General features: G+C 41.0%; 1 long non-coding RNA gene across 1 annotated transcript; it reads left to right on the top strand.

Annotated features, from left to right (window-relative positions):
* The first annotated feature begins 12,937 nt into the window (after positions 1-12,937).
* Positions 12,938-20,948, top strand: LOC127059440 (uncharacterized). The gene is made up of 3 exons (XR_007777284.1): positions 12,938-13,200; positions 14,575-14,670; positions 19,454-20,948. It is a non-coding gene; the product is annotated as an uncharacterized LOC127059440 (long non-coding RNA).
* The last annotated feature ends 51,141 nt before the right edge of the window (positions 20,949-72,089 follow it).

A 72,089-nucleotide genomic window follows, 5' to 3' on the forward strand; every position in this document is an offset into this window, starting at 1 on the left:
AAGGAATGGTGATCACTGGAGACCCATGGCATATGCTTCTGGATACCTAACTGGAACAGCATGTCAGCATGCACAAAAAGAGTTGGAGGCTCTGTCTTGTAGTCTATGCATGCAAAAAGCCTCTGTTTTATTTTTAATATGGAGTAGCAGTGCTAGCAGGAACTGATAACAAGGCATTAGTGACAGTTGCTGAAAAGGGTTTTGCAGGCAGATCTCCTAGATTGCAAATATGATATGATTTACAACTCAAATATATAGAGCAGTCATACACGGAGCAGGCATTCTGTCCTGAGCTTTCAACAGAATTAAACTTGTATAGAAACATTGTCTTATGTGCAAGCAAAAATTGTTTGGAATATTTTTCTTTTCAAAGAGGAAGTCACTGTGGAGACCCATCACTGCAGGTAAAGCCAAAATACTAGATCAAACATTGCAGAAGGTAATACAAGCTATCAGTCTCACTAACTGGACATCACTTACTAGTCCTTAAAGAATTTAGAAAGATGATTTTATACAATATGGAGTACATTTTCTCAGCATTAGGCCACTGCTGATAAACAGAATGCATGCATGATACCAGTGTATGCAGAAAATGATAAATGTTTTTTATTACATTTATAAATATTAACTATGGGTCAGTATTGGTGGAATAGCCAAAGAATGAAAAGGAAAAGGAACAGCTAATTTCAGAAACATTGTTAAATTAAAAAGAACCAGCAATGATAGTAATTCTTGAAACTTAAGATTCATTCTCCACAGCTGAAAGAAATTTATTTATGTCTGCTGTAAAAAAAATTCACCTTCTTTTCAGAAATAACATTGCTGCAGAAGTCATTGGTTGAATATGTGATCTCATGTACAAAGCTGGCATTTGTCTACCATAGCACACATCCCATGGCTATGTCAGATAATGACCCACAATTCAATTATTAGGAATTTAAATGTTTTCTAACAGAGTTTTAAACACATTACTTCTCATTCAGGTTATCCACAGCCTGATGGTAGTGAGGGAAGACCTCTTACACAATCTGCTAAGTTCCACTCATATCCCATTTAGGAATTATTTAATTCCAGAGCAGTACTGTGGATACTGAAACATGTTCAGCCCCAAACTTAGATTAAGACTATCCAGTGGTGTAGTCAATGACGGTAAAGTGAGGGATGTCTAAGTGCTGTGAAAAAATGAACAGAGAATGTACTAATGAATGGCAGGAACAAAATCTTGGCAAACCAAGTTGGCTAGCCTGTATTTAAAGGTAATATTAGTAATATCACAAAAGACTGTTTTATGAGGATTTGCTCTTCTCTCTGATGAGCAAGCACTGACCTGTTGGACAAAGAAGAGGCAGGGAACTTCTCCTTCTTCCTTTAGTGGGAAGAGACGGACACCAAACATAGGGAGTAAAGAGCCATGTAATACCTCAAAGAATCATCAGCTAAAGGATGCCAGCTCAGATACTGATTTATACCTGTGGATGTATGTTTTGTACTTTAAGTAGTCTTTTTGTTGTTTTGGTTTTTTGTTCCTTTGGAAATAAGAAAAAAATGAAAGCAACTTATCCTTGATGAGTTCAGTGTAACATTCTTTGATTAAGAATGGAGGTTTTTACCTGCCTATAAACTTGAGAGAGAAAGTGAAAGATGCAGACACAGACCCATTTTAATAGTCTTGGAAAAGACCAACCATAATATAAGCTCTGACTGAATGGCGATTCATGTACTGCTATAATTATGACTGTAACTTTGCAATGAGATTATTAATAGTAGGAAAAACTAGCTTTAATTATATGGATTTTGGGTTTATATTGGGCAGAGGGGTATCAAAACCACAGTGATCGTCTTGATGATGGAAGATGAAAAAGCTGCCCTGCATTTCAGCTGATATGTGATCCGGAAATCTGGAGTGAGCAGATTTGCATAAACTGACTCCATGCACTGAGAAAAGAGGGTGGGTAGAATAAAGAGCTCAAAACATATTTCAAGAAAGGGTAATTTTGGGGGAAATTTTGAGGGAAATTGTGGGGATTTTACTGCCAATGTGTGCTGGCCTTAAATCCAGCAAAGTTAAACTCCAGGTCCTTGAGAAGTGGCAAGGACGTGACTAAAAGCAAGTGAGGTGGCCCTTTGTGTTTTGGAGCAACTGTTGTGAGGTTGGAAGGCATTAGTAATCTGTACCCATAGCTTTCCTTTTATCTTTGGGAAACTTGTAGAAGGCAGCAGTCTGGATGCATCTCTAGAGACAGCTTAACTTTCACAATGAACAGTTTAACAGAAGTGACAGCTTAGGTAAAATAGTGGGGGAAAATAAACCCAGAAAGGAAAGTGTCTGCATTCTGTGGGTGGAAAAGAGCACAGAATTTTCCCAGTGTCTCTGACTGTCTCTTTTAGCCATGGAACATCTGTAGTCATTGGTGTTTTGCCTTCAAATCAATGGACTTTGCTCATTTGTCAGGCAGGTTTTAACCTCCCAGTTTTACTGGCCTTGCTTCTGATTTACAGAGATGTAGGAAGACAAAGAAGGCACTTTCCTGACTCATTTCTGATTGATAATATAGAAAAGCACTCTATATCATGGCAAACAAACAGAATAAGAATTTTTTAGTAGCATTGCTTTTTCTTTAAATTATGACAAATAAGAGTAGCCACAGCTTTTCATATACGTATTGCAATTATTTTTGGTAAAGTTGATTTGCATCTTGGGGTGCAATTTGTAATTTCTAACCAGAGAAAGGAAAAATAAACTTATTATGTGGTGCTTGTTGGAGCTAAGCAAACTTTTCCTATGAAGATGACATAGCTGTGCTGGGAAGCATTCAGTAACTCAACAAAAATCCTTGTCTGTTGGCCACAGATCTTTGTGTATGAGCCATTTAGTGTGTGTATGTGTGTGTGTGTGCATATACATATATATAGATATCTGTCTGTGTACCTGTTTATTTTGTTTTACCTGTATTGCTCTTCTGGTTTGCATAATTAAATGGAAGGAGGACACCCAATATGGTATTTCCTGATAGCACCTACAAACAATGGTGGGCAAATTTCAAGGCTGTTGTTTACCAAAGGATGAGTTAATTTCCATTTCTTTCTGCCATTCTTTTAAGTTTATTCATGTGTTTTAATGGCATCCCTTTATAAAGAATTTAACCTGCATGAGATGCTAGATTAAGCCTTAGTGCTTGCAGACATGCTGCTTTGACCAAAGTGGACCCCCTCATCACAGTGGGATAGTTTTCATGCCTTTTTCCGAGAGAAGGAAGTGAACACATCTATTCTTCATACCAAAAAAATAAAAGTATTTCTTTCTTCACTACTGGGATCTCTGAAAAGCAACTCTCACTGTGACAAATAGTGTAGCCATAAAATGGTTCCTAGTCTCTTCATTTGCATCTCCAATTAAAATACAAAGGTACCAGAAAACAAAGAGAAGGTAGCATCACATACCTGCACTTCCTTTTCTTCTGAATGTGACAAACAAACTTTGCAACTTTTTTCTACAGTTCAAGATGGAGATATTCCAGCCCTCACTTGAACATTTTAGAAATCCTAATCCAGTGATGGAGGGGAGCAGAGGCACATCTGTGTGCTTGCTGCTAAAAGCTACATGAAAGGGCTGTGTTTGGCATCTTCATGCCTACTGTGCATTACCTTGCTCTAAACAGTAATTTCAGAAGAGCAAAGCAGGAGCATTCCTTGGACTCTTTATGTATGTCTTTCTCCTGTCCACAGAGCAGCTCTCTGCATGCTAACTAACACCACGAAGGAGGCGGGGGCCCTGTAAAGATCATTCTGGTTTCTATTGTTCTCTGTAGTCACAGGAAAATGAACACAGCCTCTCAAAAAGTTCCCTCCCAGGGGAAGATGCTCAAGGAGAGAAAATTGCTATGAATTTGCCCTCTACTTCAGACACTTACTTGCTCACACAGTTCTAAAGTTGTCAAATGTATTTATACATATGAAATAGCAAATGTTTGATAGTGCCTTTTGTCCCCTGGGACAGGATCATCTGCATATTGCCGACGGGGCTTTAGGCACTGTGTAAGCATGAGTGTTACATGACAACAGCAGGCACATCTATCCTGCCCTGGGCCCAAGCAGGTTAGTCCACCTGTGACAGGGTGGAATTGGACAGAGCTCTGACTTCATGGCCAGCAGCCAAGGAGTTGAACTGCCCCGCAGATGTTATGGTCTGAGGCATTTAGGGAGTGTCCGCACTCTGCTCTGTATTCTGTGACTCCCAGGAAGCTGGCACAATGTCTGCCTTCCTGGGAGAAGTAAAAGAAAAAAGTAATCTTGGAATTTTGTTTTTAAGTGGCTGGAGAAAAGAGACAGTTAATTTTCTGACCATTGGGATTTTTGTTCTTTTTAATTTCCCTATATCTCTGAAACTGACATAAGGCACTTAAAAACTGTCTGGGCAAAGAAATGCTACCTAAAGTTACAACTTGGTGAGGTGGGAGAAAGGGAGAAATTCTGTTCCTAGATATTTGCCAAAAGCTCTGCCCCTTCCTATTTCAATTGTGGCTCAATATTTCTCTCTAAAACTACAGGCAATTTCTGTAGGACTCACTAGTCACAATGTGTTTTGTGCCACACCTACCTGGTAGGTACCCTGCCACCATGGGGGATGTAGAGATCTGCCAGAGGCTTCTGGTTCTATTCATGGGCTTGAAGAAAGCAATCCAGCAGCAGGAACTGCTCAGGAGATAGCCCTGGCACCAATCCATGACATCCTAGGGGTGACCACACAGGAACTCTCCTTTTAAATGCATCAGGAAGCTGAGTGCCTCCATATGACATTAACGGGACCAGAGACCTATGCAGATTAAGTCAGAGCAGTTTAGTTAATTTTAGTGTTGCTAGCCTAATTTTCAGCAAAAAATTTTAGTCTTGAAAAGGATTTTCTTGTAGTTGGGTCAAGTTGAAAATAAAATATTCTTTCTGGCTTGAAGAAATATGAAGGAAATAAAGAGAAAAAGCTGGATTGTAGGATTCTATACAGGATGAATTTGCACCCAGCAAAAAATGAAAACCCAGGAGCCTGCAATAAAGCAAACACCTGCCTAACAAAAGTGTGCTGAAGAAGGATGTTTTAGACAGCATCAAGCTCATCAGTGAAGCCCCAAAAGAGTAGAAGCAAAAACGTCAGTTGTAACTGGCAGCAAATAAAAGGTTGTTAACCACATGGAGATCTGTCTTTGGACATTGCCAAATTGAAAACTGAACGGAACATAATTTTGAAGATTATAACTGGAGAGATGATTAGCGGCATGGGGGAAGCTTTTTCAAGGACTTACTAAGGAAATGGGACTGTAATTAGAAAAGGAAATGGAATCAAGAGAAGATTTCTAAAAGGTGAAGAGAAAAGGCTTTTGTAAATAGTAAAAACACATGTTAAGAAACCAAATTGACAAGACAATGTTAGTGTGAGTTCACTCGTAATTTTTAGCCTGAAAATGATAGAGAAGTGCATTTTCAATCTAATTACTTGAAAATTTATTTTCTCTATCAGAAATGACTTATAAGATATTGTTGTGAGAAAATGAAGACAGTCTCTCAGTCCTGCAGTGGCTTGATCTGGCCGGTGTTGCAGATGTGCTTATTTCCATGTGTGCATTCCCCCACTGATTGCACTGATTTGCATATGAACATTGGCAGGACAAGAACACTGAATAAGTGCTGGGGTCTCTTTTAAGTCCTGCTTGTTTTGTTTTTTGGGGTTTTTTCCCCCATAAAGACAATTTAAAGAGGAGAAAACATATCTGATTAGATATTAGGAAGAAGTTCTTTGCTGTGAGGGTGGCGAGGGACTGTCACAAGTTGCCTGGAGAAGCTGTGGATGCCCCATCTCTGGAAGCATTCATGCCCAGGTTGGATGGAGCACTATTAGAAGTTGTTCTTGCCCACATCTGGGAACTAAATGATCTTTAACGTCCCTTCCAACCCAAGCCATTCTATGATTCTAAGATTTTTATTTAAATGTTTCATATATAGTTCCTTAGACAACAGCCACCCAGAACACCAGCTCGCCCTGGAAGTCTAAATGGAGAGGTAATGAAGAGAGGTAAGTGAAAACCACAGCTCCTGGGCAGCTCAAGAGCTCATCTTGCATGAGACCTCCATCACATAGGTAACACAGGGCCTCTCCTCCATGGAATTTCCTAGCAGAAGGGGAAAGCAGACCACAGAGGACAATGAAGCTGAAATCCCCACTGCCATTTGGGGTGCAATGCAGCCCCCAGCCATCCCTGTCTGGTGTGATCCTTGGGTTGTCCCAAGTCTCTTCTAGACCGTAGTAAAGATCAGCAGCTTGAGGAACCAAAAGCTGGCCTGTGTCTGGGTAGTTAGAAGAAAAGAACAAATGGATTTCCATGACTCTGCCCTGGCAAATTTCACTTCTATAACATGGCCTTAGTTGTCCATGGAGTCTGTGTGGATTGCCTGCCCTGAAATGAACCCAGCTTTGGGATCTGCAAGCTGAAGAATTAGTGACTTTTCTCCTGAAGAAGTTGGAGTGACTGCAGTCCATGTTCTTCTGATGCCTAGGAACACTTCTGGTCATGAGAGTATTTGTTACAGGGACACCACACAAAAAGCAAGAAGTAAGGGTAGGCAAACCCCACTGATAAAATCCCAAGAGCATCTCCAGTTCATAATCAGTGAACATCCATGACCTCAGACCAAACTTGGCTCTTCAGGTAATGCTGATATAATGTTTCTTGTCAGAGAGTATGGTTCACCCAGGTACATCTTGCAGAATCCTTTTCCCAAACAGCCATCAAAACTTGTTTTTTCACTGCACAATGAAAAGGTGGCAGGAAAAGGGGATTTTATGCTTGCTGGGTTCAGCTGACATATTTCCATATCAGCTCACTGCAGATTACTAAGGTACACTTGGGATAAATTAAGTGACTGAAGTGAAGTGTGTAAACCCATCCACAGCAAACACATTGCCTTGTGGGGTATATTTGCCGAGATTATGATTATTGTTTGAGTTTAAAAAAAAAAAATAAAGGAGTACTTTTCTGTGTGCTGTATCCTGCCTTTGAGGTGGAGAAAACTTCATAATCCAGTGATTTGAACTCAAGAGCAATTGTTGGGAGGCTCAGGATGTACAAGGCCTTACTGATGGCCTACCCTGGGCATGTCTGGCCATGGATGCTGATCCTGGCTGGCGGTATCAGAGCAGCTCTGCACAGGCTGCGTGTCTACATCATCTAGTGCTGTACCTCGCAGAGATACTAATTGGGTCCTGGAAGCAATATAGGCATGGCAGCATGTTGCTGTGTCAAGCTAATTAGTGGTGCTTCTAACAAGCACAGGTGCAGCAGCAGGTTGACATGGCTCTGGTGCTGCCTGTTCACAGCTACCCCGACTGGCTCTGCCCTGAGCTCTGCACGACGGCAGAGCTGTCACCTTTCTCACACCATTAACCTCCCTGGGCAAAAAGGAGGTGGATTTGAAGTGAAGATTTTGTTATATACATATGTGCAGTGCCTTAGATTCTCCATCTGTGAAGCTGGGCATAATAAAATGCATCTGCCTTTGCAAATCACTGAAAATCTACAAATGAAAAGTGCTGCATGTTGTCAGTGTTAGGATCTTTTAATTCTTACTCTTCATTATTCTCTTTTCTTTGCTTTACAACTTATGTGCTGAGACAGAGGTCGTGAATTTAAACCTGACAAAAAAAAAAAAAAAGAAAAAGAAAAATGAAAAATGTTGGAATGGGGAGTAAAAAGCCACTGAGAACTGAACAAAATACGAGCTGAGTTTGTATTATTTATACAGTTTTGTATTCTGGCTACTGTTGAGCACATGAAAGTTGAATATTCCCTGTGCTTTAGAACACGGAGAAAGTAACAGCAGAAACTGAAGCAGGATGGTTGGAATTGCAGGTGGGAGAATAATTTATAATGGATAATTTATTCAACAAAATTTTCCTCTTAACTCTTCACAAATTACTCTAAAACAGATTGCTGTTTTCTCAGATTCACTTGTTATGTGAAATTATTTAGTGAACAATTCTTTTAAGTTGTTTGTGAATTTAAATTGTAGAAAGTGGGTATGCTTCTGATTTGACAAAAAATCTCCACATAGCATGCTTTTGTGAGCTGACTGGAGTGATGCTGCCTTCCCTGGCCTCTATCTGCCTCCACAAAGATCCATGAAGATTTGGATCCTTGTCTAGTGGGACAGCTTCTCAGAAGGGAGCTAAATCAGAATTTCTGGCACCAAGTCCAAATTCCTGACCGTTTTGTTTTGTAACGCCTTGCCAATGCAGGGATAAAATACTCCTTCAACATTTCTCAGGAGTGATGCAAAAAGCCTCCTGCCTGAAAGGTTGTTTATTTTTCCAGCCATTTCATCTCCTCTGACAGAAGTGTAACCTCCCTTTCCCCAACCTATGCCTTCTTAATGTCCTTCTCTGCAAAAGCCTTTGCAGCCACAACCACATCGTTCCTGTTCACCTCTGGTCTCCTTCAGCCATTCCTTTACTCTTACCGTGAATAACTGGGAAGGTTTCTGAGACTCTTGAGGGCCAGATACGGGTTTGCATTGGGTTTGGGGTGCTTGAACACACTGATGTGATGATTTTGGAGAAAGCATTTGAATAAAAAAGCTTTTCTTCCTCATCAGCTGAGCTAAAGTTGTTCCTTCCCTTATGGCACAATATGACAGGAAGATGCGGAGGCATTAGCCATGTGGCTAGCCCACATGCCAGGTGGCTATTTTGTCACCATGCCATCAGCACTGGTGTCCTCTTTCCCTATAAACAAGAGTAGGTATGCCTGTGCTGGCCTGTGAGCGAACCCAATTTTCAGCAGTTGTGGGAAGGGGTAGAAAGGTTTTCCTGTGTATGAGCTCGTAATGATCCATCCGCAGAACGTGCCACTTGCTTTTCTTTGCGTGGGATGGTAAGAGATCAATTAGAGCAAGAAAGTTCACAGCCCACTTAAGAAGCAATATTCCCCTTTTATCTCATTTCCTTCTCAGGTTTCTACCCTTTTACAGCTGTGTGGCTGGTGTGCTAAATGCTAATGTGAAAGTACTTTATACAGTGCCAAGCAGACATTCTTGTGGAAATGAATTCTCCCTTCTCACATTTGTCTCTTGCTTTCTCACCTCCCTAGCTGGCTGATCTCATGGTCCCTTGGTATTTAGGGACAACCCTTGAGGTGCCTGGCCAGCCGCCCATGCCTGCAGACAGCCTGATGCTTGCCTACTTCAGAGAAGGTTTGCTGCAGTCTTTTTATTTTTCCAGGCAGGCAAGGATTAAATAGTCTTCTTCTTTTTTTTTTTTTTTTTTTAATCACAAAAAGAGGTAACTGGTATTTGATCAGCAGCTTAAATGACTGAACAGACTTTGCTGGATAAAATATTCAGCAGGTTGTTTGTGGTTTTATTTTGTTTTGGTTTTTTTGGTTTTTTTTTTTTTTTTTGTCCTTTCAGTCATTCACATTTGTTTGTGATTTCCCTCTGCCCTTTTAAACTACCTCTTCTCAGTGATTATTGGTCTAATTGTATCTAGTCTATTTAGGTTCTTGTATTAAGCTCATCACTGTGGTGTCTGAACATCAGATCAATGCCATGTAATTACAGTCACACAGAACACAATCAACAATTATCAGTGATCACTTTTCAGATCTTGCAACAAAGAAATGCTATCTGAGACATTGCTGCAAGATTTCAGATTTCCAAATATTTGCACTTCTAATTAAGCAGATGGAAGACCTGCTGGTAATGAGAAAACAGGTCTCAGAACTTCTTCCATAGCTAATTTCTGCCCAGACCAAAATAAATTATGCTGCAACAATTCTTTTCCAAGGTAAATAACACTACACACCACTTGGCAAAATGCCTCTCAACAACAAAAAAACCCAGAGAAGTGTTTAAAGGTATTGCACTCAGTGGGAGATTTTCACACCACAGTAATAAATGCAACACAGCAAAAACCTACAGCTAGCAGAAGGGAATGCCTTCTTATCTAACTGCTCTGGAGGATATTTGCTGATCAATCCTATGAAAGGATGATATGCTTCTCTGTGTGTCCAGGGGATGAAATAACAAGCCTGAAGGCAATAATGCTCTCATATCATGTTTGAGAATTTTACAAATACAGCATGAGGCTCTGTGACTCAGTCTGAATGGAATTTTTCTTACCACATGAATTTTACATGATATTTCGATACTAGCTCTTCTGGGCAGTTTTCCTAACACAGTGCAATGTTAGTTTTAGGTGCTTTTTTATCATATTGGTAAATACCACGCTACAGTTTGTGAAATGTTTGAGGAAGGGCAGCAAAGGTGAAAATTTGAAAATTACCAGGATATTTGATTTGTCTCTTTTTCACTTTTGCAAAGTTTCAAATGCTTTTTGTTTGCAAGGAAGAAATAAAAAGCAGCAAAGAAAAAAGGGTTTAGTACAATCTTCACATGTGTTTTGCTTTTTTTTTTATTTTTTTTTCTTCCCATGGTCTCTCCTCAGACTCTAAATTCTGCTTCTTGTTAAAGAAATGTCCTTATGTTCCATATTAATTAAAAAGAAAAATGAAATAGATAGGTAGGGCTTTTTTGTTTGTTTGTTTTTTGGCAATAACAGCACAAAAAGTCCATGTCTTTTTGTTATTCCCAAATCTCTAAAAGCACCAATTCTTGTCATATCAAATTTCCATATAGAAAACTGGTATGCATGTGGGGGAGTAATAGCACAATATGATATTCTTCTAATAGCAGTTTTCTATAAATAGTGTAATCTGTTATTTATCATTGGAACTATTCATTAAAATAATTTTTAAAATATATATATATAGGTATATACAGTATGGGCATCTGTTACTAGATTTTTAGTTGACTGACAGTTTTTAATCCATTTAGCCAGTGCTAAGTGTAACTTGCTGGAATATAAGTCTTTTCAAGAAGTCTTTTCGGCTTATTCCCGATGTGTGCATATGGCCTTTCTCATGATCTTTGGAAATTTATTTGTTTTTTAAAGACTGACTCCTGGAGTCAGGTGAGTACCTGAAAATTGCAGCTTCTACTAAAAAACAAAGGTTTTCATTGTACAGAGGAAAGCTGAAAATTAGACTCTTTTAGGGTTCAAAAGGAGTGTAAGCAGAATAATAATAAAAAAAAAAAAAAAAAAAAAAAAAGGCATATTTTTAAGCTATTCCCAAGGCTTTAGGAGGTCAGACCAAAGGGTTCTGACTATTTGGATTTTGTAACAGTTCTAATAATATACAATTTTTTAAAATCTGTTGTACTATTGAAATCTTACTGACCAATGCTGTAGGATTACATATTAGTAGTTCTTTACCACAGGGGCTACCACACTTCCCATGTTTACCACACTGTTATTTTAAGCAGAAAGCATCCACCCTTGGCAATGAAGTACAGAAGGTCAATGTGCATATGCTCCCTATGTGATCATGTTTGTCTTTTACCTCCACATCTTAAAACCTCATATTAATATTTTGTCTCAGATCTCTATTGCTACTATCTCAAAAAAATAGCCAGCCTCTCAGCAGTGGAGCACCACTTGCATGGTAGCCAAAACCAGGTGAAAACTGACAAAACATTACAGAACATTTTATACCCTGAAATTACTTGTATAGATAATTTTAAGGTTTCCACTCCAAATTTGTCCTTTTAGTTTTTTCAAAGAAAGTCTTGAAAAGTGCTTTATTGCTGGTATTCACTGGTGTGAATTTCCAGACAAAGTGGGAGAGAATTTTTCCTGCAGTCTCTCTCCTGCTCATGTATGGGAGGTTGATCACTTTCTGCTTACAGCATTTGTTTTCTTTTCTACTTTATGCACATCTTCTGTGTAATAAATAACATAATTTCAGCTCCTATGGCTTCAGATGGCACAGTGCCCTCTGCTCGAACTCTTTGGAGAGGGAAATACTCCAGCTTACCGTCAGAGTTTCATTTGCAAGCTTTACTTTACCTTAGCCTTATTTTAAAAATTTCAAAGCTTTGCCTCCACAAATCAGGTTAAACTGTACATTACAAGGGAACTGCTTGACCTTGAAGCAATCCGTTTTGAGGCAGAGGTGAGGAAGGGGTTGGCAGGCAGGATTTATTGTGCTCTGAGGAATGCAGAGGGAGCACATGAACATAAATACACAGAGAAACAGGAGCGGGAATCGCAGATGGATCTGGCAGATAAGACTTGGGCCTGTATCTGTTAGTAGGTCGAAAGTGTGATGGTATCTTCTCCAATGGAAATACAATTCAAAATCTTGTTTGGATGGTATATGATGCCAGACAAGCTTCCTTGGACAGATAAAACATTATCACCACCGTGCTGGTAAGGCTGCAGAGTAAGTAGGATACTCAACATATATTACACCCTTGAGAGGTCTGGGGCAAAATGCGTAAGGTAACTGGAAATATTGCACTGAAAACACTGAACAGTGCCAAAGATGGAGGGGGCTGTGGAATAAAGGACTTGCTCACTGGTGCCCAAGGCAGCAAAATAAGGCTGGTAGCAGGGTTTGGTGCCCACTCAAGAACTTCTGGATGTCACACATCTGGGTTGACCCTCCTGGTTCTCATTCCTCAAAGCAAGAGGAAGAAATGACAAGCAGGATGTTTTTAAGAGCTGGAAGTTTAGCCCCAAGGAAAAAAAGCAGAGGTCACAGTGCCCTATGTCTGTGAAAAAAAGAGGACCCTCTCCATTAAAATTGAGCGGATATGTGCTCGTGTGCCCATTTAGGGAAATAATTATTGTTTGCTGGACATGATTTTCCAGTGCATTCACTGGACTGATGAGCTGGCTGATTGTTGTGATCAACTTTTTCAATGATCTAGTACTTTCTTGCTGGGATTAATACAGCAGAAGTCAGACTGCTTTTTCACTTTTTTTTTTCATTTTATTTTTTTTCCCCAGAAAGACCTTGCTTTTTGGTAGGTTCTTGCAAGGGAGAAGCCCCAAACAACCCTCCCCACTTCCATCCTTATTGTACCCCTACGTGCTGGCAGCCCACCTCTGCTTTCTGCAACTCTGATCCCTCTTTGCTCTACAGCTCTCTGTCATACTTCTTTCAAGGTCTTCAGGGCTTCAGCTGCCCCAGAAAGTGGAACAAAAAAGCTCACTGGAAACACTGAAAGAGAGGACTGGAGGAGAGAGATGAAAGGAGATGAGTAGGCGTGGGAAAAAGAGACAGAACAGACTACATATTTATTTTCCTTAAAAAGGTAAGTGGTTATGTTTTGAAAAGATCCTGCTGTTGTTCTTTCCAGAAGTAAAGCCCTTTATTTGAGCTTTATTCATTCTCCTGACTCTTTTTTCTTTTCTCTCACTCTCTGTATTAAAGGTTTAGGATGTGACCTTTCAGAACACGGTTGTTGGATTTTTGGGCCCTTGGATGATAGCGGCTCATTATGTGCATATTTGCATAATGAGTTAATTAGGCATAATATGTGGTTAAAATTAACTACACTGCACTCTTTTTATAGAAAGTCAGCACAGATTTCTACAAAGTGTCTCCTTAGACACCCTCCTGGGGGCCTGTTAGGATTCCCTGCCCAGTTTCACGTGTCACTAACTTCTGGTGATTAATTTGTGAACTCTGACAATTCACCTCTGCAGATTATACATATAACCCCCCCATACTTTGGAATTTTAGGGTTATGTAACAATCTAGTTTTATATTTATTAAAGAAGAAGGAAAGAAATTCAAGCCCAGATGTTTATAATTAAGGCTTTGATAATGCAATCAAAATCCATCTGAAATGCACAGAAATTAAAAAAAAAAAGAAGGAAAATCCAACTTTGTTGTTTTTAATGTTTTCTGTACAACTTCTGTGATGGTCATGTTTCCTCTCCTCCCCATTTGGAGATGCCACTGTGAGTGATACTTAAACTCATGAAGCTGTTTCATATTTTATGTCCAATCTGCGTCATCTATCACTGTAGACCTGTGGTCCTCATGGTGTTCCATGTTGACCCTCCTAGCTCTCCCCAAACATGGTAAGGTTGATTTCTTGGTGACGTGCTGACTGTATGAGACAGGACACAAGTGATTGCATAATTTTTAATGTTACCTCTACATTTGAAATTGGTCCTGCTTTGATCAGCAGACAAGCACAGGCCTCTGGGGTGCCCTTCACACCTCAATTACTCTATAAATCTCTATTTATTTGTACTGTGGAATGTGTGGTACTGACTGTACCAATGCTGTATCCGTGGCTATCACAGGATGACAGAAAGCAGGCTCAGACCTGGATTCTCTGAAACAGAGCTAAAGCTTCTAATATCACTGTTCCTTGGTTCTCTTAGGCATGGTGAAGGACAATCTAGAACAGCAGATTTTCTTGCCTTTTCAAACGTGCAGGCTTACTCCATGGTTCTAACGCAATTATGCAGACATTTCCCAGCATCTCCCTCCTGGCATTGCATTTCCAGGGATCTGTGTGTCGTGGGGCTGCACTACGTGCACCTGCTATTATATTGTTTGCTCCAGGTGATGTAAGGAGAGCTGTGAGTAAGAGGCAATAACTTCAGATGTGTGTCTTTCCTCTTACTGATCATACACCTTGCTATTTTCCTACCATCCTTTTCTCCTTCAGGCATGTAAAGCTCCTCTGGGAAAGCACTGGCCACTGCCCAAGACAGCATGCTAGAGTAGATGGAGTGACAGCCTAATGCATTTAAACAACATCTAGGTAAGAACTGAATCCAAAGTAGAATTTAGAAAGCAGCCCTAAAGGCACACTCACTATTTTTTTCTCTATTAAAATCCAGAAAAGGAAAACCTGCTTTTAGCTAATTCTCAGTGTTCAGAGTTTTGCACAGTAGGAGAAATAAATGGCTGGTAACCAAAGCTGGTATATGCCACAGGGGAGGGACACAAACATAATTCTATATGTTTACTTATACAGCAGCTGCTTTCCATAGGCCCCTCTCCAGCCTCAGAAACAAAGGTGGATGAATCATATTGTTTCAACACGGTGAAAAATTGAAGAAATATAAATTGGATTGCAGTTTTTGTCCAGTTTTTCCCTATATTTATTAGCCCAAAATCTAGAACACGTGTATGTCTCCTGAACAAGAGACAAACTGCATAAACAAAACCACTGGCCATTGAACAACAATCTGTAGTTGCATAAAGATGAAGTATTTTCCATTCACTTTTGTGTAAGCTACATTATGCTAACTTTGCATCACAGCCTCTTTAAGCAGAGATTAAAAGATATGGTCCTTGAGCTGTACAGTTAGTTGTTTAGACACCACAGAAAAATTTCACGAGTGCGACAAGAAGAGATAAAATCATTCTGCAAAGGCCAGAAGTAAAATGGATGATTTTTATATGTTTGCTGGAGTGTTTGCCAGGGTTTGCCTGAATTCTGACTGGTGGGTGTGGGGATCAGGAGGTTCTTCCCAAGGAATAGCAGGGCTGCTGGGTGAAGCAGAGACTTTCCACTTTCCTGTATAAGAAAATCTCCAGAGATGAAAAGGAGATGTAACGGGTTTATGAATTGGGTAATTCCAGAAGAGTATATTAGTGAAGACCATACTATTGAGTTTCCATGGACAGAAAATCCACTGTTGGCATAATCAGCAAACAGCTGGAAATTTTCAGAAAAAAAGTTTTTAATTAAAAAGTATATATCGATTGAGATGGACATCTTTTGTGGAATTACACTACTTCTGGAAAAACTTCCTCTGCATAAGATTTCCAGCAACAGAGTGGATTTTTTTGTCTCTTTTTCACACTGGGTGGCAGAAATAATTTCTCCTACCATTCTTAGCATGCATGCTCTTAGGGCTCTCGTCTGGTACAGGTTCCTCCTCTGCCTAATTCCCATCTCAGCTGTGAACTTTGGATGCTAGTTTCATATGGGATTAAAAGCAGTTCTTGTGCCCAGGCATTTTCATGTTCCACTTCAAAGAAGGGGAAAGAAAGAAGGTGTACAGATCAGTGCTTAGTCTGTTAGTAAGGAATTTGAGTCCTTATTCTCCTGTTTCCTAGCTACAACTATTATTATAGAAACCTAGAAGATTTCTGATTTATCTCAGATATTCTCACTGGGCAGGGAAAGGACTTTTTTTGTCCATTAACACTTCAGGAAGTTCCAAAGATGTGCTGATTGAACAGGATGTCCCAGTGTCCTTTCCTTCGCCGTCTGTATAAAAGCATGATTTTATAACTCAAGAAAGTCTCTCTGTCCCCTACATAAAAAAATAGAAAAGAGAATAATAAGTTACCATGGAATTGGATCCAGAAATGCCCTGTTATAGTTATTTGAAACTCTTCAAATGATTCTGTGCTTGAGAGAGATGGAGGTGCAGTGTAGTCAACCATATCACACAGACACAACCCAAAAGAAATGTTTATGAAAGAAAAAACTGCAAGTAAGAGAAACAGGTTTTCAGAAATCAACATGAAAACAGAGTCTGCTACAATCATCCTGAAAGGGACAGTGTTGGCTTTCCACCCTCAGCTTGTCTGGCCTATTCTGTCTCTGAATGCTGAAGCTCACAATGCTTTTTTTCCCTCCAATTTCAGAAGTGTCAGACAGGAGACACAGTGCCAGTGAAAAAACTTATACTGATCTCTTGTTAGCTAACTGCGGTGTTTTGTTTCACAGTTACATGTCTGCACAAGCCGTCATTGTGTCAGTCATAATTACCACCTATTCAGTGGCTCCCTTCAGGTTTCATCACCTTTGCAGTATTAAGCAGCCAGCTGCAGGAAGCAGTCGGCTGCCCTGGAGCAGCAACCGTCAGCCTCTGGATTTCAGGGTGTAATTGCTGCCTGAGTGCAAACAACTCCCTCCTTCCCGCATAAAACACCCAATCCACTCCTTTTTCTTTTTTTATTTGGCAGAGATCAGAGCCCCATCAAATGCACTTATGCCCAGCATAAGAAGACAGACCCTCTCTTCTGCAGGGACAACACAGCATGGACAGGATGGGGGATAGTGCAGCTAGGTGTCTGTGCCACCATGTGCCACACACGAAAATGTGGCCCAGCAGTCCTAATTGGGAAGTGGCTCCAAGTGGCTGTGAACCTTTTTCTCTCTACTGTGAAACAATTGAGCTTACTTCTAGCACAGAAGTCTAACTGCAACATCCTTTATGACCCTCAGATGTGGGAGATTACTCTGCTGAGTAAAACTTTGGTGCACCCATGTTTAAACTTACTTCTCAAGAGCTAGGCTCTTGTGGAAGGACAGGTAGATAAGTCTTCATCTGGGCCAGACAGGCAGAAAGAAATGGTAACATGAAACCCGGGAAACTGGGAGGCAGTTTTAGAGCATTCCCGTCAGGCTGCTGCATGGTTTCACATGCCAACTGCCTTTCCTGTCTTGCCATCCTGTTTACCGTGTTTTATAAATTCAGCTTTGGCTGCATGACCCAGACCAGCAGGCCTGCCAACAATCATGTTGCATTTTGTTAACTGCTTATGACTTCTGGACAGTGTGCTGCTGTGATTGTCACACTCTTTCACTTAAACATATGGCACATGGAGACACAAACTACTCCAGCATGCAGCTTTCCATGATAGATTTTTACATACCAATTGCAGATACGATTTGTGGCCACTGAGATTGCCATGGTCTAATCCTGGAAGCAGAGAAAATCCTCTACTCTGAGAAATACCTGGCATGCTGGGTTTCTTTGGCTCAATTAGGAAAGCCAAAGATGCTGTCAGACTTTTCTCAATATGACAGAAACGCTACCGAGCTGGGCTAAGTATGTGTATCATGTTGAAGAGAGAAGAATGACAATAAAAGCTTGGTGGGTGTAAAAAGTGATGAGAGGCTAACTGAGGAGAAGAGCTATTTCATTTGTATCAGAAATGAGGAGGAATATGGAGGTGCAAAAGTTGTGCCTGTGTAATATCCACACATAGTGAAGTTTATAACATATTTGTCACTGCAACATTTACAAGTGGGAAATTTTCTGAGGCGCTTCCTGCATCTCAGGAAGATGAGGAGAGAGACTTTCTGAGAAAGCTTTGAGACCAAGTCACCATAAAAAACCATAAAGCTGTCAAATATTAAAGCTAATATTCAAATTAACAAACAGAAAGCACAAACCCCCTCCAAATACCTGCAAACATTTCTCCAAAAATGCACAACCCATCTATGTGCTGCAGATCTCTTAATTTCCTCTCTTCATATAAATTGATTCCTCTTTAGTTTTGAAGAAAACTGAACAAATCTGAATCAAATAAAAAAATTCTAAGGGATTTTACATGAGTTTCTAGTCACAAAACTCTGAATTGACGATCACCACAGATTTGGCCTGACAAGAAGGAACTGGACAATGATCACTGTCCCCTTTTTTTGATGAGGCTGAACATAGCACAAATTTGAGGGAAGGAAAACCTGGAGGAGAAATGGGTTCTAATTTCATAGAGACATATTGCATTCTTCAACCTCATGCATTTTCCACCAGACTTGCTGGATTTGAAAAGATGCAAGAGGTACAGCAATAAAATGATCCAACTTCAGCAATCTCTTTAATGTAGAAGAATTAATAATGAATCTTCAAGTAGAATATCTGAGCAGCTGTTATACTTCACCAACTGCTGCTTTCACTTGTAATAGTGTTTCATACTGCCAAACTGCATTGTGGTGTGTTGGCATGAGGAACATTAGCATCAGATCCACTGTAAGCTAGGTCATGGGAAATATCTAAAACTTTTTGGCATTTCAAGCTTTTGGAGTCCTGTGATCCACCAGGATGTGTTGTCATAAAAAAAAGATTATGTATGTCATTACTGACGCCACTTTTCTTCATTTTGTTTGGCCTGTTGATCTAGATTCAGTCCTGAAACTCTGTTCTTTCCTCACATTCCTTGCATACTACTGTTTGTTTCTCTTGATTTCTTTTAAAAGTGCATTAACCCAAATATAGTTTAATTTCTGAATGTTATTTTAAAGAACTGTGCCTGTCTAAATTTACCTCTTCACTGTCAGCTTCTCTTCTGCTATCCATCCCATGCAAGTGCAGTATTATTCTATTGTCCCACTTTGCTCCCAATTTGGAACAAGCTATGAGCTTGTTCATGAGTGTTATTTCTCTTGTGAAGTTACTGAAATGGAGTGGAAATTGACTCAGTACATTGATAGAAGTGGAATGGACTGGAAAAGAAGAAATTAGTGAATAACAATTTCTAAGGTGCCCAACTGATCTAAGAACACTTCATAGTTGAAGAGCCTTAACCTAAGTATGAATCAGAATCCCAGTTGTGAATAAGCTGGAATCACAGGAAAGCTCAAATCAAGACTTTGCTACCTGCTCTTTTCTAGAAATACATCAAATCCACGCAATAAACCATCTGTAGCTTCTGTCATGGGACAGAAACTGTCCATAGTTTCCCATAGGAAACTGTAACTGAATGGTTCTAAGGACCCTCTCACCTGGTAGTTAATCAGGAGTACATGAGATATGCACTAAACATTTTATTCAGCATTTTTTATTTGCTTTTACCAGGAGCACTTTTATGAAGTCCAGTCTGGCTCTGGATGAAGAGAAACTGTTTGGAAACAGCTGGTTGTTGATGAGCCAAACCAAACCTGGACACGGTGTGATGTGACTTTATTTTTGCTGAAAGCTCACCAGGATGCTATGTCAGACAAATGCGCTCCTTCAGTACAGGTGGCAAGAAAGGCTTGGCCATATGGAGAACCATTGCTGCTGCTGTCACTGCCAAAAGCTGTATTAGATGCCCCACAAAACAGAAAGAGGATTTACTGCAGTTAAACAGGCTTGTTAACGCTGTTGGTCATAAGATAATGAAAGCAAAAATGTTTTTCTTCATTAGAAAAAGCAGAAAGAGTGATGTTAGCTGAACAGTGGTCAGTATTAAGTGAATAATGCAGTTATGTAGGAAAGGAGCTACAGGAAGGCCTTATCAGTATTGCAGCCAACATAAAGCAAGTATTTGCCACTCTGTCGCCTCTATCTTCTCTGAGCATATCAGCAGTGAGATTGTGTCTATTGTCACTCTTACCATGAGTTATGTGATTCTTTCACTTTTGAACTGGGCTCTGGCCTGTGATGCCCTCTGTGTCACTCACAGTTACGCAGTAACTGAGTGAATTTGTATCTGCAGACATAGCAATGAAGACAGTGACCTGCCAGCTTTTCAATTCTACCCCCAATCAAAGAGGGATTTATTTCCTGATAGGAGTGTAAAATTTAGAGAAAATGGAGTTTAAGGCTTCAGATAGTTGCTGGGCATCATCCTGTCTAAACTTAACCACAGACCAAAGACAGCCAAGATAGGCAGAGACACCTCAGACATCCCTCACACGATACCACTGCACAGCACTTAACTTTCATCAGATGGAGAAAAACCATTTTTAAACCTTTCAGAACATGTGGAGGAACTTTCCTGCTCAGACAAAGCTGTCTAGGGAGCTGAAGCAAAGTTGGGATAATCCTCCTCAGAGCCCTCGACTCTGCCGTTTCCTCATGCCCACGCTGGTGCCCTGAGGGGAGGTGGCTTCCAGGAGCAGGCAAGAATGCCTCACAGCCTGTCCATGTACCTGTGAGGAGTTTTCAGACTGACAGATGTAACCAGCTTATTGCTTAGGCCCTGACTGAGTGTGTTGGCTTAGCCAAAGTTGGCTGCTGTTCTTCCAAAGAAATGTTTGTTGATGACTTACTTGCTATGGCATCCCAAGAGGTCATCTAGACTGAACCCACCACACCTAAATTAGCCTTGAAAGGCATTCATGCAGCCTGTTCTTAAGTGCCACCAGAAGTAAAGATTTCACATCCCCTTCAGCAATTGATTTCTCTGCTAACCTCTCTCCACTGCTTCCCAAAGGTATTTTAAAGTGCTTAATCTAAATCCTTAAGCCAATAATAGCCACATGGACAGGATCCAAAAATAGCACTGACAATGGGTGTTAACACCAGTTCAGTAACCCTAAGCTCCAGATTGTCTGCATACATCTGTTTGATGGTCACACCAGACTAGGCTGGCACCGAGCAGCAACCTGTAGGCAAAGTTATGCCACGGCTCTGCAGGGGAAGTGCAGCTTCCCATCACTCCAATGTCTGCCTAGATGTTTGTTGGGTAAGAGCATGGACAGAAAAACTTATTTCCCTACAGCAATCCACATAGGAAGTTCAGGATTGTGTTGCAGCCTGAGGCAATGATAAAGGGATGTCTTGGGCATGCTCTGAGCCTGCACCAAACAGCAGAAGGAAAAGACCTTTTTTGCCAGGAAGGCTGGCTGCTCTGAGGAGAATAGTCCCGAGGTGGGAATGTTGCTTCTGGTGATTGAATTAATTCCCCTAGAGCTCATTAGCATGCCTCCACAAGGCATTGCGTATGACCATATGGATGGAGAGATTTAGCCATGGCAGTGTTTTCTGAATCAACCAGCAACCAGCCCAGTGGTTTAATGTCAGAAAACTAATTTCCTTGCTAGACATAAACACAATCCAAATCTGGTTAGAATTAACTAGGTGAAGTCTGAGCTCTTTTCTTCACCTCCATGGCATTTTTCTGTATTTCTCATAGAACGGTTTAAGTGCGGTTCCTCTTCCAAGCATTTCTGGGCTGGCACTCATGCAAGAGACTTTCCAGTGCTTTTCAAGGCTTCCCTCTTCCGTCTATTTGGGAATTTAAGGAAAACAGACTGCCTCAAAATAGACTTCTTCTTTCCACTCTGACCAAAACCACTACCTGTTGGGAAGATGGCATTTCCCCCGCCCAGCCTAAGAATGGCTTTCTGAAAACTCTGCTTTTTCAGTGATTTGGATTCAGCTGGGCTGAAGCACAGCACAGGGACAATATTTAATTCTTCCTTCCTATTTTCTCTAGCTTTGATTCACTGCAATGCAATTTTGGAAGCTTAATCTAGTTTCATCAGCCATGACTGGAGCTAGAAAACAGGGCAAGTTATCAGAAGATACAGAAGGAAGATAACTAAAGGAAATTTCATTTGGCACAAATTATCAGGAAATCCTCCCAAAATCAAGCCGTCAAGGAAATGATGGAAGTACATGATTTCACTAAAAATGAACCCACACGTTTACCACAACATACACAATCATAAATATACGGCCCCTTTCCATCCTCTGCAAGTCAGTTTCCTTTTTCTCTTGGGCTACTACAAATATTTTAGTGTATCCTGGCTCCAGTCTGATCCTCTGCAATTGCTGGCAGACATTTTATATCAACCCTGTCATAGGTTTGACTGTCACAGCAGTTTGTGCTTTGATTTTTGCTACTACTTTTTGATTTGTCCAGACCCAGACTCAGCTGTCTGGGGCAGTTCAGGTTCTGCACCCAGGTCTAAGTGCAGCAGCTGGAATATCTGCCCCAAGCAGGTCTTTATAATTTCCTACCTGTGCCATGGGAGTCCCTGGCAGCTGCCTCTGGAGGAGGGCTGTGCTCCCCAGGAGCAGTTAGTGCTGCCAGCAGCTTCTGCAGCTAAAGCAGAGGCAGCTCACACCTGGGGACCAAAAGCAGCATCCCTGGGGGAAGCTGGGGTGTAAGGTGGAAATTACCAGTAATACGTCTGCAACAGGATTGCTTGTGGTCATTGCAAGTCCCTAATGTTTTTAGAGCCCTGAGAGAGCTGAGTGCCACCAGCCCTCCCCTCAGAAGCCAAGGTCACCTTGTAGGTGTTTTGTGGGGATCAGGCCCCACAGGCTCTGGCTCCATCTCCAGTTTGTCTGGAGTTGTATAACTTCTGGCACACCTCAGTGCACCTAATTGTTGTCACTATTAGAGCACAAGGACAAATTGCTGACAAAGAGGGCTGTATAAAAATGCACTTGGGTGCAATAACTGTGGCAGTATTTCAAACAGCTTCCTATTGTACCTCTCCGAGAGAGAGGCAAGCACGTGTGCTTTATAATTGTGCAACCGTATCGCTGAATATGGATAGCACTTAAAGTGCTGTGTAACGTGTTGACAACTCTGCACACATAAATATGTACTGTTTTTCAGGTACAACCCAGGCAAAGGGAAAAACTGAGTTTTTATTTTAGCTTCTTCTGCAATGTCTGAACAAACTGCTACAAGTTTCCTTTATAAAGGAAAGTGGGAGTCCTAATGACTTAACAAGCAATTCAAGACAAAGCACCTCAGATCTCTAAGTTCAGCCCTCTAAAAAAATTTCTATCTATGGCTCAGATCTTATCAATTATTCCTTTTTATTATCATTATGATTATCATTGTTTTTAATTTTTTGTATAGCTATTAGGTCTTGAACTTCTTAGTTTGTTCTCTACCTCTTTTGGCTTTTCAAAATTCAGATCGTTCCACAGCAAAAGCTTTAACCATCCTTTATACCAAGATTCCTCTTTCTTTTTGACATCAAGACTTTTCTCTTTGATAACTTCAAATGTTTCTTCCTCTCTGCAGTGAGTACTTAATTCTCACCAATGGTTTTGCTTTTCTATCAAAAATAGCAGTAACACCCTGAATGTTTTTAATCTGCTTTGGCCATTGAGTGCTTTCTTTGCCTTTTTTTTTTTAACTCTCTACTGTATTTATGTAAAAAACATCACTATTTGTTCAACATCATCGTGGGGGTTTTTGTTTTTCCTAATTATGTAAAAAAACTCTTACATTTTAAACCCAATTAAAGCTTCCTTTATGTGTTAGCAGAGCTGCACAACAGAGGTTTTCATCCTGTGCACTGCTTTCGCTGACTGTGGAACAAATAAAAGCCAAGCTTTTGCATTTCATAACCTTGAAGTTCTCTGAGTAGTTTCACCTCCAGGGCTGGGTAACTGAATGTTTTCAAGTAGCTTAGAAAAATGGGGGGGGGGTGTGGTGTGAGGAGGAGAAGGCAGCAGTAAACAAGAATACGATTTCAGATTTTCATGATTTAGGCTAAACTGAATAGCAGCAGCAGAAGTAGAGAGAGAGAGAGACTGTATATACATAATGGAATTGTTTTATAATTTAAAATACATGCTATATTAGAGTTTCAACATAAAAGGGCTAATGTGTTTCTCATAACATCCCACATTTTGTTATTACTTTTCGCCCCATACCAGCACAAATGGTATTTGAGTGCTGACAGGCTGGAGGGAACATGCAGAGACCATGTTATCTTTTGCTGGGGCATAGCTGCAGATGTGGTATGTGGCAACCGTGCTCATAGTTCTCTGCATTGCTACACAGCAGTTTCAGGACAGACCTGGGAGCTTTACTGGAAAAGCAAATGCACTAGAATGGAGCTAGTGACTCATGAGTGGTTATGAGCTGTGCAGCACTGCTAGGATCATGGGGCAGGAAGTATGTTATTGCTCACACTAAATCATCACTGCCCCCTCTACACACCCAGGGCATTTTTATTACCACAAGTGACCAAACCTTCCTTTTTTCCAAATATTCTGAGTCCTCTAAGTTCATTGACTTTTCTCACTGTCCTGATTTACTTGGTCTATCAGTACCACGTCAAAAAAAGGTCTATCCTATCTAGAATTACCAGTACTTCTTTCTCTACTGGGCAAGTTTATCTTAAAGGCTGTTCCTTCAACAGTTGACCTTGGATGACCTTGGCTAGCTTGTGCAGGGGTAGAATTGCAGAAAAATGCACAGAGTTCAATAAGAGACAGCTTTTCAGAAAAAATTGGGAGCTATTTACACCCACTATACAAAAACTCCAGCCCAGACATACAGAAAACTCTTGATTTAATATGAGACACATTTCTGCTTTTATAGAAGAAAGGCTGGGGATTAAAAAAATTAAAATAAAAAAAAAAATTTAAAAAAAAAAAAAAATCAAACTTTATTATATAATGAACCCAGGATGTTTTTTAAATATATCATGTGTTAGGTGTTTCATGGAATGTAGGTATTCCTGGTGGGATGACAGCTGTGAGATACTACTTCCAAAGCTTGAATAAACTCACAACATGCCTGTGGTATTTATTGTCTGTGTTAAACAAAACCTCTTTACACTCACCATTTGATTACAAATGAATTTGTTAATGGGTGTTTCCATATACTGAAGTTGGTTGAGTGGGGTGCATATAATTAATCTTGAGTCTACAAAAAACACATGTTTTTTCCCCTCTAATATTATGTTCCTACAGCATAGTGCAGTTGCATGCATGTAATCTGCAAAATATGAATTTGCAAGCAGAAACTTGAAGCTGCACAAGGGCATGGACCTTTATCTACAATTTAAAAAAAAAAGCTTACTGTTCAAAAAGCTTGAGAAGAAAGTATGGACCCTAGTAGGAAAAACAGTTCCTTATTCACTGCAGTTTCAGATACATACACTGGAATCCACTGGCCAGTCAAAAGCATCCTGTGTAGTCCAGAGTGCATCCCTTATTTTTCTCTAGCACATTTATGCACATGAGCAAGCATGATTACAATCGTTAAGAGCTCTAGAACAAGAAGGCACTCTGAGGTTTACAAGATTTGCCTGGTGTGTTGTGGCCAGTCTCCACTGAGAGACAAAAGGAACAGATTTCATAGTTGGAATTTACATGGGAAAACATGGCTTCTGATTTAACTGACCTGGAAGATGATATCTGCTCAAAGGTAGGATGGGCCAATCTCCCTCACCAAAGATATCACAATTGTCTTCCTTTTTTAAGTGCCATAGACCATGACTTTTGACAGGAGGAAGAATGAGATTTGGGAACCAGTCTTATTTTCACTAATGATCTTGAGACCAAAAGTTAAGGTGTGCTAATGTATTTTGTTTCTGGTATGAGGCTGAGGGGCTTTGTAAACACAGATAAGGTTAGAAGATAGCATAGAAGAAGCTGAAGACTTTGGTGGTCTGGCAGAAGGAAACAGGGTGACATTTAAAGTGCAAAAAAGCAACAGAGAAAAATTTGTCCGTAGGAGTTTTTTGGTTACAAATGACATGGCAAGAAAATCATCTATGCACTAGAGGTTAACTGTGCACAGTTACTATGAGTATGTGATGTGATTTCTGCTAAGGAAGTGAAAGGTATCAAACACATTGCATCTGCTTTGCATCAATAGGAATCTAAACCAGAGTTAGAACGTACATTTTAAGTATGATAGGACTTTCAAAGACCAATTTGTGGGGAGAACCAAGCTGCTATGTTCTGGATCAATTTGTGAAGTGCTTTACATAATGCCCTCATCCATTACTTCAAGAAATGGGGTCAGTGAGGAAAAAGACCCTTTCCACACCTTTTTTCTTTAGTGATACAGTCCTCATCTTTGATCAGAGTGCTTGACTAAGTTCCTAATTTGTTGATTAGCTGGTATGTCCTTTTGAAAAAACGAATAGAATTTGATTATACCAGCTGTGGCAAAACTGTTATTTCTGCAGAAGTAGCTGCACACTTTTCACAACTGGGATGGACTTCAGAATCACTGGCATGGGGTTTAGTTGGAGCCCTCTTACTAGAGATACAATCCTGTGTCATGTGCTTTAGAATGACCCAGATTAAGCAGGGAGGTTGGGCCAGATGACCCACTGTGGTCCCTTCTAACCCAGCCCACTATGGAATTCTTTGAATCTGTGATGCTGTGACACGGCAGTCTGCTGCCCTGTGTCCAGACCACCCCCCCTCCCCAGGCTGCTCTGGCTGGCCCCTGTTCCTTGTGGTGCAGTGGGGCTCTCTCCACTGCCCTGTGCCCAGCCAAGCATAGCCCAGCAGGAAGGCTCTTGGCTCTGAGAAACACCCTTCATGTCCAGGATGGGTTTTCTAATATAAGTGGGATGAGAACAAGCCTCAGAGGCAAATGGCAAATACAGTGCTAAATATTCTTCCTATAGTAAACACAGAGAATCTGCCCTAAAACCAATATCCAGCCCCTATATACTGAAGAAAGAAAAAGAAAAAGGAAGGCCATATCACTAAGCCATGCTTCTATAAAATGCTGTGGTACAGCAGCAATGACCTAAGAATTAAGGCAGACTAAATAAATAGCTGTCCTTGAATAGCAGGTATTATGCCTGACATGTTAAATGGAAAGGACAGTAGTACCCCTGTAAAGGTAAGAGTAGGAAGGATGATTATTATCTTCAAGCCATTTAATCTGTACTTAGTGAACAATGATTACAAAGGCTACCCATTCAGTAATGAGATTCAGACTCCCTTACTTAATTGATATATTGCATATAACATTCAAAGAGATCATCTTCAGTTCAATGCCACTTTATACTATAGTTGTAGTAGGTTAAATAAAGTTTTCTCTGAGCATTCATATGCAGAAAAAAAAAGTTTGAATTTGCTTGTAAATTTTTGTTGGAGAGGAAACTGGACTTGTTGGAAAATGGGGTTTGTTGGAAGTGATGGAGTTTTTAAAGACACATGCCTGTAAACCTTTATATCATGACCTACTATGGTGTTGTGGTCTCAAGGTACTTCCCTGGCAGAAAAAGAAACCCCAATCTTGACATATTTCAGTTCTAGCAGGAAGTGCATTAAGAAGAATGAATTCTCAAACTCTCTAGGAACACACAGCATGTAGCAAGACTAAATAAAAACAACCAAAAAAGAGGAAAGAATAACACAAGAGTTTCTTATGTGATTCCTGCTTATTTGCAGACTGAATATTTAAGCTTAGTTTTCTCTTCCTGCACATGTGAATGATGAATTTAACATGCACAAAAGCAAAGGTGATTTTGAGTACTCCATGCTAATGGCTATTATTCATGTGCAGATGGCAGCTGCAAGATATAGAGGTGATATTAATATTGCCTCATTTTTCTCAACTCCAACTCACTTGCTCTGCTATGTCTGCAGTACACAAACTGCAGTTTATCAAATGGTCCTGCACTCTCTGAAGGAAAGCCATGAATTTGCTTGAGTATAAAGGGGTACCAGAGACATTTTCTTTCGACATCACTGTAAAAGTACAGTCCAATTTAGCTAACAGCTGGGTTTTTTATTAAGTATCTTGTTCTGCTCATCCTCATCCTGTGCAATAATTGCCCAGAGATGCCATTTACCCCAAGCAGGCTGTGTCCTGGGAGCAGCCTAGTCCCAGCAGCTGATGTGACCCTGGACATAACACTGGAGTACAAAGACTGCCTAGTCCCACCATTGTGTCTGTTGTTAGTGTCCTGACAGCACATGAGATTTAAAAAATGACACTGGAGCTGGATGGGGCCTTCAGCTGTCTGGGAAGCAGGAAGGAGCCCCATATATCAAAAAGCAGGCTTGGGACATACTAGAAGGGAAAGGTGCACAAGTGAGTCTGCTCCCATTTGAAGCTAACTATGGTACTGCATTCTTGGCCTTCCTTTCTTTTTAGCCAATACCTTTGAATCTCCCTGGCAGCCCTATACATAATTTTTCTGTCCCACACCATCCTCACAATGGGACAGCATCCTACTAATCCCAGTCAATCCACTGGCTCCAGGGATGGAGGCTAGTGTAGGAATATTGCTAATATGGTGCCAGAAATGGAAATTCACTTCATCTCATCCCTTCACCTCTCCTCTCTAAAAAACTGAACACTGAAAAAAAATTAAATTAAAAGGAACATGTAGACTGAGAAAAAATCAATTACTCCAGATTAGCAAATATGGTTCTAAAGGTACTTAGACCTTAGATCAGCCTCTTTCAGTGCATGCTTTCCAAAGCTGTTTTCACTTACGTGTCATGACGAGGAATCTAAAACTGCCACCTTAGCAGCAGAAAAGGGTTTAGTGAAGCCACAGTCATCTTTACATTCTTGCTGACAGTGAATCACTTCATTCAGCCAGAAAAAAACCCCTCAAATTCAGTAAAAGGAACCTTTCTTGTGCTTCAGACAAGGGAAAAAATGTCAGGATGTTGTAGTTTCAGGGACAAAATTTTAACAGGGTGAGCTGCATCAAAGTTGTCTAAAATCCTGCTGTTCTGGTCCTTAGTCCTTTTCAGAAACTAAACCCAAATATAACCTTTCCACCCCTTCCCAGGGTTTAAAATTATTCTGTTAATATTTTTAGCATGAATTTTGAATTCCTTCCTGTTTCCAGAAAAGCAGGCAGAGTTAATGAATTTCTCCATATCCTGTGGAAAAAGCTGTCAGAGATTAAGTCATGTATCTCATATTGTCTGGAATTTCAGGTGCTCAGTGATCTCACAGCGCCTTCTGCTAAATGCTCTGAAGACAAAACAGAGACTGCTAAGGAGAGCTCATCTTCTCCACCTCTCGAGCTGTGACTTCCTTACACACAAGATACTATAAAAGGACTTCTAATATAAATAATGCATCATCCTAAACTGAAATATAATCAGCAGAAATTAATTTGAATATTAATGCATGAGACGTGTATGTTCATCTCTATTAGCTGTCTACAGCTGTCTCACTTTGCTGAGATCTCTGACCCATACATTCCCTTGCAGCACAGAATGGGAGGGCCATCAGGGATGTATTATTGTGGTCAAACTAGTCTTAATCACAATACATACACAACCCCTGAGGAGTTATACTGGAGCACATTGAATCTGGATACTGACCTCCATCTCCTCCCTCAGCACCTGCACTGCTTACACACAATTTCTGTCTATGACAAAATCCCTTTCTGGCTGGGGGGATCCACCCAGCTCACCATCACTACAAAAGAAATATGGGGGTCACTTTGTGTGATGTTGGCTGAATGAACGATGGGTCCAACTCTGCTTATATGACTGTCCTTATACCAGAAAAAAACCCTCCCTATGCTGCTGAAAGGCAGCTCCTCCTGGGAGCCTGACCTTCATTTTTTTAGAGGACGTTATTCTAGCTGAAGCTGAATATATATAAAAGCTATGGAGAGAATGCAACAAAAAACCTCCTGAAAATAAAGATCCTGTTTTTAATATGGGTGTATGAATATCTCCTCCACAGGTTTGTACAGCAACAGCCTTGAGTGGAAAAAATCACCATGCTAGACATTTTGTGTAAACTGCCCAATCTGTTGCTCTCACATTCCTCACACAATCATAAAGCCTATTACCTCCCCAAGGCCATAACTGTGATGCGGCTGGACAGAATATCCTGAACAATGAAAGGAAAACTCTACAATAAAAAACAAAGCTAGGGGTTGGGATTTGTGGCAATATATCTGGGGCAGAGTCATACAACCTGTGGTTGTAATTATTCTCTGAAAAAACAGCAAAAACTCAGTCATTCAGAGGGAAAGTCTTACAGAGCTCTAGCATTGCTGTAAAAAGACCCAAACAGTATTGCCACTGATGCATAAAAATATCTACTTGTACAAAACAACCAGGTTACCCCATCACTGTATGTTGATTATGTAAAAACCATTATCACCACTGCTGGCTAAAAGAAGAAATAATACTCAGGTCCTGAAAGAAAAGGATTTACTTTGTTAAGTTTAACACACTACTTGGAAAGATACTTTCTAATGATGCCGAATAAGTTGAGAACACAAATCTCACTTAATTTGAGGCTAGAGGTAAACCTAAGCTGGGGCTTACAGCCTGAGTCAATATTCTTCCTCTGTCTTCCCAGTCTTCCTAAATCAGCAAAGACAGGGACTATCAAGAACATATGGGATGCCAACCAGGACATAATCAGCAAAACACGGGATTTTCTGAGCATACAAGGCAGATGATCACTCAGAAAGATGCTGATGTCCTTATGCCTATTCATTTATCTACTTGAATCAAAGGAATGGAGGAGGAGGGGGAATGGGTATCAGTAAGCAGAGAGGGAGTCTAGGCATGATTAACAATAGGTGTGAGACAGGAAGAACTAGATTAAACTGATCCATATGCAAATGATCTGAGTCTGATTCAATCAAACCATGCACAGTTTAATGACTATGGTAAGATGCCTTTATCTCTGCTTGGATGTGTTCTGAAAAGAACTGCTCAAGATAAAACAGTTTAATAAGGAGGTTTTTCATTAAACCTTCGATCTGCATTTGCATTTCTCTCTCTGAACCACACAGCTTTCCCCTGTGTCCATTACTTTTCAAGAGATTAGTTGGGTAGGAATTGTTGACACACACCTTAGGGCATTGCATACTTAGCATGTGCATGAGTTTTAGCTTAGTCCTTCATGACCTGGGTAAAACATCTCAGAATGAAGACTAAGTGGAAAAGTCTTATTTTTTTTGCTTATCTACCAAGCATTCTTTGTCCTTCTGTTATTTTGAAGTTATGTGAGATCTTTTCAGTATTCATACACTGATACAGAGAGAGAACATATCTTGGGTACTTACAGCACTATGAGCTAGACTCAGAATGACATCACGACTGCAGCAGGGTGATAACTCCAGCTTCTGTAAAGTTAATCTAATTCTGTGGTACTGTAGCTGAGGTCGAGTCCTCTATTTCTAAACTATGTGTTGGTTTCTTCCAAGTGGCTGCCTTTGAACACTGAGCAAGGTAGCTAGGCACTGCCTCAGCCTCACCTGTTGTATGCTCTGCTTACTGTTACAGTTGCAACTGAAATAAAACAGAGGCAACCTTCTCCTTCTTGTGCAAATAAGATGGGGAAATCTCCGGGGCTCTCAGGTTGATCACAGGACAGACAGCTGTGCTCACACTCCCGCAGAAGTTGCAAATAGTAAGTGGCTGCTTACTTGGGCACAGTAAGCAGCCCAAGTTCCTCCAGCTTGAAGAGATCTAACCTGGTTGGGACACTTTTTAGTGGCCATACATGGATACTGTGACCTTCCTCACTCAGGGCAAAGTTCTCCTGTCCAAGCACTGTGTTTTTCTCTAAAGCCTGTGTACACACTAACATCTGTGTTCACATACTACATATTGCAGACAGAAAGTGCTTCAATCTCAAAGTGCAGATGCTGCCTAGTTACTCTCCAGCTAATACAGACAAATAAATACCAGTGGTCATCCAAATGCCTTCATGAAGAAGTCACTTTTTCACAGCACCTGTAGTTTGTCTGTGCAATAAGGAACTCTTGAACTACGCTGGTTGTCTACCTACTCAGCCTCAGCTTCAACTGATCATCTTCATCCTTATATCATGAAAAAGAGAAATTTCAATAGAAATTGGGCACTTGAAAGGCACTTGAACAAAAAAAATTTCCATTTATTTCAACAGAAAAAATCACAGGCCTAAATGCCTTTCAGATTGAGAATCCAAACCTCTTATTGCATGCTCCATCATTATTAACATCATTATTTCTTTTCCATCCCTGGGCTGCTTCATGACTTTAGAAATTTCTGGGTTTATATTCCTTTGAATACAACGTATGCTTATGTCATATAGTCAAATTACTTTGATTTCACTTCCATATCTTTTAGCTTTCTTGACTCTATGCTGATGTGTCTGCAGTTTTGATCAGTTTTCATCATTAATTCTGGCTCAGCAGCTACCAAGTCCTCTCTTATATTAGATCATAGGTTTTCCCTGTGTATATTCCTTTACCATTAATACTACGGCCATACCATCTTTCCTCACAGACTATGGGTCCCACAGCAGTAGAAGGAAGAATCTTGTTAACCCAGACATAAAACACAACTGTACAACAGTTAGAAGAGTCCTACTTCTGTCCTAGCTTACTATTATTTCTTATCATCTAAGGTATCCCAATGCTGATGGTTCAGGGGCAGTCAGGGTAACAGAACAACTCAGTTACGTGCTCCTGTGCCTTGTGAGAAGATGCACTCCCAGGGCTTGGTGTGAAGGAGGTAGTTTGTAAGCCAGCACAAATCTCCTTACCTCTTGGCATGATCTAATGTGCAATAATTGAGGTTGGAATAGACCTATAAGACTGAGTCCAACCACGAACCAAAGTCCACCACTAAACTATGTTCCTAAGCACCACATTGACATGTCTTTGAAATACCTCCAGGTATGGTGACTCAACTTACTCTGCTGGACAGCCTGTTCCAATATTGACAACCCATTTCATGAAGAAACTTTTCCTAATTCCCAGTCTAACCCCATCCTGGGACAATTTGAGGCCACTTCCTCTTGTCTTGTCATTTGTGACTTAGGAGAAGAGGCTGGCACCCATTTTGAAACAACCTCTTTTGAGGTAGTTGAAGAGAGTAATAAGATCTCCAAAGCCTCAATTTCTCCAGGCTAAACAACCCAAGGGAGGATGGATGCTAAACAAATACAGGACAAAAACAGACTGCTTTTCCCAAAATGCTTATCCCTGAAGTAGAAGTAGATACTGACAGATGAGAGATGCAAAGGGTTAATGGGGGAACATTCACTGAATTTAACTTAAGAGAGCTAACTGTACTGTGTGCTATCTGCCAAGGTGCTAATAACAGCTGCATCGATAGACCTTGCTGTCAGGCTCCTGTGGGGGCAGTTCTGAGAATTCCTAATCATCCCTCAAAGGATCTTGTCTGTCTTTATGGATTAAACAGAGAAATCAGATTGCTAACACGGTGAATTGAAGTTGAATGCTTAAAACTAAGTGATGTGAATGTTACTGTTCCTCCACTCCCACTTCCCATCTTCTACCTGATGATGGACACTGGCAACAGTGTCAAAGGGCTGCTAAGCCTCATTTGAAGGGAAGCATTTTTAAGGTCAGATTTGAAGACAGAGAAGAATGCACTTTTGTGACTGTGGTGGGGAGTTTAAGCGAAATCACAGAGATAGGTGTTGAGAAGTGTAGTGAGTGGCTGATGGAGGCTGGCACCACCACAGTTATGCAAGGCATGATATGGAGTGGCTGTACATTTTTAGGCCCACATCTCAGGCACAGTTCCAACCCTCCTTTGATTAGGTGCTGTCAGATGCCTCTCAGAAGTCTCTGCTCTTCTTGGGCTCAATCTGGGTTGGTATTAAAACATGAGATCATACTGGCATCCTTTCTCAGGTGCCTGTTACAAGGAATAAATTCATCATCTTGCAGTGAACTGCTTGGGGTGAGATTCTGACCACTCTGTAAGTCTAGTTTACCTTTGGTTTCAGTGACCTCAAGACCCATTGATTCAGTTCTAAACATTTTCATCTTCTTATGTAGGTGGTCATCCTTGTTCCACTGGTGGCCCTTCCCTTCCCTTCCCTTCCCTTCCCTTCCCTTCCCTTCCCTTCCCTTCCCTTCCCTTCCCTTCCCTTCCCTTCCCTTCCCTTCCCTTCCCTTCCCTTCCCTTCCCTTCCCTTCCTTCCCTTCCCTTCCCTTCCCTTCCCTTCCCTTCCCTTCCCTTCCCTTCCCTTCCCTTCCCTTCCCTTCCCTTCCCTTCCCTTCCCTTCCCTTCCCTTCCCTTCCCTTCCCTTCCCTTCCCTTCCCTTCCCTTCCCTTCCTTCCCTTCCCTTCCCTTCCCTTCCCTTCCCTTCCCTTCCCTTCCCTTCCCTTCCCTTCCCTTCCCTTCCCTTCCCTCCCTTCCCTTCCCTTCCCTTCCCTTCCCTTCCCTTCCCTTCCCTTCCCTTCCCTTCCCTTCCCTTCCCTTCCCTTCCCTTCCCTTCCCTTCCCTTCCCTTCCCTTCCCTTCCCTTCCCTTCCCTTCCCTTCCCTTCCCTTCCCTTCCCTTCCCTTCCCTTCCTTCCCTTCCCTTCCCTTCCCTTCCCTTCCCTTCCCTTCCCTTCCCTTCCCTTCCCTTCCCTTCCCTCCCTTCCCTTCCCTTCCCTTCCCTTCCCTTCCCTTCCCTTCCCTTCCCTTCCCTTCCCTTCCCTTCCCTTCCCTTCCCTTCCCTTCCCTTCCCTTCCCTTCCCTTCCCTGTCCCTTCCCTTCCCTTCCCTTCCCTTCCGTCACAGATGGGAAGGATGAGTCTGTCTGATTTCAAATTCTTAGCCTCTGTCAAACATGACAGTTAAACTCCTTGCAGTCCTCTCAGTTGTCCAGTTTCTATTTTCCCATTATAATCAGAGGAGCTGCCATTCACAACCACTCCAGACCTAGTGCAAATATTTAAAACCTTTATAGCTTTTTGAGTGTCAGTTGTGAAATGGGTCTGATGACTGTGATCTAGGATGAGTAAGGACTTTTTGGACCCCTCCCAAGAATTCATGGTGGGAAGCAAAGCCGTCAAAAACATCTGCTATTAATGCCAGCAGAGTGTGCTTCTGCTTCTAAAATTTGTGTAATTTTAGTCTGACACTTTAGTCCCATGTCATTTGTACTGTTGCTCCTAGGATCAACACTGGATTCTGTATTGAAAGCTGAGAGCAGGTATTTATTGTAGGCTTTGAGCCATACCTAAATGATGTTTGATCTCAATGCCATTATCATAGCATAGATGTCTCTTTCTTCTTTCCAATTCTCTTTCATTCATAAGGCTGAAAGACCTTTTAATCTTTATGCAATTTCCTCTATAAGGTCTAAATCACCTTGATATTTGGCAACATTCATTCTGTCTTTCCCTTCTTGATTGCTCAATCTTAGAGAATTTCCTGAATAATAAAAATTATGTCCATATATGCAAATGTAGTTCTAAGGTATCTTTTGGCACATTTTCTCTATTTATTATATCTAATTCATACAGGACTTGTATTAGTCCAAATGTGTTCTTTAGCAGGTCCGATCCAATTTCTGTTTAAGTCTATGGCACTTTCATGATAGATCTTAATGGTCGTGGAATTTAGCCCAAAGCCTGGTGTATTTAAGTCAGTTTTAATCTGAAGGGCCTGTAATAAAACCAATTACTTTGATCTTCTTTTCTGGGAGTTCAACTGCATCAGAGACTTTAATTTTTCTTTTTTAACCTCAAGTAACTGCATGTTAGCTGGGTCACTGTGAGTACAGTCCTCTTCTCTTCCTCTTGTTTAGAACAGTGCACAGGACTTTGGACTATGAAGGAAACTATTTTCATTACAGGCAAAAGTGGGGATACATTGCATAGAAACTTTACTATAAAAAAATTGTCAATTTCTCCTAAGGCCTAGTAATTATATGCATGTGTGTATGTATATGTGTGTGTATGTGTGTATATTTACCCATGCTTACAGGAGCTGCTATGACGAATTAAGTTCAATGTTTGTTTTATTTTCTAACAGGACACGAAAGCAGCACTTGCCCTCTTCACCCTTACTGGACTCTTTTTTGGGCTGTACCATGATATCTTTTATAATCAAGGCTTCTAAAATAGCAGTTTTGATGAAATTTTTCCCTTTTATGCTTTTCTATCCAGTAGGAATTGACTGTAGATTACCAAACTGTTACCAAGTAGTAACTTACAGATGCTGTCAAGATTGGCTTGATAAGAACTGGTGAGCTGGAGGTGAGGGAATAACTTACTAACCATTCTTTTAAGCCACATATTCCCCAGCACTGACAATTTAACAGAATTGCCAGAATGCTCATCTATTACAATCACAAATCAGATGCCCAACAACCTTAGTGTTTTAATCTTACTGTGCCTTTGTTTCTCCCCTTGTTTTCTGTTTCTCCTCTGCCCTTAACACATGCGAACACAGAGACTTTCCTTTTTTATAAATACAATAGATGTTGTTGTCAGTTCAGATAAGAGCAAATGCCAGATAGGATAGCAATATTTTCAGTCCTGGCAAATGCAATCATAAGTTCAGTTTATTAATATTGCAACAGTTGCACTAAATGAGATCACTTGGATAACAAAACATTTATCAACAAAACGCTGCCACCTACTGAAGTTTTGCAAACAGCCCAGATGATTGGATAAGATCACAAATTCACTCTGTCACAAGCTTATGGTCTTTGCTGAAATCGTTCTGAGGGAAAAAAAGCAAGAATGATAACCAGCAGAACAAGACAAGACATCTCTTTCATGCAGCCTGTTCAGCAAGTGTCAGGGTAAATCCTGAAGAGCAACCTCCAAAGAGGAAAGGAGATTTGGCTCTTGGTGCTCAGTATGCCATGGAGTTTTCAAGCATTGTGGCTAAGGAACTCATCAAACACTTTGGCTTACAGCCTATTACAAACTTCCAGTTTTCTTGTGCTGATGTTCAAAACTTCTATTCAGGCCCTACTAAACTGACATTACAACTTGCCAGCTTTTTGTTGCATTGCACCACCCAAGATTACAAAGGTATTGTAAATAAATATAAAAAACATCTTCGTGATTACAACAGATCTTGTGACTTTTCTGTTGCAAGATCTCAACCAACTAAAAATTTTTATTATTTCAGTATAGGAACCATGAAACAAGTTTCAGTATATGCCATATTTCAGTATAGGCATGCCATGAAACAAGAAGTCCTGCACACCATATAGGTGTGTTCAGAAGGTGATTAGACATGCAAAGGCTGATAAGGCTTTGGATAGGAATTGCTGTCCCCACTTGAAACTGCAGACAGGACTTCTAGACTGCCATAACCTAAAATGGCTTTTAGGCAAGATTGTGGATCTCATTTCCCAGAGTTTTGGGAGAATGCTTTGTGGATTTAGCTGTTAGTTTTTGGTAGAAGTATTTAAAAGAAATGCAAACAAAATTATTCATGGTACAACTATTTTTTTACGTTATGGGTAGAAAGGAGTATTTATGTTAATCAAGTAAAGCAAACTCAAAGAGTCAGGACAGCATAGTTTAGGAATTACAGTCTTTGTGCCTTTATTTCATGCAATGGGTGACCCACCTTACCCTTGCAATAATATTGAGTTTCTGATCTGCACTGATCACAAAATTAATACTTACCCCTGGAACATCCCTGGATGCTAAAGTTATAGACAACTTACAGGGCATGAAAAAGTGACTGCTTAAGATGACAACAGAGCATTTAATCATGTGCATATCTTGAAGCATGGGAGTAATTCCATTGAAATAAACAGGACTACTCAAATATTTTTGATATTAAATGTGCTTCTCTGCTCTGCTAGCTCAGGGGCTAAGAATTGATATGCTTATTTAAAACTGTGTTTATCTACTAAGCCTATGTTCAGCGTTACTGATTCCTTTCCCTTTCATCAGACAGATACAAGGACTTCTCAATTTCTCTAGCCTCCTTCTGGGTCAGTGTCTTGGGGTGACTGTATGATACTGTATCCCCTATAGTCTGCTGTCTGCTTTTGTTTATCATCTCCTCCTAATTTGTCTCAAATATGAGACAGTCAGTTTCAAACTTTATTCTGCCTTACAACCCATTTGCATTTTAGATCTGACGTAGAAAACAGCTATAAGCCCAAACCCTTAGTCCTGAGGGAGTAAAGTGGATGACTTGAAAGTAAACACTCAGAGGTTAGTCTAGATTAGGGGATGCAATTGATATTAGGCTGGGGCTGGATCTTCCTACCCTAATTTTGGTGCTGTGATGCCAAGATTGTTTCATGCAGGACAAGAACACATACACTCACTGCTGTCTTGGGAAACCTCAGCTAGTGACAAGCTAGACCCAGAATAGTTAACTTGACTTGGCCACTATGTTTAACTCTTTTACAGTAAAACCTACAACAACTTTTAGTCTTCATTGAGTTTTTAAACATTGTGAAGGGTTAGTTATTCTGTTATACATGTAATGTGTATCCAGTGCCAGCTCTACCATCTTTCTTGCCATGTAAGCAGGGCAAAACCTGAAATCCCCACTGTGGGCCACCTGGAACTGGTATTACCAGATATAAGCTCTGACTAGTTTTGGTAGGCTTGGGCTTTAAGCTGTGCTTTGCTGCAGCTGCTCTCCAACACAAAGGAACTTCAAAGGGTTTTGACTCCACTCAGGGACACTGCAGCCAACACATCTGCTAGCTGTGGAGATGAAAGCGACTGTTTAATGCACACCATTGCCCTAACAAGTGCGCAGGTGCAATTTCTGGCTGGAGCTCTTCACATTGGCCTGCCTGTATTTAACTTCTTCTATCAGGACTTGTGGTTATTTCTGAGCTCAGAGCTCCTGGCCTGTCACTCAGTGACACCATTCCTCTAATAGCAACTAGAGATTGTTTCTTCCAGGGGCATCTGCAACTTTCTACAGTTGTACTGTAACTTGCCCTGCATCCACATTAGTGAATGGCCAAGTAACCATTCACTGTGGTAATGTGAGTAACCACTTCTCTTGTGATAGAAAATGGCTCAGAGAAGAGACATGAGAATACAGGTTTCTAAAGACAAGCTATTCATAAAGCCAAGAGAACATTGATTTAGGGCCAAAGTCCCACTGCAGCCTATTGAGGGCATGCTTACTCTGCCCAGGGCAGAGCCATGTTGCCTGCTCCTATGAGCAAGACAGCTGTGTCTGTGGGGGCTTTCCAGCCCTCCAGTGAAACACTGCTCATGGCAACTGTGCTCCATCATTAGAGGCTCCAGGGGCATGTACAGGGCCATCCTGAGGTACATGTACCCACAAATAGGTCTGGCAGCCTATTTAAAAAAAGAGTGTATGCAGCCAGGCTGTCATGCACAGTGTGGAGCTTGGCAGGTTTTGCCCTTACAGATGTATGTGTCCTGTGAGTTGGGATGGGGGGGCAGGGAGGGATAATTTTGATAAATGATTTTATTCTCAAGTCTGGAGTGGCACCAGTGTGATGAAATGAGCTCTTACTCTCTGTGGTGAGAGAAGTCTCCAAGCTGTTAGAAGAAGATGTGGTTCTCAAACACAATTTTTAACCTTATAATCATGGCTTGGCCATGATTCTTATAATCATGGCTTAAACCATTGGTGGGGTGAAAGGAGAGATCTTGTGGAGCTGCCTACTATGCAGCACTGTCCCATTTGGGTGGTGTCATGACAAATGCCTACACAAGATGCTAGCTTTCAGGTTTGAGAAAATAACTGCATTGGTATTGTTACAATGGCAGATCTGATATCCTTGATGTGTATCTTCTGGAAAAATCACTGTTCTCCACCTCTTGCTGCACAAGCACACTAACAAAATTTAGCATCAAAAATCCATTATGATTTTTAGTAGCTAGTCAAAACAGTGTATTTTAGGAGATTTCTCTAATTAGCTTCAGTGGAAAAACATTTTACTCCATCCAGATAAAATTTTTGAAGGCACCACATCTAGAGGTCCTCTCTTGCGTATGACTTACCTGGACGTCTTAAAAATAAAACTTTGTATGAGTTATATTTTCTAGTTACACCTATCAAAGAAGTTGGTCACTATGTCATTAAATTAGCACTGCTTATTAGTTTGCATTTTTTTGGTCAATAAATCTTTACCAGTGAACACCAGAGCATGATCTCATTTTTCATGTGGAGGTTTAGAGTGGAGCACACATGCAAATAATATCTCTTTGTTTAGCATAGATTACTATCCTGAGCTATTCCAGAGTGGAGGCAGGGCTTGTGCTGGGGAGAGTTAGGCATGAGGAGCTTGGCTGATTGTGGCTGGCAAGAATAGCTCCTGTGTGGCTGTTACTTGCCCTCTGAGCAGATTAGCTTTGAAATAAAGAACTACTATTTTCAATTCAGTGTTCTCACAAAATTAACAAGTAGGTAAAGTTGCATGAAGGATTTGAAATCCTAGAGCACTGTGACACTGCCATGACAATAGGCATGGCACTTAGCTTCCACGTACCTTGCTAGGGCATCATATCCTACTGGACTCTAAAGTGTGTCTATAAAATGGCTGCAGAAAATATGGCCGTTACAGAGAAAAATCTTCCAAAAAACCCAACGACCTGAGAAACCACCTGAGCTAGCTAGAAGCAAAACAGAATTGACACAAGAAACACTGATACAAAGAAGGTGTGCCTGACAAGAGATGGGCTCCCAAGCAGACATGTCACTTTTGTGTACCTCACTGTCAGGAACTTCTACTGAAGGTGACTACATCTTGATAATTGTTTTTTTTTCAAACCAGACTGATTTTCACAGAAGCAGATAAATAACACAAACAAGGCAGTTATTGGTGTCTGTGGCACTCACTGGACATGTGGGTGTTCAATTCTGCTCTCCACTAGCTGTTGTTTTCAGTTCCTGTCACTCTGGGAAGCACCTGTGAAGAATTGTGCCCCTGCCTCAGCAAAATGGTACACATCTACTGTCAGAAACATGCACATCTATCTTTTAAATTAGGTGGCCATGAAGCAGCAGGTTTGATTCTTAAAAGACTGAGTGGAAAGTCTTCCTTCCTTCCTTCCTTCCTTCCTTCCTTCCTTCCTTCCTTCCTGGGCGTACACAAAACTTCTGGAATTGTCAGTAAATGCTAACTCAGATTTTTTTCTTATAATGCAAGAAACCATGACTGTAGGTTCTATCACAGGAAAATGAGATAATCATAATCTATTGTAAATTTTGAGATCAAGAATAAACTACACGCCGACATGAGTTTTTTTATTTCTCATATTATTCAGGTCCTTTAAGATGCTTTTAGAATGTGTATAAATTAGCTTCAAATGTAATAACTATAGATACTTATTAGCTTTCATTGTGGTAATACTTAAAATTTCATTTTATTTACCATTAACAAAATGAACAACATTTGAACACCTTCACTCTCTTTCTTACATTCTCATTTCTTTCTGAAAAACAAACATGGATATTGATAATCAAAAGCCATTACAGGCAAGATGTATATCTCATTTCTGGAATCACATTACACCACCAGAAATTAATTCTGCATTTTGCCTAGAAAGACTAAGCAACATTAACCTGGTCCACACAATTGATTCAGTGTCACTCTAATGAAGTCATAGACATCCTTCTGCACACTCTATCTGTTTCTGTTCTTTCAGATAGTAAATCCATAGCAGGTCAAGATCATGACTTGTCAAGAACACATGAAACGTCCTAACTGTGGAGTAAAGTTGTTCCTCTGTGAGGTCCACATCTGGAAGGAAGCAGTGCTGTGTAATGGGATGAAGAGAGACTAGGGCATAACAAATTTGTGGCTATGAGGTCCCCCAGCTCTTACAACACTGGGCAGCAGGTGGGGAGGGAGACTTGCTCTTGTGTTGTTTTCCTCAGACAGTGCAGCAGTGCCCACACCGCTGTGGGGGAGGCAGGGAGCTGACTGGTGAAGTTTCTAAAGGAGTAAATCAGTGCAGCACACCATGCATGACGCTGATTTGCACTGGCCATTGCACAGTGTATATAGGGCTGCACCAGTGGTGAACCCAATCCTTTCAGCTGAATGTCCTGTCTCTTCTCCCTACAGATGTTCCAGTTTAACTAAATCAACATGTATATCACTTCAGTGAGGTTTTCTTAATTTACATGAAGCTCAGTGTTCTCCACTTGGCATCACATGAGTTTGTTCCCATTTCATGAAGCCAGCACCTAAATAATCTGTAAGCCAGCATTGTAACTTCCCTGCTCTTTGGCAAGTGTTTGAAAGTCACACTACACAGATTTAAGGCTGGTGGATGGTAAAGAGATTAAATTTTCAAGTGCCAACTCATCACTTCAGGTTGACACAATTCCCACTGTGTTGCTGAATTTACTTGAACCATTTATTATTGTGGGGCTAAGGGGAGTCTAAGAAAAATGGTTTCTTTACCAAGATAGCAAATAAGGATATATGTGTTTTAAAGTGCAAACTCTTTATTCTGAAAAATTGGGCATTGTGCTTTGTGTGATGTATTCCCTATCTGAAAATTACATAACTATGAATGTAAACTATGATTATGTGTGTGTATTTGTGGTTTTATTACAGGAAACTCAGAGTGAGACCTTAGAGAGCTGGACACCCATGGAATCTACTAGGTGGAATTGATGTTTGTGATCTTTCCTATTGATGAGTTAATAAACCACAAGAGTGCCAGGAGCTCATTAATGTGGCATTCTCAGGCTGCATGCCATGAAGACAGGGAGGAAGACCTTCACTTCTGTAAATGTGCTCCTTTCTTAAAGTAACAGCCCATGGGATGGGACCAGCCTTGTAACAGCTCAAGTTGCCATTTCTGGGGATCACTAGAAGGTTTCAAATTTTTCATACTAGAAGCTTAAGGGATAAAAGCTCCAACAACTCAACCCTCCATCCATCTCCTGCCTTCTCCTGCTATCAGCTTACTATTGGGTCAGGAAGAGATGATTAAAATTATGGAGGTCCTCTGCCCCCCCCGGAAATACATCTGCTTAGCCAGTGGATGTCACATAGGGCTTTGACTGAGGAAGGCTGCCAGTCAGGTTTGGGTTCATAACTTGCAGATACCAAAGACACGTCTGCAAACAGATACTCCAGACCCTGCTAAATCGTTTACAGTATTGGCAAATAATGAAATATAATGCAGGTATATCCTGATCCTTCACTAATCAGGAAAAAACCAACATTAGAGGAAGCACTGGGGGCCCAGTTCTGCTTTCCAACATGTACGCACCTTAACCCCCATTAATTTCAGATGGAGTCACATGTGTGTATCCTGAGGGGGTGATTGCATCCTACATCAGCTACAAGTGACCGAGAAAGGGAAAATAATCGGCCTGATACTGGTCATTTGGACAATGTGTATTTGATGTGTCAGAGTCGTTCCAACCTTCCAGTTACCAGATGTCCGTAAAAATTCATAGCAGGCTATTAAATTTAGCAGATCCCATCTTAATTAGATTAGCTTCTGCTCAGCATGACAGCCGAGTATTTCAGTGATGGAGGATTTATAAAGATTTCTGGTGGGAATTCTTTATGGAAGATGTAGTCTTTTATCCAATGGGATTTACAAATGGAGAGGGGGGAGGGAGGAGAGAAAGCTCTGATAAGGACACACAAACATTGTCATGGTATGTTAAAACATAAATGGGAGCTTTTATTTTATGGATGTTCTCTTTTTATTTCTCTTTCACAATACGGACAGGCAGCATGAGGGTTTTTTGTGTCCTTGCATTATCAGGCCCAGCTAACATAATGGCATACGGGTGGTGGAAAAGTACAAGCAAATTCTTGTTGTCAAATTCCCTCCTAAAACTAGCACCAAAGGAGTACTCAATGTTCAGTTGCCTGTCAGGTCATGAGTTATTTTTTCACCTACAGGAAACAGAACTGTACAGTTTGTCTTGGGCTGGTTTTATGTGCTGCAATCCAGCATCTATCCATCCATTGCCCTTCTTTCTTCAGGGTCACTGAGTAAAAAAAGACAAAAAACACCCCAACAACCAACAAACTCACTTTCTTATTAATTCTGCCTCTGTACCAGCTCCAATGATTTTCTGGTTTTCTCTGCACAGGTTTTTATGGAAGATATATACTGTTAATGGTGACACTGGTGTCAGTAACAGAACGTGATCAGCAGCAATGCCTGCGCTCTATTCCCAGAGTGTAGATAACTTCATAAAGAAAAAAGGTGGGTGGAGGGGAGGGGAGATCTGGATAATTTTTCTTGTCATTTGATTCACCACTGAAAAGGTCACTCCCTGTAAGAAGAGACAGTCTTCTCTCTGAGATGTCTGGGGGAGGAGCAGGAATGGCAGAGCCAAAATGGGGGGACCCTTGCTACCATGCAGCTTTTGTGAGGTGGCAGGGCAGCCCTTCTGAGCACAAGGGCATGAAACACCCAGAGTATGCATGCTGGCAGCTGATAAAAACAGAAAGGGTCCATCCCTTGCTCACGCTGCGGGCTGATAGCATTCACATCATACACCGTTTGTTACTAGGCAACTGATTAAATATACGTGCTGGTCCTTCAAGCAGTGCTTGCAATTAATTAACCAAACCATTTTCATTTTGACTGTCTTCCGTCCTCCCCTCCCCATCACCAACCACCTTCCCAAATGCTGACATCTGACAAAAGTGAGAGGGATTTAATGCTCCTCTTGACCCGTGGTGTAATAAAACGGCAATTGGATCTTTGCATAGTGGATGTGATCTGCATCTGGGCAGTGGACATCTCTGAGCATCACTGGTGGGTCCAGACAGCACTGGGCACAAGGAACAGACATTTTGCTTTGCTTTGCTTTTCTTTGCTTTTCCAGGGTCAATGTAAATTGAACTGTGAAAACCACAGGGCAGAGCCCAAAAGTTCTGCTGGAAAATCTATTTGAAATGCAGTTGTATTGAAGGATAGAGGTTGGGTCTTCTTTCTTGGTTTTAAAATTGGGATTCCTTATCCCTAAAGTACTCACTCTCAAATTTAAAACCACACGCACATTTGCATGTTTACATATACAGATACACATATACACATTATAATAAATATAAATATTTATACAGCTACTAATGTAGATGAGTGGTGGTAAAGTCCAGATGTCACCAACTCTAAGTGCACAGTTATCTGTCATAGCTGTTATGCTGGGACCCCAAAACCAGGCAGTCACTGCACCACTGAGCTCACAGTGCCTAAATTGCAATGACTGGCAAAGTGGAAGAAGGGATCTAGACATCAAAGGTTGTTCAAGGTCATACAGTGGGTCAGTAGAAGGGCTGGGAATAGAAAATAGCTTTTGTTTCTGAGATCATGTTTTCTAATAAAACAGAAAAAAAAAAATCAGTGAGTCATCTCACCCTAAATCCTCCCTCTAATTTTGTAATACAGTTGTCATATTAAACTTGTATGAAATAGACTGGAATTACACATGGAAAATGGGTAACTACAAGGATCCTGGAAGATCTGACTGTTCCTATTACACTTGATCAAATGCAACTGTCAGCTGCTTTGGCAGAGATCACCTTTGATGATTAAAAGGAGAGGACTACATTACAAGAGGGTTTGAGCACGAAACCACTTGCTGCAATCCACAATTAAACAGGAGAGGCTATTGTTCTGTTTCTGACTGGGAACAGAGTTACAAATTTATTGGAGTTCACAGGCTTGCTGCAGAGCTTGTCTTTAACAAAATTGTAGCCCCATTCTGTATCAGAGCTTCCTACCCTGCTCAAAACCTCGAGTGCATTAAAGAAGCAATTTAGGGTTTATTTGAAGGGGGAAAAATAGAATGTCGAGTTGGGTTTCTTTCTTCCTTCCTCCCACTGGCTTTCTGCTGAGGAGGGAGGGATTTGAATCAGCAGATTCTCAATGGCACTGTCGCCTATCAGAGCTGGTATAGATTCAGTAGAAATGGGTAAGAAGCAAATAATGAAGCACAGACTAACTGACAATTTAAGGGTTTTTTTTAACACACTGGCCAGCAGCTGATTTGGTATGAACCATCTGTGGAGCCACGCTGCTTTGTGCTGCTTGTGCCTTTGAGTCAGAACTGGAACAGTACCTCTGAAAAAAACACTCTTTGGGTTTTTGACTCTTTTGAATGAGTCAAGGCCATTTTCCACTCCTGATGGGACTCAGTTACCTTGGCCTGCTTTGCTTTGACTCTGGCCTGTCATTTTTTCTTGGCCTGTACTCCATTTTGAATAAAGAGCTTGCGGCTTTTACTAGCCTTAAATGAGCTGGGTAAATCTGCACAGTGGCAAAAGCAGACCCCCAGCTGCACCCTCTCTGCCACTTGTGCTCACAGCCTATGGTGGTGACAACTGGCATGGTTGTCCCTTATGAGATAGCAGATTAAGTCCATTTTCATCAAAAATGGTTGATTGCTTTCAGCAGCCCCACTGAGTCATGCACTCCTCCTCTTTAACTTTCACTGTGGCTTTGCTAACCTTTGAATGAGAAAAACATTAGTAAAGAGCAATTTTATGCCCTCATAAAGAGTTATATGTTACTAGGCAATAATGGAAGCAAAAACCAACCTGGCCAAAAGATCTCAGCCTCTCAGCCTCCTTCCACTGCTTTCTTTAATGGTGCTGCTGCATTGCTAATCTACTTCGAGCTTGTCGATGGCTGGAAATCCCACCCTGGTGATGTGAAGACAGTTCACAGTGTCAGTATGGGCCCTGCTCCTCAGCCCTGCTAATCCACAGGGGTGGAGGGAGAAAGTCAGAGAACACCTGTATTTCTTGCAGGTTTCTGCATGCTGCTCCTTTCCTCTTATCCTTATAATGATTTATAGTTAATTGACTTATAATTATACCCACTTTTTTTTTCCCCTTCTAGCTCATCTTGGTTTTTCCATACCCATATATGGTTGGTCACTAGCCTCCAATTTTTTTCCATCACAATGAGCCAATAAATCCTGTGGGGCTGGACAGGAAACCCAGCTTGCCAAGGAGAGACAGGATGAATATCTCCTAGAGACAGCCAGAGGTTTGAGTGTATATTGTCCATACAGCATATTTCAAGGAGTGCCCAGGGCAAGCCTGGAAAAAGTTTTATGTCTGCAACAGTATTTCTTTCTGGAAAAACAGATTTTAAAAAAAGCCCACTGTGTATTTTTAACTCCTTTTATGTGTGTGGAATTCACGATATACAGAAGTTGGTTCAAAATTTCAGCTAAGACCTGTTTTTTTATAGGCAGAAGATAATTACATAGAAATGCCTCCTTTAGAAAATGTGCATATGCTGTGTCCTCAGCTATATGTGTGCATATTCCTCAAGTTGGAAATGACTTCTGGGATCTTATTGATCCAAACATCTTCATTAAAAACACTGAGCAAGTTTTATTAATACTTTCTTGGGCTTCCAAGCATGTCTAGGCTCATTCATGTTTATGCTTCACTGCAAACACTGGTGAACTCTCTGATCACAAGTTCCACCCAGCTGCTTGTTCCTTTAAAGGCAGCAGAGACCCTGAGACACTGAGATATTGTAAAAAAACTCAGACAAACTCAATAAAATGGTGGTAAATGGCACTCTAATGACACAGTGACTCTGCATGTTCTGTATGAAAATACATATTGTGGATCCCCTTTGAAGGAATCTTTTCAGTAAGACTCTTGTGGTATTTGTAATCCAGAAAATTTACTCCCGGTCTTGCAAAAATATTACTTTGCAGTGAGAATATGATGATGTTCAGGCACAACACTATCTTACTCTGCCTGCAATGACATTGCTTTGCATCTTGGCACAGTGCTGCAAAATCTCCCTATTTGAGGAAGCACTGCTTTCAAATAAGAAGAAGAGGTTACCATTGTTGTTGCTAGTGTAAGTTCAAGAGAAGAGAAGCAGAAGCATTGGCACCCTATTATAGCTGACTTCATTAATCACTATGTCATTCAAATTAAGCCACTTACTGACATAGGAACTGGTTTGTAAACCTCAGGAAAAGAACTGGATCTTTGGTCATCAGTACGTGGGCAAATAAAATTCCCAGATATACACAAGTCGGGGAGAGGAGCATCACTTAACTGCGCTCTCTTATTTGCACATATACACAGCCACACTCCTAAAGGGTTTGCCAGTGCAGTGTAGTGTTGAATTATACAGGCTAACTCTACAAGCTAGCTCTACAGGAATTAGCTTGGGGACCGGAATAAGCCTAACAGCAGTAGCAGGATACATTAGCTCGCATGGCTGAGTTAGCCTGTCTGGCAACCACTAAGATTAGAAGGCTTCTAGGATTAGATTGCTGGAGCTAAGTTATGAAAAGCTGCCTTGCGTCTTCCAGTGGGTGAATTGTGACCCCCTCCTCCCCCAGCCCCGGTCCAGCAAAGAGCACTTTGCAAGACACAGGCTATACCTACTTGCATTCAGGATCTGGATTCTTAATGGAATGAACTGGCCCAGCTTCACTGTGGAAGTCAGTGGCATAGCTACACTGATTTACACTGACAGACTCCTGGCCGAGATGTTTCAGTCTGTCACTTGTACTTACCATGCTCTGCCAATCTGGGGGGGGCTAGTCATAGTCTTATTCCTTTTAATGATGATTCTGCTGCAGTTGTCTTTTTTTGCTTGTTGCAGTTAAGGCCAACAGGCACTATTATGGTCTTCTAGCTTGGTCTTGCAATGATTTTAGCTTTAAGGGATAATTTTGAATAGCATTGCAGAAGCAGAGGCAGTTTCCTTACACTGCCAGACGTCAAGGCTCAATCCCTCAGTCTGCTTCCCCCATGTTTCAACCTGCAGAGTGTTATGCTAATTTTGCTTGCAGCTTCAAGTCAGCTGAATTTCCGGCTGGCTTCAACTTAAGCTGTTTTTATTTCAAATAAGGTAAATTACCCGCTTCAGCCCAGGGCTCGGTTTCCAAGCTTCCGTTCTGCTGGTTTTCAGGCTTCACTTCCAGCAGCTCTGCATAATCCCCACAGAAGGCATGTCCTCCACTCCTCCTGTGCCAGGGACACACTGCTTTGCTTGGCTGCTCCCTGAGCTGGAATCCTCCTCCCTCTTCTCTCAGGACTTTTGCTCTGAAATCAAGAGAAGTTATTTTTAACCTTTATTTAAGAGCAGTTTGCCAGTCCCTAGACCCTCTCCCCTGTTTGTCTCCAGACTTTGCAGAAGCTCCCACTGCAGAAATGGAAAGTGTGCTTGACAGTCATCCCCATTACTGGCTACAATTGTGCAGCACACCTGATGGGGGCTGAGAGCTGCCTTAGCAGGCCCACAGTTGCTAGCTTGCCTTTCCTGAGGCTTAGAGGGTTTGTAAAAAATTCAGTAGTAACCAGACTCTGATGGTGTGAAGGTAATCATAATCTGATACTGCAAGAGAAAGTAAAACCAGGAGCATCTGTGGAGGCAAACTTTGGTGGTTTGCCATGGAACCCAACAGTATATCCAGTCAGATTCCTCTAGCCATGGAGCCACCATGCACTTCCTAATACGCCAGAGGACTGCCATCTCTGCAACTGTGCCTAAAAAGCCTGAGAGAGTTTCTCTCTAAGGGGATTACGTTCAAATAAACAATCCAGACAGGTGAAGGAAAACAAAGTACAGAGAGAGGGGGTGGCTCACGGGTGGCCACATGGCAGATTAACGCTGAGATATCAGTCTCCCTCACTACACTGATCCCATTAAGTATCATGGCCTTGTGGAGCAGGTTAGTGTATGCTCCTGCTTCAAAAACTTCAGGAAACCAAATATAAACCTAGAAGAAAACTGCATGAGGCATCATTTGTAGCATAAAGGAATAGCATTTCTTTTCTTGCTTTGTGGAGAGCTGACATTTTATGTGCTGTGTGTTGGCATTTCCTGTGATATTACCACAGGCACAGGACTCAGATAGATTGTTCAGGAGCACATTAAATACTGCTTCACAGATATAACTTTGCACAGGAATCTGTTTTATGCATGTGGCAAACCATCATCTGAGACAGAGATTGTTAGAATCCAAAAAATATTATTGAGGTGCTCTGCAGAAATCTCCCCTCAATAAAGGTAATCCAGTCCCCATTTCTCTCTGATTTACTCAAAAATATCCTTTTTGGTGTTATTTTATTCTCATTTTACAAGACTTACATTTGTCTTGGTTCACCCTTCATATGTGCGGATAGTTCATTTAGGAACATATTATAATTGCTATTGTGGTGGATTGATCCTGTCCAGCAGCCAAGCTTCCACACAGCTGCTTACTCACCCTTGCCACCACAGCAGAATGGGGAACAGAAGAGGAAAAACAAAAGTGGGAAGACTTGTTTAATTGGTGAAGGAAGAAGAAAAGGAAAACCACAAGCAGAACAACCAGTCTCTCTAAGCACTGAACACTTTGGAAGCCAAAAATTTCCTTGTTCTTTCTCTATCCCTGTTTTCATTGCTGAACGTTCCGCTATTTGGCACGCAGCATCCCTTTAGCCAGTTCAGGTCAGCTGTCATGATTGTGTCCCCTCCCAATTGCTTGCTCACCTCTTACCTATTTGCTCCAGGAAGTGGGGACAGAGTGGAAAAAAAGAGAAATATTTGATGCTATGCAGGCACTGTCCAGCAATAGCTTAAATATTAGTGTGCTATGAACATTGTTTTAGACACAAAGCACAGCACCATCAGGACTGCTATGAGGAAAGTTAACTCCATCCCAGCCAGAATAAGCACAGGTACCTTTTTAGAGATACCCTGCTTCAGAGAAGGTTTAACTGTCTCTGAGTCAATAGATAGAGGGAAATTTACAGGAAACATAGGATTCATAGGCAGTTCCAGAGAATAGTCCCTTGGATATAGATTTGTCTCTCTCCTTTCACTACCAATGCCAAGCTTTTCATTTCAATACCAAGCTTTTAGATAGCTGCTGTGAATTGAGATGATCCTTATTCTTCAGTGATCAGCCATGAGACTTTCTCCTGTTCTCTCTCTATCAGTTGTTATGCTATAGATAGGTATATCTTTGTGGTTGTTATCTGTCCCACAACAGGTTTCATATAGCTTATAATTTTACCTTTAAATACAGTAAGTAAAAGCAGTTTTAAATCTCCCTTTCTCATATTTCACCTCAGAACTGGATCCTAGAGGTTAAAAATACAAATTTGCTTTTAGTAGTGTGTATTTTTATTGAGTAAGCCTTGTGGATGCTTCTTGGCCCTGGATCCTACCTTCTCAAATGTAGAGCGCAGCTTCTTTTCCTAATGTTAAAAGTGACCAAAAACCTGAGACTGAGCAAAAGCTCTAAACTGTGATAACTGTCACCTCCAAATAAATACTGATTTTTAAGTGTCAATACTTAATAAAGATAGCTTTCAAAGCCCAATAAACCAAATTACCATGCAATAAAATATATTTCATAACCCTAGTTTAAATATGTTCCAAATCTTTTATAGTGTAACATGGATAGACAGACTCTTGCATGAGGAGCAGACGCAGAAGAAACCCAGACTTGTCAGACCTTTTGGCAGCTCCTTTCATTGTTTATACTTTGAGCAGGGTGGGCTGAACCTGAATGTGATGGCCAAGGCACAAACAGGTCATGCCATCTGCTAATATGAAATCACAGGAATGTAGTCTTTTCTTTATTGGCTTAAAAAAAAAAACCCTCTTTTATAAGTTTTTCAAAAAGACTGATGCTTTCTCAACCACCACTGCATGGTCAGGAGTCAATTTCCTTGAGCTGACTGTACAGGTGACTGATTTATTTGGGGATATTTAAATGAAATTCAAAACCTACCCACACATATAAGTAGTTTGTAGTGTTCTCTACAAAGTGTTCTTCTCCTGTGTGTGCTTAATTTCATTCACTACCTCAGTTCTCTTAATTTTTTCATCCTCTGCAATTTCTCATGGCACAAACTTTGTCACCTTTGCTCTTCACCATGACCTTCAAATCATTAATAAATATCCCAGACACGTGTCATATTTTTAATCTTGGGGGCAGCCTACATGGAAGTCCTTTCCATGCTGAGATAGACCATTTGTTCCTCCTCTTTGTTTCCATTCCCTCAACTGTGGGCTTTTTTTCTCCTCCTATCCATGCAGGACTTTACCTCTCACCTTGTGCTTACTAAGTTTCCTTTATAGCCTCTTCCCAGGAACTTTATCAAAAGCCTTTTGAAGGTCTAAATAAAAAACAGACACTGGTTGTCCTTTATCCACTGTTTTGTTAACTCTTTTAAAGGCCCTGAAGAGGTCTGAGGTTTCTTCTGAGACAGAGGTCATTCTAGTTTGTCCCTACCATATCACTCTCATCTACTGCTCCTGCTTTATAAGAATGTCTAATAACTCCCCTGCACCGGGAGTGTTGCTTAAGAACAGAAAGCAGAGGGAGATACTTGTCTGTGGAGACTTTTTCTTACAGCCTTCTAGCTGGTTGGTTTATGCAGCCTTTAAGCCCTGAGGTAAGGAAACAGGAAAACAGATTAATAGACATAGCAATCTCCCCCAAGATACTTCTAGATAAACACAGCCTTGGGCATTTAGAAAGTCGGATTTATTACACCTTAAAAGAGGTTCCTGAAAACCACGGCCGTTTTATTTTAAAGTATGCAGCCAAAGGCATGCACTTCTTTAATCTCTGCCACTCTTTCCTGATAGACAACCAAAAGCACAGGTCCCAGGGTTTAGAAACAGTTGTGTATAAACTGGAAACAATCTCAGCAAGCCTTTAGAACAATGAAGATCTCTTTGGGGGCACTAAAGTGGATTTGAACTAAAGCCAAAACACATTTCCAGTGCACAAGCTGTACAGAAACAGACACAAATGCACAATTGATATTGGTAGGGTAATATAATTGCCAACATTTTCCTGGAAAAAACGAGAATGCAGACAGTGATGTTTGAAGGTAGGTGTTTTTTTATGCTCAAAACAGCACTGAAGAGCAAACCCAGGCCTCAGTGTTTGGCTGGCGCTGGAAGTCTGGGATCTCAACTGTGACCCTTGTTGCCTGAAAAATGGCACTACCAGTGTACTCACTTCTCATCCCTGGCTGAACATATCCCAAGTACACTCACTGTTGGTGGGTGGGTTGCATATGCCCAGCTCAGTAACATACACCGAGCTCAGTTTAAGAATTTACTTTTGGGGACAATTGTAATTTTTCATTCATTTTTTCTCAACTGAAAGTCTTTGAAAAGATGGCTTTGCCATTCAGCATTCATCCTTTTCTTTATCTCCACAATGGTAGGAACATGTATTTGTTGATTTGCTTTTGACATGTGAAGGAAAGGCTCATAGTCCTAGTTACTCTCATTTTGTAACTTTTTTCCCCTTGCGTAATCCTATTCCTTCCCCTCAGTTCCCAACAAACAGGTAAGTACTGTAATTGGAAATGCTCTGACTCCTCAAGAGGCTCCCTTCTCTTAGAATTTGAGATCAAGAACCCACCACAATGGGCTTATGTGAGAAGGGACTAATTAGACCTATTTCCATGCCAGGCTTATAATTTACTTTTACTAAGAAAACTCTGTAAGATTCTTTTGCAGACCCTCTGATTCTGTTGCTCCTTTTTGACCATGAGTATCTGATAATTTTGGGCGCTCCCTTCCCCTTAAGGGTGGGACACCACAAAAGGTATTTTTGTACTTGCTAAATGTGTTACTTTTTGATACTTATGAAGGAAGGATTAAACTCAGGTCTTGTTGATGCCATGCCAGTCTGGATTTTTTAAAACTATTACAATATCATCAAGAGTGATCTCAGTTCTGAAAGGAACTGCTGGTCCCTCTGGAGACGCTGAGGGCTGCTAGAAAACTATAAACCCAGCACTATTCATAGTCATAACTGCTAAAATTAGTACCATAGTTCTGGGACTAGAGAACGCTGGGTAGGGTGTTAAAAGAGTCCCTTTTTTTCAAAGTGGTTCCTGCCTCAGATACATCCACCTGCATACGTAAAGAGCATTCACATGTGCAGAAGAAATCTGCTGATAATGTTTGTTAGGGATTGGGGCTAGCACTTAATATTTTGTTTTCCCTTCCACTGTGTCGTCGCAAGCCTCCCTGGATACTCCTTGTCCCCAGCATTTGGATTTGTCTTTTTCTGCACTGCCTGAAGCACAGTTTGCTCATGCTTAGGTGATTTACTAAAGGCTGCATAACTGCTTGGAAATATGCAAGGCTGTTTTTGGCAGTGCTGGTGTAGATATTTCAGTGCCCTGCCTCAGATTGATAGTGTTGTGCAGGGAAGAGAAGGCAGCTCTGGAAAACATTTGAGTTCAAAAGGAAGAAGAATCTCTTTAATCACTCAGGCTCTCAGGAAACTCAAGACTCAGTGGGAACAGTTTCCTCACAGTTGGGACTGTCCCAGAAAATCAGTGGCATTTGAAAGCAAGATCACAGCCAAGGAAAGCGCTGCAGTGATGGAGAGGGCCCCAGCCAGCGTGAGTGAAATGGCTACTGCCTCAGCTGCAGCCAACAACTGGCAGGGAGACTTGGGGTTCAGTATTGCAGAGAGAACAGCATATTTAGCAATGTCACCTTTTCTTTTGGAATATCTTTGAGGGTTTGGATCATATAATCAGCTTTTAAAATGAGTATGGTGCAAGGAACTATCTGAAGTCTCCTCAGATTATATTCAGGGCTTCATCCAGCAATTTCTTGCTTTCTTTCTTCTCTTTCTCCACCTCCCTAAATATATATATCCTGACTGACTCCTATGAGATTAATTCAAACAGAGCAACTGCTGGATTAGACCTTAATCCCTTTTCCATCCATTTAAATCATCCTGAACGGCGAGGGATTGCAGTGTGTTCCAGCACTGGCCTAAGATTCCTTTTATTCTGGCATCTTGTTGCTGTTTTGCATCTGTTTTCTGTCTTTTTTTTTTCCCCCTTTTTTTGGCAAATTCTCTGTCTTCAGTTGTATTTGTAACTTGCAATCTTACCAATATGGTCTGGCAATGGCATTTGTCTTGAGGGGACCACTTTTCCCCGGTCTTGCTCTGCAACAGCCAGTTGATTCTTATGAAACATCCCTCTCTCATCTGCCTGGCTCTGCTCTGCAGCTTCATGGGGTGTGAACTTTGAAAGGCTCAGCTCAGATTATCCACATTTATAACTGGTTTTTTTTTTTTTTCCAGCAGTACTCTCTCCCCCCAAGCAGTCACTAGCTACCCAAATAGCAGAGGGTGTGCTACTACACAGAAACCTCTTTGATATAGAGTTTCCTCAAGGGAAGCGGCGGTCACATCCCAGCCACCAAACTCCCGTCAATCTGGGAATCAAGTTCAACAGGAAGCACCTCCCTGCACAGCCTGAACTGCGGCGGCGGGGCTCTGTGCAGCCCTGGTCCTGCCTCGGGACGCCGCTCAGGGGCGGTCCCCGGTCGGGACAGGCGGAGGCGGCGGCCGGGGCGGCGGCCGCGGGAGGCGCCCTCAGGGCCGCGCTGCCGGGGAGCGGCCGGGGCAGGGCGGCGGCGGGGCCGGGCCCGCCCGCCCGAACGCGGGGTCGTGACGCCCTCTGGTGGGGGCGGCGCGGCGCGGCCGGGCGGGGAGCGGGCACGGAGCCCAGCCCGGGCCGGGCCGCCGTGGGGAAGCCGCGGCTGCTGGAGGCGCTTGTGTCCGTGTGGGCATGGGCAGACGTTCGGTGTGCGGGTGTGGGTGCTCGGGTGTGGGTGCCAGTAGCGGGGAGCGAACGCCGCCACCTCCCAGCCCAGAGAGCTACCTCGTGTTTTAGTTATGCGGATAACCCAGTGTGTTGCTTTCAGCCCCCACAGCCTCTTGAAGCCCCTTGGGTGGAGAGTAGGAACTGCTGTAGTTTAATAGGAAAGGACTTGGCCATCCCTGTTCCCGGAGATGTAAAGCAGCTAGTGGCAGCAGCCAGTGAGAGCCCAGGCCCCGGCAGGGGAGCCAGACTGGGCTGATCCCTCCAGGAACCATGATCCAGGTGCAGCAGGCACTGGAGGTGTAATCGCTGCCTTGGCAGGGTCTGCCCTGGCCCTCTTATGCTGCCAGGCTGGAGTGCCGCGTGGCAGGAGAGAGGATAGAATCATAGACTCGTTTGGGTTAGAAAGGACCTTTAAGGTCATCAAGTCAAACAATTAACACAACACTGCAAAGTCCACCACTCTTATCATGTCCCCAAGTGCCACATCTTCATGTCTTTACAGTTCCTCCAGGGATGGGAATTCCACTAGTTTCCTGGGCAGCCTGTTCCAATGCTTGACAACCCTTTCAGTGTAGAATTTTCTTCCTAATACTCAATCTAAACCTAGTAATAAACCTAATAATAAACCTAAAAATAGATCAAATAGGCACCACCAATAGCCAGGTGGCAGCAGCTTAGTGAGACCATATACCTTCATTTTCTCTAATTTTTTCACTCTAGCTTGGGTGTGGTTTTGTTTTGCTGCATCCTGCTTTTGTTTTGTTATTCTCCTGAAGATGCCTGCCTATTAAAAGCTGAAAGGTTCAAAATGATGGTTGAACCAGCTGAAAATTTTAGCTGATATAGGTATGCTTCTTGTGTCTTACTGAGCTAAGTTTGCTCACTCTTAGATCCAGTTTTGCATCAACTAGATCAGGAGAAACCACCTGCGTGTCACTGTTTGGGATACCTGTAATGGATTTATTATGGGGGGCTGCAGAGAAAAAGTGATGTGTGGGCCCTTCCAGCCACATGGAAGAGGTACTTGGATTTCAGAGCTGAAAGCCTTTCTAGCAACAAGCTCCTGAAGCAGGGAGGGTGCTCTTTGCTATCTGGCATCAAACATGTTTTGAAAGTGTTGTTTGCTCATTGTCATTGGTGCCAGCCCAGATCTCTGTTTGCCAGTGCTGGTGGTTTGGCATCACTGATCTATAGTGAGATCAAACAAGGGGGAATATGGAGCCAGAGTCTCAGTTTATTTACCCTAGTGTGAGTGAATGGAGAAGTGCCAGTGTTAAATGTAGGTAAGCAAATACATAATCTGTCACTTAGACTCATTTTGACACTTGGTAAGAATAACTTAGAAAGCATCCTGTTGGACTACAGTAAAAAAGCAAAGACTGTGTGTATCTACTTTATCCATAAGCTTCTTACAAAGGAAGAGGTTTGTAGCCCAGTCCATTAGCAAAACAAAATATGAATGTTGCCTAGCTCCATAGACCTGTCACCCCATGTAACTTGCATATCTATAATTTCCCTTCTGTGGAATGTGTTTATCCCTTTAGCAAAAAGAATAACAACTAGTATATGAAATGCTTTAATTCTCTTAAATTGCTTATAAGTGTCAAGTAGAGATTGAAAGTAGCCAAAATACCACCTTAAAGTACATTTTAGTACACCAACTGAACCATTGAACAATAAAGAATAGCCAAAGTCCATACATGTATTTTCAATATTCTTCTATTATGTGTAAGATTTTTTAGTTGTTGCATGCTGACAGGATTCTTAATAGCTTGACACAACTGATTTTTTATTTCCTGAAGAACATTTGTAGGGGGTAAGCAAGCAACTCAATCCATCAGGGAAGCTGGGAGCACTGATCTTTTGTTCCTGATGAGTGTGGTCAAATGATCCTATATTTCACCAGTTTTTATTTGTATGTGTAGCTGGGGCTCTGTGTTTCCCAAACCAAAATGATTAAGGTAATTGAAGTTATGTTCAAATTTCCTTTTTTTTTTTTTAACTTGCATGAAAGAAGTTGTACAATTAGTTTTAGCTTGTATCTGTAAACCACTCTTTTAGTGTGAATTTGAATGTATGTCCTGTAAAGTCTGTTGCAAGTAGGCAAACATTATTTAACCCTCAGATAATGCTGTGTTTAAATGATTTAAGTAGTTTGATTATTCATGTTTTTTTTTCTGCTGAGTTTCACAGCTAGTCTATTGAATGAATTTACTACCAGCTATTGAAACAGTAGCATTTAAGTAAATATCACACTGTATTTTTTGCAAGGCTGTTTTTTTATGTTTCAAAAGTCTAAATATTGAAGCAAAGACTTGATTCAAAATGTCTCATTTTGCTAATCAAGGAAAAGAAATATCTGCTCTCTGTCCAGTATTCTGAGTTTAGCATTCTTTTGACTAGTCATGCAATGAATTGCTGTGGACAACAAATAACTCAGACAATAATTTCAAATGAATAACTGAGAAACTCACAACAATGTCTGCAGACAAAAAACCAAGACTTTTTAATTGAGTAAGTTATTCACTGTGAACTATCCATTCAGCCATTACTATGCAGTAACTCTTCTTCAGGTGGGGTTTTGGAAAACATTACCATCTTGCTCTTATCCCTGCAGGATAAATATGGCTTGTTGTATGTCGGACCAGTGGTTAGGTAAGACATCTGCAGTGAATGGTTTTCCAGGGTTTTCCTTCTAGGCCAGCAGTCTGTAAACAACATTTCAAAGTGCTGTGAAAATGGTTCAATTTTCTCTTGGCCTCTGGATAATAATGGCAGGAACCCTGTGATTCACTGTGTCTTCTCCAGTTCTTGTGATGGTGAAGTCCTGGGTTAGAAGCCAGTTTCTTTTGGATTTCCTTCATGGTTGAAATTTGTTAACAAGAACTTGATTACTTCAGTGGAAGTAACTTAGGAGGTAAGTGGCTACTTCTGGCTATTTGCTGAGGCAATCAATTGCACTAATAGTGTGGCAGCAATCCCCTGCTGCTACTTTAGGTGTTCTTCCAATTTCAATAGCATTTCCCCCCTGTAGAGTGAAGGATCTTGCAACAAAAGGCATTGCATGCTCCAGGCATTTTATCAGGCTGTGGCTGGGTGACAATAGCTTTGTTACACTCAAACAGACTCTATGGGATATATACAACCTTTCTCACCTTCAGAGCCGAATCATAGCAACCTGCACATATCCCTGACTCTTTGCTCAGTCTGGGATGCCTCGTTTGTGATCAGGAGCATGTTGAACATTATTGAGTGAGATTGTGGCATGTACCTTTGTCTATTGAAAGTAACAAATTATACTTAAATTTTTGGGAGTGTGGTCAGAGATCACAGACAGGACTATATTTTTATGAGAAGTGTGCAAATATGAAGCAAAAAGTCTTGCCATGGTACAATGGCTGTAGGCAAATGGTAGTTGGTTCAAATGAAGAGCAAAATGATAATAATGAAGATAACATTTTATTTTAATGCATGTCTTTCACTTGGCTAATCCTATGCACATTTTTTTTCAATTGTGTTTAATTTTCTCTTTCCTTATATTCTGCAGATATTGGGTAGCACAAATTGTTACATTTATGTCTCACCTTTCAGGCGCTGCCAAAGGCAAATGATCTTCATCCCAGAATTTTTCCATGGAGAGCTTTGCATGGAATTGGAGAAAGGAAAAAACTGAAATGAACAGCTCACTGTGACCATGCAGCTTGAGTCACTTGAACCATGTCAGATGGGAAACTATTCTTAGTGGTCTTTCTGTGCAGTCAGCTTATCTTCCAAGGAGAAAAGAAACCCTTTTTTTGGGTGGGTGCTTCACCTTTCACCAGGAGATTTGCTTGGCCTCTTTTGCAGCTCTAACACATTTGTTCCCTCATACTTTTTGTATGTTATCCGTGCCAGTAAAAGTGCTGGATTTCACAGAATGAAGACAGTTAGGCAAACAAGGTAATCACTGAGGCTTTTATCAGTCAGTTCCTCACAATTAAACTGAGCAACATTTATCTAGGAAAACATAGCATTGCTCTGCCTGGCGAATTTCCATTACTCTTGCATAATGTGGATACATTTGGCATAGACATACCATGAGGTTCAAGTCTCAGGAAAGGATGCCAAGTAGTCACATCTGCTGGCTTGGGTGCCAGAGCAAACACTCCGCATTCTCTGAGTCAGGGCTTATGCTTCTTTTGGAGTTCAGAAGAATAGTGGAGGGAAAAATGTCTGCATAAAGGAATTTCAGCTGAATGTTTATATAGCTCTCAGATTTCTTTGTTCTGCTCTGACGTCTCAGCACTGATTATCACCTAGATAACTGTTCCCTCAACACCAGGATGCCTCTTTAGAGATCAGTGAGACAATATGCTAGGAAAACACTAGGCTGATAATTTAATGTGACTTTTATGAGACAAAGATGTGGAATTCTGTGTTACCTTCAAGATCCCACCTATTTGTAAGTCATGGTGTATACAAATGCTTACTCCGAAATCCAAAGAAGTTAAATTTCCTCATAGTCCCAAGAACACTGCCCCAGTGGGAGGAAATGCTGGTAGATTTCTCTCATTCACAATTGCTTTGTTAAGCTCATGTACGCTCATATCACAAGGAAAACTACCCTTTTATTTTTCTTTAATTCTTCCTTGGGAACAAGAATTGGATACAACCAATCATTTGTCAATTAAATTCCCCATTTGATTCATAACTCCTGAGAAATGGCTTGCCTTACAGATAGAGGGGGCTGACATATATCTTAACTATTGAATGCAAAAGTGCAATTATACAGTTCAGTATGATAAACTTGGTACAAACAGTTGACATTGAGAAAGCAGCTGTTTTCTTTGCCAGTGGAAATAGAAGATATACAGTGAGAGGTTTAAAAGGTCAATACAGAAGTTATACATCTCTTACGCCAGCAGCAACAATGAAAAAGCGTGCCGGTGTAAGGCTGGAGGAAAGGTAAGGCTATGAAGTTGTCACAGCTCAAAACTAAGTATGCAAAATTCCCACAACTATCTCAGGGTGTGCGTATCAGAGATTAATTTTAATTACTCAGATCAGTTGTACTTCTGTAGGTCCTCTGAAAACAGAACCAGCAGTAGGAGACATACCAGGTAGTTACTACCCAGCATCACTTCACTATAGCAGGGCTGCCTAAAGATGATAATTTTACAAGAATGAAATAGAGCATGCACCACATCACAAGCAGCAAGCAGCAAGCAGCAGCATCATGTAGATTTTGAGGGGGAGAGTCAAGGAACATTTGAGATGTTTTCCCTTAGGAAGACTTCCCTAGAACATTTTGTGGATCTTAAGCTGCATTTTACTTCAGACCTACTTCTGCAACATTTCCTTTATCAGTTAAAGGCACAGGTGTTCATGAAGCTTAAATTTCATAACGAAAAGCACACATTTTTCTTAAACAGCCTGAAATAGGTATGTCCAAGTGCTCCTGGCAAAAATGGCTAATAGCCGTGGAACTGGAAATGAACCATACCACCTGAGTCAGACATATTTAGCAACTTCTGTGAAAGCTGGATTTAACACTTGGAAAGCATATTTTGGCAGCGATATGGGGTTTGTGTCTCATTCAAAAATAATTAATTCATTCAGGTATTTGATGGTATACTTTACTAGAAGCAAGCATAGACTCCGTCCATATGATACATCATTTACTGCAAGCAATTTACACAGCTGTTATTCTTCACTACAAAAGGGAAGTTCAGCCAGTGTCTTCTGTGGGATACACTTTATTATGACTTCCTTCGGTAGAGTTCAGCACAGATCTGAGATAAAGAGAGGCATTTGACTGTTTAATTCAGGCTTTGTCTGAACTAGAGGGGACTGACATGGTCAGTGCTTAGAGGCAGATGCAGCCCAGTCTTGGTGAATGGGTAGAGGAACAATGCAAGTCCAATCATGGCATGCTTGGCTGTGCTTGGGGCTTTAAGCAGAGCTAATGGAAGGGCTATGCTACTTTTCTGAATTCCTGTGCTTATTTCTCTGTAAGATCTGTGGATGTTGTCAGGAGTCTAGCCTCTTTGGCTGACTTCTTCCAAATGAGATCTGGATCTGAAGCATTCAGCTTCCTCCTGAAGTAAAATGCATGCTTTTTAATGCACTGCTGAAACCTGAATAAGCTGTTTAAAGAAAATTTTGTATATTAGTCCTCAGTAGCCAAGTTAAGTTTGCAATGAGCTCAGACCAGGCTGCTCAGGGCTTCATCTGGTTGGATCTTGAAAACTTCCAAGAGTGGAGGCTGCACAACCTCTTCACTTTCATGGAAAGTGGACACTTTCAATAGTTCGGTTTGCCACCATCAAAGGTAGAAGCTCCACACACATTTCTGATAAATGTAGAGTTTCCTCTTCATTGCTGAGATTGTAGATTGTCAAGATGCTTTGTCAGAGAAAATAGATTCAGTAAAGCAGAGCAGAAGTGCAAAGAGAATTGTGAGCAGTTTTAGCATCAAAATCCTAAATACTGAAGCTGCACCACTGAATTGTGCCACCTCACCTGTTGACAGCTGAACCTAGCAATCCAACTGCTTGCCATAATTTTAAAAGTCTCTAGATGAGACTTTTAGGTATGAGGTATTGTGGACTGTGTTTAGAAACTTGGAGTTTTCAGTTCATTCCAAAAATGTTCCCCCTTTCTCATGTCCTGCAGAGTGTGCATATCCCCATACTTGCTAATGGTTTTTAAAATCAAAATTTTGTTTTAATCCAGCAACAATGATGCCACTTTTGTATTAACTCTGGTTTGTTTCGCTAAATAGGATTTAGGCTATTTCTCATATCTAGAATTGCTACAAGTGGTCTACCAGGCAGAAGCCTCTTACAGCAGGACTATTTTTTGACATGGATAGTTGTGGAGAAAGGGCAAACACAATCTACTTGCAAAGCTCCATTCTAAAAATAATCTTGCAACAAGCTACATTATAAAAGAGTAGCCCTAAAAGTAAAAGCCCCCACATGGACAGTCCTTCAATTATTTCTCTGCATCAGCCTCCTGAGCATGAAATGTGATCATGACTGATCATAGAGAAGACATTTGTAGCTAAAATGAAGCCTGCAATGACTAAAGGTCTACATGAGACTGGAGAGTTTATTTGCTGAATTACTATGCAAATTCAACGATTAAATCCTCTTTCAGCTTCTAAGGGAATAAGGGGGATTACTAAAGAGAAGGAATTTGACACTATTGAAAAAAAATGGGTGGAATTGGAAGGATTCTCTGCTGTTGATCAATTCTGCCCTGCACAGTAGGCATCACAGCAGTTAGTAGGAGTTACTACAGAGATTTCCGGGAAGATTTGTACAAAGCAGGGGAAGTACAATGAGGAAATATAAAACCTCCACTGCGTAAGTCAACTTTTATTTGTTTGTCTGTTTGCAAAATGAAACTATAAATTTATCTTCAAGACCTCGAGTGAACTCCACACTTCTTGCTTCTGTATACAACCAACTCAAAATAACCAGATAACTTCAGAAAAGAAAAAAAATACGTCAACCAAGAAACAACAACTCTCTTTGGTTTGACTGATCTGAGCCTTTCTAAACTTACTTATTTATTTATTTTCATTATCCCCCCCCTTTCTGTGCTTGGTAGTTTGAACAAGAGACTTCTGTTTTGACAGCCTGTCTCCTGGGTTCCCCACTGAAAAGGCCAAAGCTCCCAGTGAAGCAGCAGTAGCTGCCTTTAAACAGGAACTGAGCACTTCTTGCTTTCCTGTGCTGCATGCAAATGGAGAGGCTCAGCTCAGTGTTACCCAGCTCGGCCAAGCTTCCCCCTAATGTGCCTTCTGCATGGCAATGTCCTCTACAAGTGATCATCCAGTGTGTCCGTGAGCGTGTTAATGTTCCTGACCCTGGTGCACTGGTCACCCGCTGCGGCAGGGGACTCGTCATCTGTACAAGCAGCGTTTGCAGAGCCCGCAGCCTCCCGGCTGTACGTGACAGAGGGCTCTGCTTTATGCTCTGCCTGTTCAGCAGAGCTCAGTGAAGGGCAGCTGCCCCTTCCATGCTCGTAAGTAACACTTCCATGACAACACCTTCGGCTCATTAGTTTTGTTTGTTTCGTTCTAGAATGGCAGTATATTTTCTAGGGTTTTTAAAGTGTGCTAAAGAATGGGCCATCTTATCTGTTACTAAGCTACCCATGGGGTAATTCAGGAAAATGCTGAAGGCTTTGTAAACAGAGAAGAGATGATCACATGGGAGGAACTATATTTACTCCTTCAACCCCCACCTCACCACCTGATCCTCTGCTGCAGTGCCAGTACCAGAGCCCAATACACACATTTGTAGTCACTCATGCATGAAAATGTGTTTAATAAAGTGAGAAACTCAAAATCTCAAATTGACAAAATCTAAAGCAAAGGTAGTCAGGGTGCTGCCCTCTTCTACCTTCCTGTTTGTTCATTTCTTTGTGGAGGAAAAAGTGATGCTGCCTTCCCTCTGCCAAGGGGAAACCAAGTAGCCAGGTAGCCCCAGAAGGGCCAAAGGGGGATGGACTCACATGGGAGTGGGAAGCAGGTGAGTTATCAGGGTGTTTGTGAAAGTAGATGTTTGAGTAGATATTGACACCTGTAGTGGTTTTAGGTGGCCACACAGCAGCTCTGGGCTGCCAAGGCACAGGCCATGATTCACACCTCAATTTTAACCTGGCAGTGCCCTCCCAGTCAGGAATTTGAAGCTGTAAAATCTCTGCCAGTATGAGATTTCAGTGCCAAAACTTGGGAAAAATCTTATAGTCAGTTGGCACCATGAAACATGCCAGAAATTGACACAGTAGATGTGAAGAAAAGACGGAAACATGTGAAGTCTCCATTTAGTCATATAAAATCATGTTTGCTCATTGCCCCCTCATCCTCCCCAAAAAATAATCTTATCATTCTATATGAAAGTTTACTTTCCTCCCTAAACTTCACAAAATCTGGTTAAATCTCTATAGTCTTAGAAAAAATGTTGATAAATTTCACAGCACAAATATTTCAAAGCACTTCTTTGTGGAAGATCATACATGTGCAGTGGATATTCACATATTTTTGTTCTTTTCTGCTAAATCTGAATGGCCCTTTTTTGCTTCTGCTAACTGGAGCATGTGGGCACAGATGAAGAACAGCAACACAATTGTTTTTCTGTTTTCTGCACACACTTACCCACAATAAGTACAGCTAACTCTCATCGCTGCTATGAACTGTGCACATGAGCAGCAGCCAGGCAGATACAGCAGGCCAGGGATAAGGATTCACATAACAGAAAATAAAGTAGGATTAGTGCAGGGGTGGAGGAGGACATAGGCAGCAGTGCACCTCAGCTAGCCCTCAGGTAAGATGGAGAGGAAAGGGTGCACAATATGCTGCTCCCTCAAAAGATACTGAGAGCAAAAGGGGGAGAGAAAATAAGGGATTGACCACTGGTTAAAAAAAAAAAAAAAAACACAAAGAAGAGAAAATGTCACCTTGAGGGAGGAGGTGGTTCTGTAAGTGCTGATTCAGGTATAGTCTGAACCAGGGCAGAGAGATATTGAAATGAAAAAGCTTCTGTTTACTTTAAAAAATTGCTGTGCAATGATTATCTACTTGGGTCTCTGCCACTTTCTTCCCAGCAGTTTCTCCCTCCTATAACCTGGTGTTTCTTATCTGCAATGGCAGTTTGGCTCACAAGCTGTTCTCTGCCAGCTCACCTGCTACCCCAGCCTGCTTTCATAGTAGCCACAAATCCTCTACTGCTCCTACCCTTTGCTGAGAGCACTTTCTGGAGTAAATATCACCTGGTAGCTCAACTTTAAAGCTCACAAGATGTGACATGCATCAGATCACACTTCCTTTGTTGTCACCAGTGTTCTCCATGTCAGGATGGGAATAAGAAGAAAAGACACAAATTGTGACTGAGGTATGCTAAGCCTTCGATGCCTAATTGCTGTAAGCCAGAATGACTGTCCCTTAGTTTTATAAGCATCAGCTTAACGCACAAAATTAGGTAAAAAGAAAAAAAAAATACACCCTGCGGCAAATTTTCTCATTAAAGTTAAACATTTTTCTCTTGAGCAGCAGGGTCTATAAAGGAAACACTGATACAACCTTAACCTTGGTAACACAAGCACTGGGGCTATGTTAATCAATGTAAAGAGCAGGATCAGTGCTTCAAGCATTAGTAAGAATCCCTGAGATCTTTGCATAGAGAGGTACAAAAAACCCAAAACCAAGTCAGAACTCAACAAAAAAGGCTTGGAAATTTCCCTTCCTCTGCTGAGGCACAAAGTCTTCTCTTTCTCTGATATGAAAACAGTATGAAAATAAAGTGTCATTTATGAACAATCTTAAAGCTGAAGATAAGTCCTATCTTCATGCAGATCTTGACAGCTTGGGGCCAGAAGAAAGTAGCCACATGTTACTACATATGCAGAAGCTGTGTGCATGTGGCAGAACAGTTGCGACAGGGCCCGCCTGTTACTAGGAAGCAGATATGCTGAGCTTCAGGTTCATGTTACCAGGAGACTCGAAAAAGTTGAAACTCAGCCTAGCCAGGCTGCCAATGGCCTCTAATGAAAATTTCCATTTGGAAAAGCTTGATGTTGACTTGGCATGGCACCAAACAAGCAGCCTGCTGCAAAATTTTACACCAATTGTATTTCTCCTAATTAAACCCTGTCTGACCTCAGCATTAAGAAACAATTTGTTTCAGGATATAACCAGCACACATAAGCAATTACATTCTGTTTGCCCTATTAACATTTTTTGGCTGCTATGCTTTCCAGTGCTTCTACTATTGCAAATGCTGCACGGGAGCCAGAGGTATAAAAGTGTGGAGTATCTAAAATCTTTTGTTGGGTAGAGAGGGAAGGAGCAGAAGCCTGAACTGAAAGTATCATCAACTTTTAGTCATACGATAGGCACCCAGAAGTGGTGATCAGATAGTGCCTTCAGGTTTATCAGGGACAATGAAAGACAAAAATTAAATGGCTTATGCAGGCCACTGAGAACATATATATCAGTATTCTACAATAAAAAAAAAAAAAAAAAAAAAAGACAATATAATAATTCTCTCTCCTAACCTGTTATTTTTCATTCTGTTCTCTAACTAGTACTTTTCACCAGTCAGTTAAAGGACGGCCTTTGGTGCCCTGGCTGTGAAACACTCCTCTAGCAGTCCATAGGATGCCCTTGTCTCTGTCTTTCTGAGGGTCATGGAAAAGTGGCTGTCGAAAGACAAGAGATTTGGAGTTGAAGGTGGGGCCATGCTGCACCTCCAATACTGAGGGGTATCTGTGGAGAATTTTCCAGTTCTTTAAGGGCCTTTGTCACTGACAACTTCAGTACCCCTCAGGCACAGAGAGGGGAATTATTTAGTACCTCATAGTATGTAAGAATATAGAAATCATTTGTTCATCATGGTTTCTTCACAAACCAGTGCTCTGGAAGTCCTCTACCCCCTGCATACAAGTTGGTGCTCAAGGACCTAGTAGAGGAGCCTGGAGGTGAGGAGTCTGGAAGAAGGAGTGAAAAGAGAAGGGGGTGGCCTGTTGACCACACTTTCTGCAATGTACATGGGATGGATAAAATGTAAAAGGTAGTTGCAGACAGCAGAGGAAAGAGAGGAATGAAACAACCAAATGAGGTATGTCCCAGCAGGACAAATCAGCTACAGTTTGGAGATTTCAACACTTTCAGTCCACAATAGGCTAGTGTTAAAAGCTAGATTAGACCTTTCTGTGTTTATTTTCTATTGTGAGACTGAAGAAGACTTTCTAATGTTCAGATATTCAAGGAACTGTCTGGAAAATAGCAGCAAGATGTGTTTGTGCCAAGGCCATTAACCCTCTATTCTTGCCAACATCAAATTAAATAAACTGAGAAAACAATTTGCATAACACTGTCACAGCGATATACAGTCAAGGCAACCTTTTGGAAGACTGAGCTTATGAAGAGGTTTAGTAGAGTAGACACAGTCAATGACTGCATGGTAAGATCAGGGGAGTGACTGAGTGTGACTTTTGGAAACAAGCGCCTCAGGTCTACACACAGCTCCAGCATACAGGTGTATTGGACTCCTGCACAGCTCTTATGGGCCACAAAGTACAGGCTTCTGCTTTGACCTCTGTGCAGACTGCTGGCAAGTTTTCCTGGTGGTCTTCTAGAGGCTGATGAGATCCAGAAATGTACATAAATATGTGAGCCATTTGAAAGCAGCAAGAGAGTGGCAAACAAGAATCTGTGATTGCTGGAAAACATGGAGTCAGCTTGAGTGAAAAATGTCTGAAACTGTCACTTCTGTCATTCTCTGTACCTGTTCTTGCTCTTTACAAGCAGTTGAACCATCTCTTTCAGCAGAACAGCAGCAGCCACTTCCCTGCCCTGCTTTCACTTGAACTAAGCACATGAGACCCCTCTGTACCAGATTTGTCTCCTGGCTATTTTTTATGTCCACATGACAGCGAATGGAGTAGCAGGATGTGCAGTCCAGAACACAAGATCTGAAACTCTAAGATGGGACACATAACAATATAAGGCACATCTGGAGTCTGAAATCTTTATGCTAAACAGTTACAGCTATTTACAGTGGCTTCAGATTTGCTGTGGATTAGCAAAAAGAAATAAAAAATGTATGTATGGGTAATTATCAAAGTATGCTTTAACTTGAGAGATCCTTTCAGCTCTCAAGAAAACATTTCAGACTGAGTAAATGAAAATGTGCATTTTGCACATTGTCTAACTACGCGCATTCTTTTCAATGTATTTGCATATTTAAACAATTGTCTGTTAAGAATATGTTGTTCAATCCCACAGATAAACCTAAGAGAGCATGGCTAAATCCTATGCTAGCTCTTTGAAAGCATAAATCTTAATTTTATTAAAGTACCAACTCATGTAGTTTAATTTTCTTTCTTGTTCTGATTTTGTTCCCCCATCTCAGTCTCATTAAAAACAAAGCAAACACTCAAATACAACCTATCTTAGCATCCTGAAAGGCTAAAAAAAATCACTACAAGAAGAGAAGCCCTCTAAGCTTTCTTATGGAGAAGTCTGGGAGCAGATACAACATTTTCTTTACAGTTGATTGTGTAAATATGAAAATACCTGGAAATGGAATATATTTAGGCAAGTTTTAAAATGCATAATATTTATTCAACTCTAATAGCTTTTTATTAGGAGTCAATAGGGTCTATCAACTAAATGGGTATTTCAACCATTTTCAATAGACACATTATTTACTCAATAGACCATAATGATTCTGAAGGAGGCATTAGGGCCTATTATGCAAATCTCTATGTATTGTAGGTGTATTCAAAAATAGTGAAATTTTGACCCTGGCTGCTCCACAGATCCTGATGCAGTCGCTCTTTAGAAAGCAAATTTTGTAAACCTAATTTGAGAGAAATAGAAAGGTGAGAAGTAGCATAGTGGAAATAATAGATTTTTTTTTTTTTTTTGGTTGGGCTGCAGAGCAAAGAATATAAAAAAGTTTTAGTTCAACTTGAAGCAGTCTTTTTCTTTGATAAAATATATTTTTAAAAAAAGAAAAAAGAAATTGTGTCTTAGAAGATACATTTCCTTTCCCACATAATGTTTTCACTCATTTTTTACCCAGTAGCTACACAAAAAACTTTATTGCATTTTTGGCTGGTTAAAACATTCTCCCAGGAGACCTACAATGAATAACCTGCTTGACACTGGATGTGAGCAGGGGAGGTTTGAGCAAGAATTTGGACCTTTGCTAAGATGGCAATGCCAGTCACCCAGCACTCCAGTTGGTCAGTCCTCTAATTTCTTTCCAGCTATACTGCTGACAAATTGTTTCAGGCTGACTGAGAACAAATTAAAAAAAAAATACTGCAGGTAAAAAACCTATAGAAATGGCCCATTTGTAATGGTATGGGGAAATCCTAATAGCACTTGGTAGGTGGCCTTATTCAAAACTAATAGGTATTAATGGAGATGTTTCGTACAATTTCAGTGGGCTTTGGCTCTGTGTTCCTAGCTGCACGCCAGACAGAAATAGATTTCTTTAGGGATACTTATTAAAATTCTAGAGGACACATATAACTAGAAAGGATACTTCTGACTCACATAAAACAGCATGAAACTCTCTCAAATTCAGCTGAAAGTGTCAAAACCAGGTGTCTTCATTCTTATCAAATATTGAAAAAAGTGTTTTTGAAATAAAGAAATATATAGGTCTATACTCAGTAATTTAACATAGAGCAATGAATCCTGGACTAAGACATCCAGACTAACTCAAGGACCACAGGTAATGTTATAAAAGTTTGGACAAAGTATTTTAACACATTTCTTTATAGCTTGTACAAAGTTTTTAGGTACTGGGTGGATGCTGCTGCCTGGTGCTTTGGCTCTTCAGTGTGTCTTTACAGAATAGAAAATAACATTAACTTGACATTAAAAAAATAACAAATTGACATTCTTTAATTTGCTGTGTAATGCAAAGTTCTTTTGATTTGAAGGGCTCCTTTTATTTCTTTTTATTTTAAATGCTGAAATATTCAGAACCAAACAAATCACAAGATGACTGGCTCTGCTTCTGTCAGGAGCAGATATATAGGAAAACTTACGTGTGACTTACATGCAGCAAAGACTTAGGTGCATTCTTTGTCTGTGTTTAATCAGTATTTTCAAGTTTAATCAGTATTTTCAAGAAAGAGCACAGTCTCTGGTGAGGCAGGGTTTGTAGAAAGAAGCAATATTTTGTATGAAATCATACTGTTTGGAATTATGTGCACAGAATGAATGGACATACATTCTCAGTTGTGTACAGCTGGTGTATTTGGAGAAAACCAGATGGACTTATGCGTTCAGACTCTTCATCATGTTCTGTTCATCAGAATTAATTTGCAATTACAGCCTGGAGGATGACCAAGATTATACAGCTATGTTACATTACATGGTATACTCATCATATCCTTTTCTGAGGATCACATGGGGTGAGTTAGCCACGCTGACACTTGTCACTTCCTTAGTTTTACTAGCAGCAGAAGGTAGATTTTCTTCGCTGAGTAAGGTTGCTAGTGAACATCAGCCCTGGTCTTCACAAACCAAGAGCTGACACTGAGAGCAGTGTGAGCCAAATGGCCATCACATGATGGTGCAGCTGGGTGGCTGTTCTTCCTGGCCAGGAGCTTACAGGAGTGAATGTGAGGTAAAACTGGACAGTGCATAAGGATCAAGCAGAAATTATGAAGATTTGAGTAACTTGACTATCTTGAAAGAAGAACCCCAGCCTTGCTATGCTTGTCTAGATTTTATTTGTGCTTTATGATCTCATACCAGCAACAACAAAACTTCCATTTCCTTTAATTTTCTTTTTTTTTTTTTCTTTTACAGTGTCTTGTGAGGAAGAGTTATTGAAATGAGTTTTGGGGCTGATGAATACCCTGGAGGTGCTTTGGCCCATTGCTTTCTTCTAGACCATTTGCCTTTAACTCTCACTTGAGCTTCTGTTCTACGAAGTTAATAGCTGCAAATTCTTCAGGGATGGTTTGTTAAATCATGTCCAAGAAAATAAATATAATGAATGAACAATCTCAGGAGAAAGCCCTGACATTTAAAAAAAAAAAGTGAATGAGTCTCAGAAGTATCAGGTCACAGAATAGACAAAGTACATTAGCAAAAAATGAGATATGTTTTGCAGTGATTAGAGGAGGAGTTAAAGACTTCTCCAGGGGAAAACACCTGAGTTTTGAAAACTCAACCAAAAGCTGGTTGTGTACAGCATCCTGGCATCTAACAGGTCAGACCTGAGCATTGTCTGTTTGTAACTTCCCTCCCACTCTCCCAGCATTTCAATGTGCTTCATCTGCTACTGCATCAATGGACTTTGATATGAGGAAGCTGGAGTATAGCTTTGAACTCCACTGAACCCAATTACATCTGGTCATTTCAGACAGCTGTGGTGGTGCAACTCTGAACTAGGAGGCAGAGAGTTCACGACAGACTCAAGCGCTGCAGCTGGAAGCAGCAAATTCATCTGGTGCTGTGGTATTGCAGGTTTTGTCTCCAGGAAAGGACTGGCAATCTGAACTAAGTGCTGCCCTAATTAAAAGGAAGGTATTTTTGCAACTAGTTCTTCGTATGTGCTGGGATTAATGCCTTTTAACTGCCATGACACAAGTGGTGAGTTTAATCTCTGTGTGCTACTGAAGGTGTGTAGGGCATTTAAGTCACTTACTGACATGGGCAGAATTCAGCTTTTTCCCCACTACCAGTATAGAGCATAACTCTTGTCTTTGGCAATGGTCCTTGCCCTTTAATGCTTGAGAGAGAATAAGCATAGCAGCGATCTTAATTTCCTAGAGATGCAGGGAATACCGCATCAAAATGGTATTAGAAAGCAGACTTAGTTTTGCCCATGGCTTGTGTAATTAAAACCTAGACTGGTGACAAGGTACTACTACATATATTGATAAAGACACCCTTGGGCAGGGGACTGCTGAAGTCTTATGCATTGCTAAAGTCCTATTAAAGCCTTTTTTGCTTGGCTTTATTAAAACCAATTTCATTTCTTGGCCCTGAAAATGTACCTTTGAAATGTTTCCGTAGGCCTTCTCTAGTATTGATAGCTTTCAAATGCTCATTGCAGATTCTGTTCTCACAAAGACAGTGAACCTATCTTGATCTCCGCTGCATTAAGCAAGAGCAGCTTCTACTTGCTTCTCATGCATGCTAGTGATTTCCCTCAAAAAAAGGGGACCAAGAAGACCTGCCTTTCCAGTTCTTTCTCAGGTGGAAAGAGCAAGAAACTGCAGACCGTGCACATGCATGCACAT

The sequence above is a fragment of the Serinus canaria genome, chromosome 3 (genome assembly GCF_022539315.1).
Source record: "Serinus canaria isolate serCan28SL12 chromosome 3, serCan2020, whole genome shotgun sequence".
Lineage (NCBI taxonomy): Eukaryota > Metazoa > Chordata > Aves > Passeriformes > Fringillidae > Serinus > Serinus canaria.